The following is a 71,698-nucleotide window of genomic DNA, read 5'->3' as shown; positions in this document are numbered from 1 at the left end:
TAATAATTGAATGTATTTTAGTACTCTCCTTGGAATCTATTTTTTATCACAACAAAGGTAGTTTATAAAGAATGTGACGTTTATTATAAGGGTTCAGATAATGCATGCTTGTGGCACTTTTTACTTTTGGTTATTGAATTGCCTAATAATTATATAAGAACGAAATGTATTTTGATAATGTGGCTTGTTAGTGTAGACTAGTGATTAGGTGACTTAATTGAGTTAAAAAGTAGTGTGAAAATTTTCAAAATCACGATTAAAAGAGAGTGTATGAAAGAGACGGTAAGATAAATAATTCAAAGTACTTAATGTAAAGTGAAGGTGTACTTATGAGTTTGTCATTTTTCCACCTTAAGAGTTTTGTCATTTCCACACCTTCTACGTAAGCCTTTCAATTTAGGTTTGACAAATTGATATGAACAAATTCATATATTAGTGTCGTGTCAGTTATCTAGTAATCTAGGTTCAAATTGATATGAACAAATTCTACGTAAGCCATCTAAAGATTCTGTGAATATGAAGTTTCTGAATCACTTTCTGCATTTGAATGTACTACTTGAAATTCGAATGAGTTCAAACCCAACCACTATATATTAAGACCCTTAAAAACATACTAGTAATGTCCATGCATTTACCATAACGAAGGAAAAATATGAACATCAAACGTTCAGATGCATGTGAAAGTTGCTTCCCCTATATATAGGAACCTATATAATTCCTCTCCAAGGCATTGATAATAGATAATGCACTATATAATTGGTGTTTAAATTTGTTGTTTTTGTCTTAAAAGGAAAAGTAAAATGCATATATATGATAGTAACACAAAGTGTAGGCCCAATGCAATTTAAGAATGTGAATTTTTGGGGTATGTATGTACTGTAATTTACTAATTTATTTGAGGGATCAACATGGTGTTAAGGAGTTGGTAATTAGCATCCTAAGAAAAACTCGGTTCCATTTTGAAGTTGTCATATTGCAACCCCATTACAAAAACAACTATATTTCCACCAATTCATAATTAGTCTCATAGCGAACTTAGTATAAAATGAAAGACAAAAATTTGAATTACAATGAGTTAGGGTGTGTTTGTTTCAAGTTTATCAAATTTATTCCTAGGAATAACATTCCTTGGAATATAAAGATGGGAATTTTATTCCAAGGAATTTAGGAAAAATATGTTTGGTTAGCTTTATAATATTCCTAGGAACTATAAAAATAGGGATTATAATAGGTAAACTATTTATGAATTTATTCCCATCTCCATAGGAATTTTATTCCCACCATTTTCCTTGGGAAATTTTTTCTATTCCCAGGAACATTTTATACCCGGGAATAAAATTTAGTAAACTTGTAACAAACATAGGCATATACATTCCAATCATTTTATTCCCGGGAATCAACAATTATAAATTGAAACAAACACACCCTTAGAAAAAAGAAATAATTACATATGCTTTTTTCAAATAAGAATTACCAAGTTGTACTTACCACGTGTAGGGATGAAAAATATGTTTCGTCAAGCAAGGGTTTGCAAGGTTTATGTTTGATTTGTTCAACAAAAAAATAAACAAGGACCAAGCATGAAATGTTACTTCTCAGTTCTCATAGACCCGTTTAAAGGACTATTAAGACCTATAAGCCTGTTTAAAGACTCGTTTCACATTAACGCCTTCAACTTATATGTAGGTTTAACATTGTAGTCCATGCATACTTTAAGATCGTTTTGGCTCGAACGAATTCTCCTTTATTATTCCATCAGCACATGACAATACCATAATTCTTTTGTAGTTGCAACATTTGAGCACCAATGTCACGATTCACGATATCTCTGATATTATTTGCTGCTATTGCATCTAATATGAATAACCATCCACTTGTTGATGTACTCATCATGTGTCATTTCAATTTTCAATTGAGCTATGAATTTGTTTCTTGCAATTGTCTTTCAACTTTTTATTCCTTCTTCACCAAAATCACCATAAAATCATTACAATCACTTTTATCATCTTGTCTTTATATACAACCTTTATCTCTATTTTTTTTAAAGAACAACCTTTATCTCTATTCAAAATTCTATAATAAAAGAAAGTTATTCATCTCTAAATATAAATATTATTTTAAATACTAAGACTATTTCAATTTATTATTATTTTAAATGTATATCTTATTATTATTTTTAATTTGTCTTTGAAGATTTTTTTTTTACTAGAATTTGTCTTACAAGATGAAATGTCAAAGTTTGACACGTTTTTTGTTTTAATGGTGGCCTTCCATATTTTATGCATTGTTCATACCAATTAAGTTAAACTCACGAGGAAAAAGTTTGACATATTTATCTATAAAATAGAAATTTTGTAACATCCATTCATATTTTTTAAATAACTTAGAAAACTTATATATATTGAAAGTAAATTAAGTTGTTGAACAACTTGTTAATGAGTTCGAGTTAATGATGAATGATTTAAAAGAATGATCATGTTAACTTGTGTCCTTAGGACACATGTTAAACATTAATTTCATTTCATTAATGGTAAGAATTTGATGAAAAAAATTAATATTAAACAATTTGAGTAATAAATTAACACAATTTTCAATACATAATTACTAATATTAAAATTCTTAACATGTGCTCTAATGGCACAAGTTAACATTTCCTTTAAAAGAATTCAAATTCAAATCCTCTAAAGAACAACATTAATTCTTTTCTTAAGAACATTTATGAGGTTACCCTCTTTGATTTAAAATGAATTTTACTTAAAAAAAAGTTTTGAAATAAGTGTCAAATTCAAATTTTAATATAACATTTATTTTATTTGGTCATTATTATAAGAAAAAAACTTTTTATATTCATTAAATAATCACCATATCTAGTCTATAATGGTGATAAGATAAATTAAGCATTCAATGAATCTAATAATTTATTATTTATAATAGTTATCGGAAGAGTGTTAATTTTTTCTTATTTGCATTTAGTTATTGTTTTCATTTTGCATTTATACTATTATAATTATTACTGAATTTATAATATTATATTTATTATTTTATTTAATAAATATTTTATATATAATAAATAATTTGATAAACTATTTTTGTTTTTTATACATTTATTTCGAAAGAGAAAGAAAAATTATAAGAAACTTTTTCTTTTTCGGAAATTGTTGTGAATTAATATTAGACACAGTAACGTTAACATAGAGGCACTGGGATAAGTTCAGTGTACTGTCTAAAATGGTTAGTTTTTCAATGTGGTCAACCAAGTTTTTAACCCAAGACAAGAAGTAGTAGTGGAAATGAAACATCACCTTCACAAGTAAGAGTTCATTTTTTTTTCTCTCTTGAAAATAACACACATAAGAGTTTGATCAAAAACAACCTCACACATAGTGATGACAGATGTTTCTCATTAAGACTGACAACTAAAGAAAAGTAACAAAACAACATGAACTGATCAGTTACTACATTTTTACTAAGAATTTCTTTTTTTTTCTTCAACTTTAATACTCATCAATATCTCTTTAATTTGGAGGTTACAACAACACTACATCAACATCATCATCATCATCAATCTCAATTTCTCACCATGAAGAATGATAGTGACATTGAATCCATTGATCAAGAAAGTGGAGAAGAAACTACTCAGCTAGATCTAACAACAAATTCTTCCTCCATTGACAACACAATGCAGCATCTGCATGCAGATCAAAAGTCCACCACTAACAAAAGGTACATACCCCTTTTGGTTATTAACTACCTTTTGCTCTTTGTAGGGTCACTTTCTTCAAGTTTACTCTCAAAGTACTATTTTATCCATAAAGGTTCTAGTAGATGGGTTTCAACTTGGGTTCAATCTTCAGGTTTTCCTCTCTTATTAGTCCCAATTTTTTCACCTTATTATCTTCTAAATTCAACAAAAAGAAAACCCTTTTCAGATTTCAACCCAAAGATGTTAACTTTATCAATTTCCATTGGTGTTATGTTGGGTGTCAATAACCTTTTCTTCTCATGGGGAAATTCATATCTACCTGTTTCAACCTCAGCCCTTTTGTTATCTTCACAGCTAGTTTTCAATCTTGTTCTTTCTGTTATCATTGTGAAGCAAAAAATCACCTTTTCAAATCTCAACTGTGTGATCCTTCTTACACTAAGTTCTATCCTTCTTGCATTGGATTCTAGTAATGAAAAACCAAATGGGCTAACTAAAAAAGAGTACTTTATTGGATTCTTTTGCACAATTGGTGCAGGGTTGTTATTTGCATTGTATTTACCAGTGATGGAGAAGGTTTATAAAGATGTTTATTGTTATGAAATGGTGATGGAAATGCAGCTTATAATGGAGATTGCAGCCACTGTTTTAGCTACTATAGGTATGGGAATGGATGGTGGATTTTCTGAAATGAAGAGAGAAAGTGAAGAAATTTTTGATAAGGGAAGTTTGGTTTATTGGGTGACAGTTATGGCTAATGTGGTGACGTGGCAGTTTTGTTTTATGGGAACTGCTGGAATGGTGTTTTTGACATCTTCATTAACTGGTGGGATTTGTATGACAGCTTTGTTGTCTATGAATGTGTTGGGAGGTGTTTTGGTGTTTAGAGATGCATTTGGTGGTGTTAAGGCTGTTTCAACTGTTTTGTGCATGTGGGGATTCTGTTCTTATGTTTATGGTATGTATGTTAAGATGTTGGAAGAGAAAGGTAGAATGAAGAACCAGAATGAGTCTTCTACTGAGATGATTTATATGAATAATCATCATGTGTTTGATTGAAAAAGTAATACATTTGTATGAAGTTGATCTCTTAGCTAGTTTGATTAGGAGTAGGACTCAAGGTAACTTGGGTTGTTTAATTACATGTGAAAATTAGTTATATTCTTATTATTAAATGGACTTGTATAACTAACAATTGTTGAAATAGATGGTTGAATTGGATCTATACCCTCTACAATTTCTTTCACCTCCCTTTCTGAAGAGAAACCAACTCCATTTTTGTTTAAAAATATTAGGATTATCTTTGATTTTGCAATGCCACCTTCATACAATGCACCCCTTCATCATCATCATCACATATTACATTGTAAATCCTCAATAATGTTGGGATTATCTTTGATTTTGAGGCTCCATTTTTTTTTCTTCTTTTTCCAATTAGTTAATTAATACTATATGCATCATTTTCAAATTAGCATTTTCCACTTTGATTTTGCAATAAGGAAAATACTCCAAAGGATTCGTATGAATATTTTCGTAATATCACTATTATCTTTCATTTATAATAATGATTTTTTTAGTTATTGATTGAATATCGTTATATAAGAAATATGTTTCGGATTATTCTTGATGGGCAGATTTGCCTTTTTGCACAACAATAGGTAACTCTTGAATTTAATCATAATCATGGTTCATAAAGGGTAAACCATTGAGTAATTTACTTAATAATTGTATCAGTTATGTGTAAAATGGTCAAACGTGAGAGTTCTTTCTTGTGGGATGGAGAAGGTAAATTTATCTCATGTTGGATTAATGTTTAGATAAGCTGAGTTCTAAGAATTAACTAGAATCAAGATAGATCTCAAGTTAAAAAACACGGGCATAAATGCTTATAAATTATCTACCAAAGAAGTTTTTGCGATAACACCGCGAGTTGAATTTATACATTTGTGGGTATGAGTAAGGCCGGAATAGAGTGACATGTAAAGGAACTTAATGTTGGTCAACTTCATGTCTATGTAATTACATAATTGCCTTAGATCCTCCAAAAGGGTCTTAAACATTTAAGATCTGATATCTATTAGGTATCTTCATTGGAGTGAATTTTTTTCAAAGTCTTATAAGAATTATGGTCTTATTTAAGACCCTCAACTTTAAGCGGGGCCTGCACGTTTTTAATATTAAAAAATTGAAATGCAGTGTATAAAGTTATTGATAGTTGATTAATGAGTCCCATTTAAGAACTTTGTGTGAGATCTGTGTTGGAGGAATTGAGTACTTATTAGGTACTATTGTTAAAAAATTATAAATGAATGATGTGTACGCGTGAGACCCATTTAAGAACTCAAAAATGGGTGTCTCCATTGTAGATGCTCTTAGTAGTATTGCTGAACAAAAATGACACTATCACCAAATAAAATTTCTTAAAAAATGTCGCCATCAGCAAAATATATACACAAGAATTGAATGACATGTATCACAAAAGGGACATGGATGACACACAAGGGTGGCCTTGAGGGTGGGTATATGGTAACCAGTTACACCCTTCAGTGCAACCTGTTACACATTGCCAAAAACCTCAAAACCCATATGTAATGGTGTGTGAGAGGTCATGTACTCGTGTTGCAATCAATACTAATACATATTACTTTTAAGACAATGCATTAGTACGAGAGATTAATCAGGGACACTGATATAATGTTAGGTGGGTTATGATATTGACTTGCATAGATTGGTTAGTGCCCTGGTGTGATTAAAACCTGATTAGATAAGTTTATTAAGCATATGAAGATTTATTCATACATATATATTCAGAAAAAATATATATATAATAAGATAAGTTCTGGCTCAACAGGCTTCAAAATTATTTTGGATAAGACCTTTCTAATTGAAAAACCATCACGACGATAAGAAGAGTTCCGTCGTTAGCTTGATACGATAGGAATTTTTGCTACTACACCTGACAAGCTAACACTTGAACTCCTATTGTCATCAGAGTGTGATGCCATAAGTGTTAAATTTAATCATTCTTTATTCTCCGGTTCTAAAGACAAACTTATGTCATTGTCTTCCCACGCAATGTAGACCCTTCTTGACTTGAACTCTTTCATTCCCTAGTGATTGTTCTTCTTTGCAAGGGTTGGACAATCTACCTTCATGAGACCTTCCTTTCCACATTCGAAACATGTGAAATTCTGTTTTGATGTAGAATCATCATTCTTCTTGTGAAATATTCTTTTATTACCATTTTTATTTTTATCTTTTTGAAGAAATTTTTCAAACTTTTTAACAAGAACAATAATGTTCTCATCTTTATTTGAACTATCATCTTGTTGAACAACATTGGACTCCGCCTTAAATGAAATATTTTTATGCTTCTTCATGTTGTTCCAATCGACACGTTCCAAATACTCTTGTAGTTTTTCAAAGTGTGCCGCCAACGACATATTTTCTAGTCTTTTATTTTCTAAAATGGCCGTCACTTTTGGTTGCCATGCCCTTGGTAATGATATGAGAATCTTCAAGTTTAATTCATTGTTGGTTAGAGTTTTTCCTAGGGAAGCGAGATGATTGGTTAGATGGGTGAATCTCTTTTGCATGTCCATGATTTTCTCTCTTTGGTAACATTCTAAAGATCTCATATTCTTGGGTGAGGGTATTGATTCTAGAATGATTAACTTCACTGGTTCCCTTATGAGTGGTTTCTAGAGTATCACAAATTTCTTTTGCAGTTTTACAATTTAAGATTCTTAAAACTTCATCCATCCCTACACCGGATGCAAGAAATTTCTTTTTGTCATAATGCTCACAGGTGAAACATGGTGGACGGTTTACATTAGGACCTTCACTTAGAAATAGTTTTGCGGAAGCCATTTTCCTGAATCGAAAGGAGCAAGTTACCTTAACTATTTCTAATGCCAATTGTAAGTTTAGATTATAACCTAAGAAAGAGAAAAAAGGGAGGGGGATTTAGGTTTTCGTTTATTGAATAATTTTTGTGAGTTTACTGTTCTTGATAATTTTTCCACAAAGTTATTATAAAGGTTTGAATCAAAATGCAGAACAACGCCAAAAATTAAACTACATCGAATTTACATATATTTCATTGATTTGAAATTATTTTTTGACCCAAAATCAAACCAAACCAAACCGAATATTACACCTCTAATGTTCAATCCCATACTAAAATTCATCCAATACTACTTTTTTTTTATATCAAGCCCGCCATTATATTATTTCATTTCAAATTGTCGTCAAGTTCAAGTAGGCAAAAGACATTGAAAAAAACACAATATTTTAAGCGAGAAGCTAGCCAACGCGCTTCTCTTGATTGTTTCATTTCTACTTTGTCTTCTAGTAACCATTGAAACCAAATCATACCAATGGCTTCTTCTTCCTCCTCATCCAATCCTCGATGGATACACGACGTGTTCATCAATTTCAGAGGCCAAGACACACGCAAGAACATCGTATCACATCTCTACGCTGCTCTTTCAAACGCCGGAATTAACACTTTTCTCGACAACGAGAAGCTTAGAAAGGGAAGAGAGCTAGGACCACAACTATTAAAAGCAGTAGAAGTTTCTCAAATAGCTATCGTTGTTTTCTCCAAAAGCTACACCGAATCTAGTTGGTGTCTTGATGAATTAGTACAAATTGTGGAGTGTCAGAAATCTTTTGGTCAGGTAATTTTGCCGGTATTTTATAACGTTGACCCATCAGTTGTTCGTAATCAGAAAGGTGCTTTTGGTAAAGCTTTGCGATCAACTGCAAAAAGGAGAATTTCAGCATTACCAGAATTTAAGCTAAGGAAGGAACATGTGGTGTCCGGGTGGAGGAATGCACTTACCCTAGCTGCAAATTTATCTGGTTGGGATGTCAACAATTGCAGGTATATCAATGCTTTCCACAATAATTTATTTATTTTTTGATAAGTTTTTAATCCCTTATAAATATATATATTTTAACCCCCTGAAGTTTTTGTTAAATGGTTCTGCAAATATTTTGAACTTTTAAGTCAACGTCTATCTTTTGAACTCTTAACCACTCAACGCTCTGTTCCATACAACATCGCCGGTTTTACAATTGTTCAATAAAATTTACCCTTAATTTGAGAGGTATTACCATTTCACATAAAACACCTTACACTCTTCTCCATTTCAACCACCCCAGCTTGAATATGATATAATGATTTACATATGCTTGAATTTCTCTGTTGTTTTGTACTATGGCCCTAAGATATTTAAACCGTGTAACTTATGCTATGATATGATCTCCAACTTACATAGAAATAATTCGCCTTTAGCTAAAATTACATTCCATATACTCTGTCTTGCTTCTATTCACGCAAAAGCCGGACACTTCTAAGGCTTGTCTTCAAGTCTCCAACCTCTCATTGAATTCGTCCCTCGACTCTCCAAGCATGACTACATCATCGCAAAAAAACATACATATTGGTGCTAGCTCTTGAATGTGTGATGTAAGTACATCCAAAATTAAAGTAAAAAGATACAGGGCTTAGGGTTGACCCTTGGTGCAATCATATTGTTTTGGGAAATTGTCGGTGGCCCCATCCCGTGTCCTCACACTAGTTGATGCTCTCTCATACATATCATTGATAGCTCCAATATAAACAATCTTAACCTTTTTCTTCTTATTGCTTTCCACAAAATCTCTCTAGCTACTTTATCATACGTCTTCTCCAAATCAATGAAAACCAAGTGCAAGTCTTTTTTATCCATCCAATATCGTTCCATCAGATAAGTAGATCACGCTTCCATAGTTGACCTCCCAAAACATAAAACCAAATTGGTTATCAGTAAATCAAGTCTCTTTTCTTAGTCTCCATTAAATCACCATTTGATACCGTAAGTTATAAGTTCAAAGGTTGCTTAAAGTAGCATGTCAAAATTCGCTATAATCTAGTGAAGAAACATTATAAACTCATTAGAGAATGACCTTACTTTGAGCATACAAGTTCATGCGCTATAACTTTCCTCTATAAACTAGTGGTTTGATCTGGCCAAATAGAGCCTTATAGTTTTTTTTTGTAATTTATTCTCATTCTATGTGTTGTGTTGTTTTGTGTTTTATAATTATCTAAGGAATGAAGGTGAACTAGTAAAGCAAATTGTCGGTGACGTTTTCACAAAACTAGACAGTTCATTTCTGTCTATTTCCGAGTTCCCAGTTGGGTTGGAACCTCGTGTGCAAAAAGTGGCCGAGTTTATTGAAAAACATTCAAGCAATGTTTGTATGATAGGGATCTAGGGAATGGGTGGATCTGGTAAAACAACCACAGCCAAATCCATCTACAATCGAATTCATCGCAAGTTTGTGCATAGAAGTTTCGTTGAAAATATCAGAGAAGCTTGTGAAAATGATAATTATAGAGGGGTTATTCATTTACAGAAAAAAATTCTTTCAGATGCCCTGAAAACAAAGGAGAAGATAGATAGTATTGGGTTGGGAGCAAATAAGTTGGAGACAAGACTTAGAGGGAAAAAGGTATTCATTGTACTTGATGATGTGACCTCGTTTCAGGAATTAAAAGCCCTGTGTGGCAATCGTGCATGGTTTGGTACTGGAAGTGTAATAATTGTTACAACCAGAGATGTACACCTTCTTAATTTACTTGAAGTTGACCATCTCTGTAAAACCGAGGAAATGAACAAAGACGACTCCCTTGAGCTTTTCAGTTGGCATACATTTCGAGAAGCATGCCCTGCAAAAGATTTTAATCAACTCTCAAAAAAGGTAGTTGCTTATTGTGGAGGATTGCCATTGGCTCTTGAAGTCATTGGATCTTACTTATATGGGAGGACAAAACCAGAATGGGAAAGTGTACTGTCAAAATTAAAGAGAATTCCCAATGATCAAGTGCATCAGAAACTGAGTATAAGCTACAATGGTTTAGAGGATGATTTAAAAAAGGATATATTTCTTGACATATGTTTTTTCTTTATTGGCAAGGATAGAGCCTAACGTTACAGAGATATTAAATGGATGTGGACTTTATGCTGATATTGGAATATCTGTCCTCATAGAACGGAGCCTCTTAAAAGTTGTAAAGAATAACAAGCTTCAAATGCATGATTTGATATGGGACATGGGAAGAGAAATTGTCCGTCAAAGTTCACCAAAAGAGCCTGGAAAGCGTAGTCGATTGTTGTTCCACGAGGATGTATCTCATGTTTTGGCAAAAAATACTGTAAGAACTTTCTTCACATACAATTCAAAACTTTTGATCATCCTCTGTATTCTTATTAAGATCAAAATATCGTGTTTGTGTATTGTTATTCTCTTCGTATCTATTGGCTGAAAATTGCCTTTCTTTATCTTTGCATTCTCATTATAAGTGTACTTGAGCTGCACCTCTGCATTCTATATATATCATCACTTTCTAGCAAGCAAATGGAAGAAACATTTATCCTTACTTTCATTAGCTTTTTGTCTTCACATACAGGGAACAAATACTGTCGAAGGATTGATTTTGAACTTGCAAAGAACAAGCAGAGTTAGCTTCAGTACTAATGCTTTCCAGGAAATGAATAAACTGAGACTTTTACAACTTGACCGTGTTGACCTCATTGGAGATTTTGGGGATCTTTCCAACCACCTGTGTTGGGTTGATTGGCAACGATTTTCCTTCAAATGTATACCTGATGACTTTTATCAGGAAAATCTAGTTGCTTTTGAGCTAAAATATAGCAATGTCAGACAAGTTTGGAAGGAAGCCATGGTATAAATCTATTTGTATAGCAGTGTATGTTGCCACCTTTTCAATTTTCTCTCTAATTTTTCTTTTAAACAATTATCTTCATGTAGTTGATGGAGAAGCTAAAAATTCTCAATCTCAGTCACTCCAAGTACTTGAGAAGCACCCCTGACTTTTCAAAATTACCAAATCTAGAAAAGCTCATTATGAAGGATTGTCAAAGTTTATCCAACGTACATCAGTCCATTGGAGATCTCAAGAATGTTCTTCTCATAAATTTGAAGGACTGTACAAGTCTTGAAAATCTCCCAAGAGAGATCTATCAATTGAAATCTTTGAAAACTCTCATCCTTTCCGGCTGTTCAAAGATTGACAAATTGGAAGAAGATATTGTGCAAATGGAATCCTTGACATCACTGATTGCAACAAATACATCTATAAAAGAAGTTCCATATTCAATACTAAGATTAAAAAGCATTGGATATATATCCCTATGTGGTTATGAAGGATTATCGCATGATATTTTTCCATCACTCATTCGGTTTTGGATGTCTCCTACAATGACTTCCTTACCACGCATTCCCCCTTTTAGGGACATGCCGTTGTCTCATGTTTCCTTGGATGTAGAGAATAATAATAACCTGGGTTTGAGCTGTCTCTTGCCCAAGCTTAACAGCCTTTCCAAACTTAGAAGTTTTCAGGTACAATGCCACTCGAAGATTCAACTAACCCGGGAATTAACAAGATTTATTGATGATCTACATGATGCAAATTTTACTGAACTGGAAACATCACATACATCACAAATCTCTGTTCTTTCGTTGAGGTCACTTTTGATTGGAATGGGAAGTTACGACACAGTTATAAATACTCTTGGCAAAAGCTTATCACAGGTTCCTTCTCTATCCTCTTGCCGTAACTTATTTATTTTTTGAATTAATAGAACATGGAAGAATTTCTATTTGCATTTTCTTTTTTGCCTTCTATGGTAAAAGTTTCGTGAAGGTATGAATGTATTTAAGTATATATCAGACAAGCTATTATAAATGCTATGGTCAGACAGCGAGGAGTATAATAGTGAGGAGATGACCATTATTAGGCCATTAAAACTTGAAAGATGTATATGGCATATCAATTTTGCATATTTTCTTTAAGTGAGAGTTTCACAGCTATTATAAAAGAAAAAATATGTTCTAAACTTCTACTATTGATGGGTGTGTTACAAACTTTGTTGTTTTCTTTCAACCGACTCCCTTATTAGGGAATTTGTAATGATACTATAAATGGCACAAAAGATCCAATTGAATGGCGTAATTACATAAATAACTAAGCATGTGTTATTTATGCAGGAATTGAGAATCAATGATTCTATTGATTCTTTTCTTCCGGGTGACAATTATCCTTCTTGGTTGGCCTATACATGTGTAGGACCTTCAGTATATTTTCAAGTGCCTGAGGATAGTGTTTCTGGAATGAAGGGAATAGCTTTATGTATTGTTTATTCATCAACACTTGAAATCATGGGAACTGAATGTCTGACTAGTGTCTTGATCATTAATCACACAAAGTTCACGATCCAAATCTACAAGCGAGACACAATAATGTCGTTTAATGATGAAGATTGGCAAGGTGTAGCATCAAATTTAGGAGTTGGTGACAATGTTGAGATTTTTGTTGCTTTTGGGCACGGATTGATAATTAAGGAGACGGCTGTCTATCTAATATATGGTCAGTTGACTACAATGGAAATTGAACCAATACTTGAAGTGGCTGCGCAACCATCTCCTGATGTGGAAATTGAGCTATTACCAAAGACAAATGAAAAGATCTTTATAAGACTCGCAAAGAGAGTAGGAAAATGTTTATGCTTGAACCAAAATCGAGATCTCAACAATTTTTGATTAAGCAGGCCGTTGTCCTAATATGGGATTCCTTAAGATGTATAAAACCATTCAAAATAAGTGTACAGCTATAACGTACATGGATACAAGGATTCAAAAATCTTCCACACCACCAAGAAGTGTGCAGCAACCATGACAAATCAACAACTGGCTTCCGATTCCCTTGTATGGTTTTTGTAATATTTTTCTGGAAGGGAGGACGGACAATGCTTATGTTTAATATCCACAGATGAGATCTATGAGGCAGAGGTGTTGTTTGTTTAAATTATTAGCTCTACAAAATTTCTTGAAAATATAGTACGATCTTTGTATTTTTTGTATAAGATCATTGTAGTGTGACTAAACTCAGGTGCTCTTCAAGACTAAGTGTGAGAGAAAGTTGTCAAAAAATGAAGTACCTATATTCTAACTTTTAACCCTAGTTTGGATTAGTCCTCTATTAATTAATTGGACTTGGGCAACCGCGAAAATTGGATGGTCACATTAGACACACAACCATTATACACCTATAACATGATATTGAAGTCTATCAATTCGGGACACCTACCTATTCACACACTAAATCCAAAAGTGTTAGGCATGAGGGTGCGTATTGGAAAAAACTCATGTCTCACATAGGAGGGATATGACTCTTACTAATAATTTATAAATAGAAGCACTCCTCACCTTACAAAGCTGGTGGTTTATGGGGGGTTGTGATAGATCCAAATTTCAACATGGTATCAAAGCTTATTGATTCGAGCCACCTATGTATCCACATACTAAACGTAATAGTGCTGCATGTGAGGAGATGTATTGGGAAAAACCTAAATTCCACGATGGAAAGATAGCCCTCTTCATAAAAGTTTATAGAGAGAGGCACTCTCCTCAGCGTCAAGAAGGGTACTAACGTATTTGTATTTTCTCTTTTTCTATTAATGAAAGGGTCTTATATGGTCTTGACCTCAAGAAACCAGACATGTCCAGACTAGCGTCAAGAAGGATACTAGCGTATTTGACTTTCCTCCTTTTCTATTGTTGAATATTCCAACCTCCAAATAAATTAAGTTTGATTCCTAGATGAAACAATTCTTGATCAATTTATACTTACCCTACGTTTGAACTCTAGATTATCAAGACCTTCTTCCTTGGCAACTAGAGGTTAACACAAATAAATAAATAAAGATTTGACTTCAATTGTTCCTATTGCAGTGAAATTGTTCATATTATAAAGGAATTTGACAAAAAGAATTAATTAAAGAATTAAATAATATTATACAAAAGATAAAATTGCATCTAGAACAATTTTATTGAAAGATAAGAAGTCTGCCCCAAGTCTTGCATCCCTTTTATATATAGTAGCGTTTAAGACAGGTACTCTCTATGCTCGTTTGTACGCTCTTTATATATAGCGATAAATTTTTTTTTTGGCCCCTCAAAATTATTATGATTATTTTGACTAAACATATAGAAAATAATAGATAGATATTTTTTTTTTATTGAATTAAACGTGAGGTGAGGGTGAGTGAGGCCTGGTCAAAGGCCCACAAAATCGTTGATTTTCCCGCCAAATCCCAAAACTACTAATATTGAAGTGAACCTAGGTTAGGGTTTTCGGAATCAGAAGAAAAATCAAGCAAATATGGAAGCATACGGCGGTTACTTGGTGGATAAGGAAGCCGTTACGCTTGTTGAGAACAAATTCTTAGATTTTCTCAAAAGGTTATCTCCTTCTTCATAAACTTTGTTTAAAAGATTTTTTATAATGATGATTGGAATGAAGTGGAATTGAATAAAATAGACTGATTATAAAAAAATACTAATGTTCAAAAGGAAAAAAGTTGCAGAGACATCTGATATGTAGGAGCGCAAGTTCAAACCTGCCATTCTGCATGCGACTTTTGCCGCAAGACTCTTAAGAATACTAGAATTTTTTTTTTGTTATGTGCTTTTCAACAATAAATAAAAACAAAAATCTGAATAACTGTGTTTGTTTGAGTTGAATCACCAGCTTCAGGTTCAGGCAACAGAATGAGCTGTATTATAAAGAAGAGGTAGAAGTGATGATAAGCAATGAGTCAAATACCATGTTCATTGATTTCGAACATGTCATGAAACACAATGATGTTTCACAGAAAGCAATCTCAGATGAATATTTGAGGTTAACTTTTCAATTTTTGTTTTATAGGATAATTTTGAAAACCTAAAGTGGCTTGCTATTTTGGGAGGTAACTGAAACTGATAATTGTTTTTTGTTTTGATGATTATATATAGGTTTGAACCTTATTTGCAAAATGCTTGTAAGAGGTTTGTCATGGATTTGAAGAAAACCAACAAATTATATGAGGATAGCCCTAACAAGGACATTAACATTGCCTTCCACAACATTCCAATGGTGAAACGGTATTTGTGTTTCCATTTCAGCTTTTGTTCTCAACTAATTATTAATTTTAGTTTAATTGAATTATAAGTAAACATGGAGACTTGCTTTTGAGTTCCAATTAGGCATTAATTAGTTTCACCAATTGTGCCTTTATGAGTGATTCCTCACTTTAAGTGTGGATATGTTTGTGTCTGTATGTGTTGGGCTATGAGGCACTGACAAAGACACGGACACGACACAAACACTGCCACATTGGCATCCGTAATAATTTCATAATAATTGAATTGAACGTAACCGCAAGTAGGGTGTCGTGTCAATCAGACACTGATACGTGTCGGACACCAGACACGCCTTCAATTTGAAGTGTTGGTGCTATGGGATGAATTGTTCACCTTGGAGCTATTATACATATGCAGGTTAAGGGAATTGACTACATCAGAGATTGGAAGGCTTGTATCTGTGACAGGAGTTGTAACAAGGACAAGTGAGGTTCGACCGGAGCTTCTCCATGGAACCTTCAAATGCCTAGAATGTGGTGGGATGATAAAGAATGTAGAACAACAGTTCAAGTATACTGAGGTGATTAACAGACAATTAATGTTATTTTAGTTCTTGTTATCTATTTATTAATACTATATTATTTATCATTTGGTACATATTTTGATTTTATTATTGTGGTTGTGATATTATGCCACTGCAGCCAAAGACCTGTCCGAGTGCAACCTGCAACAATCGAACAAATTGGGCACTGTTGCGTGAAGAGAGCAAATTTACTGACTGGCAAAAGGTCAGAATGCAGGAGACATCCAAAGAGATACCTGCAGGCTCATTGCCAAGGTCATTGGATGTTATTCTTCGTCATGAGATTGTCGAACATGCCAGGGCTGGTGACACGTGAGATTTCCCTTGTCCCTAGTCTGCTTGAACTGATCAAATCATAGTAAAATTCAAGTGTTCATTTATAAATAATCAACCGCAATCTGTCTTCTTGTAGGGCGATTTTTACGGGTACTGTAGTTGTTATACCTGATATATTGGCATTGGCGTGCCCTGGACAGAGGGCAGAATACCACCGGGAAGCTTCTCAACGCAAGGGTTCCACATCTGGTAATGAAGGTGTGAGGGGCCTTAAGGCTTTGGGAGTCAGAGATCTCTCCTATCACCTAGCTTTTATTGCAAACTCTGTTCAGGTTGGTTATCTGTGATTCGTTATTGGTATCCTCACGTCATGCGATATTAATTTTGTGAGAGATGTATTTTTTGAACGGTTTGTTTCAGATTTGTGATGGTAGAAGAGAAACAGATATCAGGAATAGGAACAATGATTCAGATGAAGATGATCATCAATTTACTGTTAGTTCATGATGCTCTCCATCTTTATGCAATATTATGTGACCACCTGATTTTGATTTCACATTTTCATAACTATGAACTTTGTTGAATGTTCATGAGCATCATTGCTATTTTCCCTGGACTTGATCAAGTTACAGATTTTAGGTTTCTCACTATTCGGCCTACTTTTCCCCAATGTTTATCAAATCCATGTTTTTATATGCAACACTGATAGATATTTTCTGTTCATTTGCTTTTCTTGTTCAACATTTGCTGCATACCTTAACCCAATCATTTTTCCCTAACACATGCACTATACACATGATTTTTTTGGTCAAATTTCTGCCGTGTATCTGAGAAAATGATTAACGCTATATTTGGATGTTTGATTTGATAGGAACAGGAACTGGATGAAGTTGAACGGATGAGGAACACTCCCAATTTCTTCCATAAACTTGTTGACAGCGTTGCACCAACGATTTTTGGTCATCGAGAAATAAAGCGAGCAATCCTTCTTATGCTTGTGGGTGGTGTCCACAAACTTATTCATGAAGGCATCAACCTCGGAGGGGACATCAATGTCTGTATTGTAGGAGATCCCAGCTGTGCAAAATCTCAGTTTCTCAAGTACTTCCCTTTTTCTTTTTGTTTGGTTACTTGAGACTGGTTAGTCTATCCAATTTGAATCGCATATTCATGCTTGTTTACCATTTCAGGTATACTTCAAGCATCGTTCCAAGATCTGTGTATACATCTGGGAAATCATCATCTGCTGCTGGCTTGACTGCAACTGTTGCTAAGGAACCAGAAACTGGGGAATTTTGTATCGAGGTAAAAATAATCAGTTGCTCTTTAGGAAGTATTAAAATTAGTAGCTGGATGGGGCGGCCCTTGGAAATAGATGCTAAGTTCTTACCATTTCAATTGATTCCTTTCCTTTGTGTTTTACTCTTTGTTTTAGCAAATTTAAAATGTTAATTGAACATTTCCTACTTGAAGAAAATTAATACAACTGTTCATCTCAATTACTTGATAAAACATAATAACAGGATTAGAACTTTTTAGGTTGAAATTACTCCATGGAAAAAAAATGAATCAAAAAAATAAGAAATGTTATATACACATTTCAGAAGAATTAAGTTAAAGCAGGTATTAGAATCCTCTGGCTTCTCTTCAATGTAGTACTAGTAGGCTTCATATCGTAAGTTTGTCTGCTCATCTTGGATTTTTGAACTATAATAATCATGCCAAAATGTTTGCATGTTGTAATTAGGATTTTACATCTACCAACCAGTATAGAGTAGCATAAAAATTGTTTATGGTACATGACTTAGAGATATTGCCTGAATAGGGGAAAAAAAGAATTCAAAAGGAGTGGGTATTAATATGTTCAGGCGTTATATAAGAACTTCTTTTATTATCTAACTGCCTAAATATTCACCAGTGTGGTGTTTTCTTATTTAAGACCTTGTTTTCAGGCTGGAGCTTTGATGCTTGCTGACAATGGCATTTCCTGCATCGATGAATTTGATAAGATGGACACCAAAGATCAGGTAAGAGGAGTATCTTTCTTTGAGTTGCAACTCATGGTCATGGACCGAAAAGTATCTCATATTTGATTGCACTGAAGGTTGCAATTCATGAAGCTATGGAGCAGCAGACTATCAGTATCACAAAAGCAGGAATACAAGCAACACTTAATGCCCGTACTTCCATTCTTGCCGCTGCCAATCCTTCTGGGGGAAGATATGATAAGTCTAAATCACTGAAGGTAATATGTTCTGCTAATCCGACTATTGATCGTTTTGCTATGTAATACAACTTGGCCTAACTTAGTTTTGGCCCTTTCCATATTTCAGTACAATGTGGCTCTTCCACCAGCTATACTTTCTAGGTTTGATCTTGTATATGTTATGGTTGATGACCCGGATGAAACAATAGATGCCAACATAGCTCAACATATCGTGAAAGTTCATCAAAAGCGCAATGATGCTTTTGATCCCGCATTCACCACAGCAGAACTAAAGCGTTACATTGCCTATGCAAAAACTCTCAACCCAACGGTTTGGTTTTTTCGTCTTTTGTTTTGGATTATTTTGCCTTCGTGCTTATCTCTTACTTAGCTTGATTCATGCATGCAGCTCACATCAGCTGCCAGAAATCGACTTGCAAACTCTTATGTTTCTCTCCGTAGGAGTGATGCATATCGTATGACCGTTAGGCAGTTGGAGGCATTAATCAGGCTGTCGGAAGCCACTGCACGGATATATTTGGAAAGTCAGGTATTTGAAGTTTTCGGAGGCTGGTTAGCATGCATTAGTTATATATTTTCTTTCGCTAGTCTAAAGAAGATTTTGTAACAGGTACAACTTCATCATGTTCATTTAGCTGAGCAAATGCTTAAAACATCAATAATAAGGTACGTAGGACATACTCTTTCTGACCTTTTTCAATTTTAATTTGGGATCTGGCACATCTTACTTTTTGTCCTGCAGAGTGGAGTCTAGTGAGATTGATCGGTCCGAGTTTCAAGAACCAAACATGGAGGACGACACAGGTAATGGCGATCAAAATGATAATAATGAAGATGCTGATGTTAAATAATTACACTAATTATTTATTAGTGTAATTACCTTGCAGAAAGTCCAGCAGATGATGGATCTTACCCCCAAGGGAAGAAAATTACTATAAGCTATGAAAAATTTCAGAAGATTACTAGGGCCCTTGTAGTGCACCTTAGACAGCACGAAGAGAACGTGGAGCGCCTTAGACAGAACGAAGAGACTGAGGTGCAAGAAGGTAATAATATATATGATCATATGTTATATTATACTTCATAGTTTAATTATTGTACATTGTAAAAATTAATTCCATACCATACTATTCAGGTTCTGAAACTTGCCTACCATTGTCTCTGATGTAGATAAGATTTATTTATATGAATATTTTGTCAGGGATACTACCAAGTGTCGAATGTGATCACATATTGAAAGGTGAATTTTCTGCGGCATTGTATTGCAGGAACTGGTTTGTCCGGAATGAAGCAACGAGATTTGATTAAGTGGTACGTAGAACTGCAAAATGAGAAAAATAAATACAGGTCTGCGGAGGATGCAGCGCAAGAAGTTAGCGAAATTAAAACAATTATAGAGGTATATACTTATTTTTACATCCTTAAAAGGATTTACAATATTATTGGCAATCATGTTAACTATATCAAACATTTCCTGTAGATCTTAGTTCAAAGAGAGGGACATTTGATAGTGGTAGATGATGGTAGGCAAACAGAAGCACAAGCTGCAGGTGGAGAGCACTCCGCATCGGTGTCCATAAATGATCGAATTTTGGCTGTCGCTCCTAATTACTCCCTCTAATTTCGAATATAAGCAACAAAAAATATCTTTCAATTAACTTTATTATACTTAATAATTACTCCCTCTTATATTCTTTATTAAACAAAGAAAGATATTCTAGATATTACAATTATTCTTTTGGTTAAACAAAGAAAATTAAATTACTTTTTTATTGCTTATATTTGAAATGGGAGGGAGTATGTCATTCATAGACAGGCTAGTAATGACAAAAGAAATTGGAAATGACTCATTTGGCAGTCACAATATTCCAGTGACTTAATGGTTCACATTGTGATGACTTGTATATTTCATCCATTGCATTTTTGGTTCTCATCATCATCTCTTTACTGCTGAAGTTTGACAAATATTCAAAATATAGTATTTAAAATGGTCCTCTATACTTTTTTAGAACAAAAGTGAGGCTCATTTCAGAGTTGTATCATCATGAGTGCTTTATATTTAAAATCTTTTGGTGCTTTCTTTCAACCTCCTATTATAGGGTATACAAATTCCATGCCATTGTCCCCTCTTAAGATTTTTACTTTGGTACAGTCTTGCAATACTTTGTTCTCTATCATTTCAATAATTTTGAAAATCGGACAGGTCTGTTGAATCATAAATTAGTCGGTTTGTTTAGCTAAAAACAAGATGGTTTTAAAACTAGTTGGAATCAGTCAAACACATTCAAAGCTTGACATGAAGTCCAAGTATAGATTACAAAGATTAAAAACACGATTTTTGTAATTTTTTTTTAATAAACTTTTAATCTTACAAAACACAAATTTTCATCATTTTATAATGATTTAAATCATTAGTGTTTGCGGGTCTCTTCTACCTTAACCAAGGTCCTAGATTTGAATTCAACCTTGTGCATGCAGCAACTTGAAAACTTTTAGAGAGAATTTGTCGTTAATTTAAATTCTACAAGACTTGAAGATTAGTCTCCACGGTTGCAAGCAAATGATACTTAGTTTACGCCAAAAAAATCATTAGTGTCTTGGAAAGTCATAGTTGAACATTTTTTGACAGGGTAATAGTTTAACATGTCTTCCTAACTAATCTAGTTGTAAAAGTGAGGACATGGTCTAACATGTCTTCACAAAACTAATTTTTACCAACAAGCACCGGTCTCTATAAAATGTGCTACTTAGATAGATGAAATATTTTCTTATCTTTGTCTTTTTCTTTTATGCTTCCACTTGTCTCAAACAAATAATTTATCTTCATCTTATAGTTTTAATTTTTATATTAAACATTTACTTAACAAATTATATAATATCACTACTAAAAAAACAAAAATTAGTGAGTGATATTTAGTGAGGGAAAACATGAAATCTCTCTCTAATTCCGTCACTAAATTTTGCGACCAAGAAATTTGTGAGGAATTTCATTTTTTCCGTCATTAATTTTCTTCGCTAATTTTGCTTTTTCTAGTAGTGTATTAAAATATATTTTTAATTGATTTTAGATCATTTGACCATGATTGATTGATTGGTTTGATTCAATCATGTTAGAAAATGGTTTTCTTATTGTTGAGATATATGAGATGGCTATCAAATTCTATTGAGTTTGTGTAAATTAAAAAAAACATTCCTAATAAAAAAGTATTTCAAAATGACACGTTGGAACAGTTTGAAGTTTGAACATAATCAAAGTCTTTGAGGGATTGATGACATAACCAGCTAAGCCATGTGCCAAGTTTCAACTGAGTAGCCAGAGTGAACATAAACGCATTTTTGTCCTGAACAACCCACAAAAACATGTATAATTGATATATCCAACTTATATGAGTTACAGATCAACATCAAAGAAAGGCATTGAATTGAATTCAATAAAAATTGAAATAATATACATTACTTATAACATAAAAATACAAAATGTAAAGGACCCACGTATGATATTTGCCACCTATGGAATAAGCCCATTGCCAACTGTCATTTCCCCCACAAAAGTTTTGTTCCTTTTATATCCTTATAGATCCCCACATAATTACCAATAACACACCTAACCCTATTAAAATTAAGTTGTGTAAATTTGCAATTTTGTCCTCGGATATTTTATCTTTTGATCCTCCCATTCTTTAAGAAAACATGTTATAATAATTTGAAGTTTTACCGTGAGATAAATAAAGTTTGATCAAATTTTATTTCAGTCAAATTCAAACTCAAATACTCTTGAATGATCTTAATTGTTGTTTATTAACTGCTTAAGTTCAACCATCTTGTCCTTTAGTGTCTTTGAGGAAATATATTTGCTACGGTCATGCATTTAAATCATTGTTAGTCTTAGTCGTTTGATTTGAATCCATTTGTTGAAGTCCGTATATGAGTAATCAGACGGTTCAAATCGCATGTTTGCGCAAACACAGAATAATCTCGACCTTTAGAAATTTAGGTCAAATATATGACTTTAAGGTTTAATTAAACAACTAAGATTGCATATCTTGGAACCCAAGTCTTATCTTTGACATGTCATAGTAGTTGCATGGGGGTGACAAGAGAGGGCAGTGAAGTAATTTCACCAACACAGCAGGCTGATTGGCTGTCATGAAAGGTCATGCATGTAATTTGGTTGGAATTTAGAGGCTTATTTGGTTGTGCATTTGGAATTATGCATGGTGTGTGTGCTGGAATGGTGCCTACAATGTTATAAAAACTTTTTATTTATATGTATATGTATGTCTGTGGTGCTTATTTTGGAGAGACAAGTGGCTTGAGTTGAGTTCGACTTTGATAGTTATAAGAACTCAAGGTTAAGGACCACAGAGAAAAACACAGAAGAAAAAAAAAACATTTGGAAGCAAAAGATGGGTTACTGGACAACAAAGGTTCTTCCCAAGATCAAGAAGGTTTTTGAGAAGAATAGTACTAAGAAAACAGCTGCTGCTGAGGTTTCCAAGACCTTTGATGAGTCAAAGGTTTGTTTTCTTAAATTTTATCGAGTGTTTTTTTTTTTTGTCTTATGGTTTTTTATATACGTTGAAAATGAAAAACTAGTTCATATATTTGATGTGGTTTGGTATTTTGTTTAGGAGGGAATCAATAAAGAGTTTGAGGAAAAGAAAACTGAACTTCAAACAAAAGTACTTGCGGTATATGAAGCATCTTCAACTGAAATCAAGGTAAGAAGAATATACTTATATAATTAAGTATACATATCTATATACATACACATATACATGATCTATATTCATGTATTCCCTCCGTAACAAAATATATAAGCAAAAAAGTATATATATTTGGTCTAAATTTAGATCAGATTCATTTAGACGGTATCTGGTTAAAATTTGGGCCACATACATGAGATTTTTATTTATATTTTGTTACGGAAGGAGTATGTTTGTACATCTGTAGGTGCCAAAATATAAAATTTAAGAAGTGAAAAGGACACTAATATTGATGGAAAATTTTCAATATCACCTTTACAGAGTTTGGTCAAAGAACGTGATCAAGCAGGTCTAAAGAAGAACTCAACAGAAGTTCACAAATTCATAGAAGAACTTGTTAAAATTGGTAAAGTATTTATAGATTTTTCATCAATTTTATTTGTTTTAAAGTTAATTACAACTTGGATTTTTTGTTTATTTTTGAAGAAAAATATATTGATACAAGTGAGTATATATATTTCAGATTTTCCTGGATCAAAAGCAGTATCTGAAGCATCATCCAAGTTTGGACCAGCCTTAGTTTCAGGTCCAGTTTTCTTTGTTTTTGAGAAGGTATCAACTTTCATAGTCACAGAAGAGAAAGTTGAAGAAGCACCAGCTACTACAGAAACAAAAACAGAAGATGAAACAAGTGGTGTGAAAGAGAGGGAAATAGTTGTTGAAGAAGAGAAAAAGGAAGAAACAAGTGAGAAAATTGAATCTGTTGCAGAGAAGGTTGAAGAAAAGGATGCAGCTGAGCCGACTCCTCCTCCTGCCGAGAAACAGGAGGAAAAACCGGTTGAACCAGCTGCGGTTGAACAAGTAGAACCACCAAAGGCTTGAAAGTTTGTTGATCAAGATCACAAATATGTTGTATATGTGTAATAGTTTGCATATACTAAAAAATTGTTACATACAAATCTCTTATTCTTTTATATGTCTGTAATTGAATTTGCTTTGCTTAGTTTGATGCATGTGAAAATGTGAATGTTTATGGTGAATCATTTTGTAATTTTCATTTTTCTTTTTAATGTCAAGGAATTGTGACTTTGGATTGGATCAAATGGTTCATTCAATCCTTTATGTTTGTTGTTTCATATATTAAAGTTGTCAATTCCATCTATGTCCCTGTTTTGCTTTATTTTCCTTTTATTTTTGGGATTGTATTTTTGCAATAAGTTTATATATTGAGCACAAACTATAATATTTTTGGTAACAATGTTGTTGTTGCAAGGTATCTATCAATTTCATAAATGGTTAATCCATGCTTAGAAATTTGACTGCGTCGCCTTTAGTAGATTTAGCCTCCTAATTAAATCCAAGAAGCATGGATTTTATTTAAAAAATTTGAGTCTAATTTCACTCGGACCAACAAGAAGATAACGTTGCTTTGAGAGCATAAATTTATGGAAACTTCAACAGATTTTTTTTATACAAAAGACGAGGACTAGCTTTTCTTTTTATTTGTTTTGATTTACAGAAAATGTAAACAAGCACCTTTATTTATTGAAATTATTTATTATCAAGCCTCTCACATCATTGCATCTAAATCTTAGAGACGTGTTAATTGAGCTCACGAAATCGAAATATGTATAATTTAATGAGTCAAATTTTGAGTTGGATATTTATCCAAAAAATATAGAGCTGGATATATAGTATTGACGTATTGTAGGTCCATTTAAACGTAGGATTATTAGTTCCGTTTAAATTCATGAACCAACCACATGAGAAGAAAGAAATCTTTTATATATGCAACTAGTTAGAAACCCGTTGAACAACATATCTTATAAAAAATTTATTCTAAAGAAAAAATAGCAAATTAATGAATATTGCACAAATTTGAATATTCTAAATAAATCACTTTTACTATATTTTTAAAAAACTTTGTTATAAAGGAGAAATGAGCAAATTAAGGGAAATAGCTGCATCTTTCTAAGAAATTGTTGTCGTTCATAAATGTTAAAATCAAGCAAGCATATTGCACAAATCTCATTTTGTTCAAGAGATTAGGAAAACAACATTATAATTAACATGATACTAATTAAAACCAATGAAGGAACCAACAATGTGCATATTAACATTACATAATAGTTAGATTTATAAAAGAGACTGCAAGTGTCATAGACTAACCAAAAAGAATTTTTCCCAATATTTACATCAGACAAAATGAAAAGAACAAATGACATCACAAAGTCAAGATAGTTTACGATTACAGTCCAAAGCGATACGCCAAAATAGTAGAAGTTCAAATAGTTCAGCAACAAAGATTTACTTTGGAACAACTCGAACGTGCAAGTTCTTCGATGACTTTTCGAGATCAAAGATGAGCTTACCACCTTCTTCCATCACTAGTTCTCTGCTGAAATTGAACCACTGTCCACCCAAATAAATTTCATAGCTTGCTCTTTCGGCGGTAATGAAGCGACACTTATACTTTCTATACTTTCTCTGTGTCTGATCATCAATGAGAGTGATTGTTTTACGCTTTTCTTTCAGAATTGTTCTTGACACCTCATTTGGGAAATGCTAAACATGGAAATAACTGCAATATTAGTCTAATGCATATTAACATGGATAAGATGTATGTGAATATAGTTACATATAATTTATAAAATGAAGGTAGCATAACTGATTTTAAGCTAAAGAAAATGTACCATGACTTCTAATTTATCTTCCTATTAGCTTCCTATAAAGTCTAGATAAATGCATGCATGTGGATTATATGTACCCCGTTGGCCAATTAACATTGTTGAAACAAACGAAAATTATGCATCGCTCCCACATGTGCATCTATAGCTAGCACCATTTGACATTAATGTCTTCGAACATTTGATGCAACTTTCATAATACCATCCAAACTGGTTATGATTGAATTTAGTTGTTTTCCAAATAGTGATGCAATATGTTTCCTTATGCATATGAAATAAAGAATAATACAATATGTATTTTTATTTTGTGCGTAAAAAAATTCAAAGCATGTTTGTGCATAAAAAAATAAAAATAAAAAGCAAACCTTGACTAAGTTTATAAATTCAATAATTAGCCTAACTTGAGATAGATTGGAAAAATTGTTGTACGAAGTACGTTGAGAAGAAGCCGAACTCTAACTTAAGTTCTGACTGAAGCTTTGACTCTGAGCTTGAGAAGTGTTAAGGTCACGACAATAATTCAAGAAACATGGTCAAACAACAATCAAATTAGATTGTGAAATAATAAGTTACTCTAACACTGTATTTTGAAATCATAATGCAAACTTACCAAGTCTTAAACTTCTCAACACCAGACGATGTAGGTTGATGACCAGCCTCGAACCTGACCAATTGTTACATATATTTGGGTTGCCATTGACTACAAAATGGAAGCAAAGAACTCAATGTATATAGAGGGTAAATGATAAAGCTACAAAGTATTTTTTCCATAGTGTTACATCAACCATATTCCACTGCATAAGTAAATACATCTTTCAGGTCATTATCAAACTTATATAAAATTATATCATCTGATCCTGAAAAATTAGAAAATAATACCTTTTATCTTTCAAAACAATGTTCGTACACGGTTTCTTTCTAGTCTCAATTGGCGGTGTCTTGACAATCTCATGAAGAAGCCCGATGATTTCTTAAAAAAAAATTACATCTATAAGAACAATATAATCGAAGAAAACACAGAAATAAATTAAAGCACATAACTATACCATATAAAACGTCAGTTTTAAATTTTCCATCTTGAATTTTCTTAAATGACTTAAAGCGAAATTCATGAGTAAGAACGTTAGTTAACTTGTCATACTTCTACATCTTTGTACCAAAACTAAAAACAACCTTAAAGGAATTAAATGCAATGTCATTATCAAACACATGACAATTATACAAAGTATAAGTCTTGTTTTCCTCGATCAAAGCCTTCCAATGCTCCAATTCTCTATATCGAGTTATTACATGAACTCGATCGCCCTAAATCCGAGAAAGAAACCAAAAAATATAAATAAATCAAAATGTACACTAATAAGTAACATTGATAAATCATAAAGGAAATAACAACAAATCTTAACTCACTCATCTAACCTTTGCATCACAAATAATGAGCTTCATATGTTGATTCTCATTACTACCAGTCACAATCCAAGAATCCAGCACTCCAAATCCTATTTTCCAAATGTCCAAATCATTTTTTAGATCATTAATGTAGTCATAATCGCTTGACATTAAAGTCCTATATAGAAATACAATAATACATCATTTAATTTTATTCCCTTTGTTCATTCTGATATTGAAAGAAGTTAACATATTTCAATGTGAACAATTTTTGTATCATCAATTCCCCCTGATCTTAAATGCACAAATTTCTGTATCGTCAACTTTCTGGACCTCAATGATATGACCAAAACAAATTTACACCAATCAACTTTCGTACGGCTCAATGATATAGGAAAGAATAAACCAAATATGAAAACTCTTGCAACTTTAGGATTACTCACAAAAAATAAAATAACCTGCATGCACCAATTTTTTTTCAACTACAGAACCAGAAGCTAAAATAACAATTGTGTCAAAACCTTACCATGAGCTAAAATTCAATCATCATGACCTCTACTATACTCCACATAACAAAGTAATATTTATTTATGCATTGTTCCTATCAATTGATCACGAGGACAAAATTTTGAATTTATTATGAATTGACCTATTAAATAAATAAAAATGTTTAAAATATTTGCTGAAGGCCAAAAATGTTAAAAAAAAAAAGATATTTTTTTTTTACAAATACTATATTTACTCAATAACGTTTATTTTGTGTATCATGAATACAAATTTGAATCATCATATAAATGACTTGTTAAATATTAGAATAGGAGAAAAAAATTAAGGAGTCTGAAATAATAACATAAATAATATCAAAATAGTTGGTTTTTTTATTTCAATTATACTCTATAACAAATTTCGTTATAAGAATACCATATTTTTGTGGTCTCTTTCAAAAATATAAGAATTTATATTATATTTGTTACATTGTTGGTGTCATGGAAACAAATATGTTTAGTTTTATTGAATAAGAAAAAAATTAAGCATAGTTTTTTAGGTACCTATAACTTTTTTGAAGAAAAGACATCTACGATTTTACTTTTAATTAAAATCAAAATTTTATAAAAATAAACATACGCATTATGCAACGCCAAAAAAAATTATACGCATTAGCGTAACAAAAAAACAGACACACATAAAACATTACTCTAAACGCTAATGTGTGTGTGTGTATTAGCGAGGTTGAAGAAAGAAAATAAAAATATTTGGTATCATTAAATGACAGCGTGAATAAAAATATTGTGAGGTTGTGATGATTAAACAATATTGAAATTAAATATATAAATGATAAAAAGATAATAAAATTCCTTTGAAAAAAAGGTAATAAAATTAAGTGGAATCTCCTTAAAAAAATTAAATAGAACAGTTCAAAAAAAAATTAAATGGAAGAAAAAAACATATTAAGAAAAGGTTCCCATCGTGAATTGAAGAGAGATGCTTGTGAAATAAATTGTCGAGAAGTAGTTTTTTGAAATAGTATTCAACAACTTTTGGCCAAAGCTCATTCCATTCAATTTTATGCATTAAAAAAAGTATTTATTTTAGTAAGTACTTAATTGATATTGTGTTTGACCTTATGAAGTCCGGATACGTAGTACAGACACGGGTATGCGGATACGCAAAATTTTTAAAATTAGGATACGATACGAGTAAGATACGTTAAGAAATTATTTATACTAAAATTTATACGCATGTAAAATACTTAAGAAAAGATTGATTACTCTTCAATACTATATAATCATAAAAGTCGTGATTTACAAAAAATAATACATGTGATCAAAATAAAAAATAAGTATCCCTATGTATCTGTTGATTATCTTATAAGTATCCGATAAAATATATATTTTAAATTAAAATAATTAATTCTGATACTCCGTGGGTACGTATCCGAGAGTATCCGCGGAGTATCGGAATCCGATACGTATCCAGTACAGGTACGTCTCCATTTTGGGGTATCCGGGCTTCATAGACCTAACTTCTCCTAAAAAAATACAGAGAAGTTAAAAAAAGTTGGGTCAAACGATACATTAATCTCCCACAACGGCAATGTAGAAGCAACTGAATTTAGGATTATTTTTATTCTTATAAAATAAATATAAAATATATAATAAAATATAAAATTTGGATGAGTTGGCACTCTCCAAGGATATGGAATTATAGAATTACCAAATTGCTCCTCCTAAGGGCAAAATTGGAAATTCATATAACATCAATTTTAATAAATAGTATATAGATTATCTAAGAGTAATGCAACCCACTTGAATTGGTTTGATGATGTTGGATTAGAATATTAGAATGTGTTTTTTTTTTAAGAAATTTGATTGATCTTTTGAGTGTTATAAAGCTCGAGTAGTAGGTGGTGGTGCCGGTCAACAAACTGGTATAGATTATAGTGAAACTATTAGTCCGATAGTCAAACTAGCTGTACTATCTAAATCATAGTGTTTTCATCAACTAGATGTAAAAAATGCTTCTTTGCATGAGAATCTTGATGAAACTATGTGCATGCACCAGCATCCTAGTTTTTGCAATCCAATACTTTGATTACATATGATTTTTAAAGAAGTCACTCTTTGTACTCAAACAAGCACCGTGCTTAGTACCAGTGTTTTATTTATTTTATCTCTACATTAGATTTCACTCATAGGGGCTGAAATCATTATTTACTTATCACCGCAATGATAACACATCTTACAATCTTCTCTAAGTGGGTGAAATTATTCTTGTCTTGTCTTCTGATACTCTCCACCAACCCATCATGCCTAAATTGTATTCCAAATTTGGTATGAAGAATTTAGATCCCTTGAAATATTTTATGGGTATATCTATTACACGACATTAATAAGGTCTTATTATTTTACTAAAAGAAATATTTCGAAGAAATCAATGAGCAAGAACATATGTCTTCTTGCAAACCATCTTCTACACCGGTTGACACACAAGTTAAACTCAGTGGTGCTTCAAGTAATCCATATCATGACCCAATTGAATATCGCACTATTGTTAAAGCCTTACAATACTTGACATTTACAAGACTAAGTATCTCCTAGGTCGTTCAACAAATGTGTCTTTTTATGCATGACCCGAAGACAAAACATATGACTACTTTGAAGCAAGTCATATGATACACCAATGGTACTCTTACTTTCGATTTACATCTTTATCCCTCCTCTATTGATAAACTCACTACATATACCAAGCAAAGTACTATTACATCTATTTTTCTCAATACACGTGAAGTTAGTTTGAGGGTCTTAAGAAGATGTAGAACATTTTTGAACCATCATTCCTCTTTCATCCCTAATTAAAAAACTATTTACCATTTTTTTCTTTCTTCAGTAATATAAGAGTGTTTTCAAAATTTTACATGCATGATTTCTTTACAAAAATAATCATATTTAGTCACAGGAATAATAACGTAAAAAAAAACGTAAAAGTAACAAATTTACTATTACAACTATTTTTCTCAATACTCGTGAAGTTAGTTTGAGAGTTTTAAGAAGATGTAGAACATTCAACGAAAGAAATAAGATGCATAAAATTGATTGAGTACGATTTAAGAAACAAAAATGAAGATACAAAACTAACCATGATAAGCACAATGATTGGAGGTTAAACTTCTAGTTTTTTGATGGTTAAAATTGAAGTTTCTCTCCTTCGATTTTCACTACAATGATTGGAGGTAAAACCCTATAATGTATCTCTCTGTTGTAACTTAAGTTTTTTCTTTTGCTATTTGTTTGCTCTTGTTTTTCTCTCTTTTTTGAATTGTGTCTTGGATATTTGATGTCTTTCTAAACACTTTTTGTGCTTATATATATATATATATATATATATATATATATATATATATATATATATATATATATATATATATATATATGGGTTTTGCTAGAAGACATCTTTTATGAAGGTGTCTTTTGGCAAAATTATAATTAAAAAATGAAAATCACACCTTAAGGTGTGGGTTGCTAAAAGACACCTTTATAGGTGGGTTCAAGCAAAACCATATATATATATATGGAAGCCCCTACCCTTAAAAATAGGTGCACCGGTGAACCCTTCCACTTTTACCTGATTGTTGTAACATTCGTACGGAAGAGGTACTGTTTCACATCAGGCTTATTTCTGTTTTAGCAAACCATAATGAGGAAATACCCTTTTACTTTATCTTCCTCCCTTAATATCTTCCTGGCAAACATCAAATTCTCATACTCCATGGCAAACAAGAAAAAGGAATGAAGACGTATTTATATAACAGACCAATATCCAATTAAATTTATATGCAACTCCAAATTAAGGGAGTCCCTAATATGGACCCCTTTTATTAAGGTCCACCCATGGTCCTTAATAAATTACCGGTTATAGTGGGTGAATACATTTTCCTTTCATTTAATTTAATTATTTATATTTAATTGTTTATTGAGCACAATCTTTAAATGACAAAACTGACCCAAATTATTGTCTTAAGGTGTTATCCTTTTATTCATGATGAATCTATTTAACAAGTAAGGATAAGATCAGTGATTGCAGGTCTTGTTTCACGAAATAGCAAGGATCGAGTTTCTGAATATGGTTTTACATCAACTACTAAGATGTATGTATTCGTTCTACTAAAGCAAAATGAATACATCGTAAAGTTACAAATTACAAAAACAGTAGCAACTTGTTCTTTAATCTCCATGGATGACTATTTCTCTTTAATCTCTACTCACGAGCTCTTTAAAGAGGACATTTTCTAACAAGCAAATCTAAGCTGCAGAAACATGCTAAATTTGCCTAAACTCAACACAAAGGAAATTACAAATAGTTGTTTAAACTAAGCAACTTTAGTTTAAAATTTATGGAAGAGTGGATCTCAATAAAACTCTGCCAATGGAAAAAGTTGGATATGGTTTGGGGCTTTGGGCATCCAGTTGCATACGTTGTCCATGAAAATTAAAGATGGATTTTTCTTAAGTTTGATTAAAGATTTAAGGACCATTTGAGTTGAAAAAAGATGATTCTTATATTCAAGAATTGAAGCAGCACTTGCGTAAACAATGGTGGAAGGAGAGAGAAAACGAAGACATTGAATAATGGCATGTCCTGCTTTAATTTTTTTTTTTTTTTTGTTATATTAATGTCCATGTAAACCGGAAATGAAGTGATTTTACCCATTAAAACCGGTCATTTATTAAGGACCATGGGTGGACCTTGATAAAAAGGGTCCATAATAGCAGTTTACCAAAAAAATATATATTTTACGTCATAACACATGATCTTATCCTTACTTGTTAAATAGATTCATTAGGGGGGGTATTCCAAAAAAAAACGACTTTATTTTTTTTTTGCAGAATTTTTTCGTTTTTTTATGACCTATTAGGGGGGGTATTCCAAAAAAAAAAAAAATTACAGGGTGGTAAATCAAAAAAAATATTTTACAGGGGGAAAACAAAAAATGACCTATATTACAAGGGGGTAAAACACCATTAACCCAAAGTTAATGGTCCCTTCAAACTGTTGGTTTGCAAGTGTGAGTTATATGTCCCACATTGGATAAAATAGTAAAGGTTGAACACCTTATAAGTAAGAGGACCCATAAACCCATTGCCTTAAGGTTTTGGGTAAGAGTGTGGCGTCTCTCTTGCAAGTGTGGTTGTTCTAGCCTCGATGTGGACAGTCCCCCGAGCTCCCCCTCGTGACCCAACAGTGGTATCAGAGCCCCGGTTCGATGAAGGGTGCGACCAAGGCAGCCGATCGTTACGCAGAAAGCCGCAACGACAGTACAAGCAACAAGTGGCTCCTTGTGCAGGAACGGCGATACAGACAAAGTAAGAGCTTCCGCTTGAAGGGGGAGCATGATGAATAGATGTACTCAAACTTGAGGGGAGTGTTGGTTTGCAACTGTGAGTTATATGTCCCACATCGAATAAAATAGTAATGGTTGAACATCTTGTAAGTATGAGGACCCATAAACCCATTGCCTTAAGGTTTTGGGTAAGAGTGTGGCGTCTCTCTTGTAAGTGGTGGTTGTTCTAGCCTCGATGTGGACAATCCCTCAAACTCCCCCTTGTGACCCAACACAAACTAGTATCGAAAATCAATAACAATGATATTACAAGATAAATTTGTCAAATACTTATGGTGTCTCAACATCATTCAAAGTTGTCCATCTTCACCATTTTTTGATGAAGGACTAAATATAAACACGAGAGCAAGTTTTATTCAACCCAAGATGGATGATGCAAATCAAGATATTAAACAAGCCTTTTTCAAAAATAAAAAAATAAAATAAAAAGATATTGATCATAAAACGGGACCGTAGTTTTTTTTTTCTTAAGGAACGGGACCTTAGTTTTAGTGTTACACTTACACTAGAAAATGATTATTAATAAGAGTGTTTCATTAGCTACACATTCATAAGACAATTTTCCAATATTTCGGATAGGAGTAATTACGTAAAAGTAACACAGGTTTATTTACTACAAGTACTTTTGAACTTTTCTTGTAATAATGAGGATGTAGTAAAAATCAATACTCGCGAGTAAAACGGGACCTTATTTTCGCTGTCACGCTGGTATAAATGACTAGGGTTTTATTTATTGCAACCCTATTCATTTGCATAGAATTCAGCTGCGCCGATTCACTGAAACAATGGAGCAAATTTCAACTGAAGATTTGAACCGCTATAGGTTCCTAGTCAGTAGACTTCAAAACGAAGTTGACAAGGTAGATCACAATTCTCTTATCATAATTCTTATATTGTTCATTTATTTTATATTTTTTTAATCACATTGTATTTTCATCGATCTATAAAATATCATTTTCACCATCTTTATTGTGATCAAATTCTCTATTTGTTATTCCTTTTTAATTTTCTGAAACTGAGAGTAGGACAGATTGAATATTGAAAATTAACAGTAAATTTAGTTTTTAAATTATCACTCTATCACCAATTTAGTTCATAAACTATTAAATCAATTAAAATATCTCTAAACTATCAAAAATGCATAAATTTAGTCCCTAACTATTCTCAGATCCAACTATTTAATCACTCAATAAACAATATTTAGTCTCTAAATTTTCATAAAACCCTAATTTAGTCCCTAATTTTTTTTATGAAGAAAATAAACCCTAATTATTATCACTTAAATGTTTTTGCAATATAAAAATGTCAATACCAACTATATAGATATAAAAATGGTATCATTAATGTTTATTTTGTTGATGTGAGGTCTAAGATGTTGACCTATGTTCGAAAATTAACCAATTCATATTACGAGTTGTATTTGAATTTGATCCGGTGAGATTAAATGTTAGTTTATTCTATCTTCATCCGAAGTCATGTACATACTTTGATATTGCTTACAACTCGTATTTTAAAATTAATTTTGGTTGTATGATCTTCATCCAATGCGATCTCTTGACTGCGTGATTGTGTGTTTTTTCGAATTAAAAGGAGTGTGTATGGGTTTATATTTAAGAATAAACCCTTTTCTCGTGCAAAAATTTTCTGTTAATTTATCATTTATACATAATGGCAAATTAAGATGAAACCTTACTAGAAATTTTGGAATGTTACAAAATTATCATGTCCTTGTAACAACATAATGCTTAAGATGTAAGCATTCCTTTTTCCAAAATACAATATGAAGTTGAATGTTGGTGTAGGATAGTTTTCTTTTCTTTTGCCGGTCCATCAATAAGTTTATTAAATGTTTTAATATTTAGGCTTAAGTGCATTTTTGACACCTTAACATTTAAAAAGTTACGATTATGGCCACCTAATAAAAAAATGCAATTTTTACCCCTAAACGTTGCAAAGTTGCTGAGAAGCCACCACGTGTCCCAAAATAGGGGCTATAATCGCAAATTTTTGCAAAAATAAGGGGCCAAAAGAGCATATTTCTCTTAAGTTATAGGGTCAAAAGATCATATTTCCCAAAACATGAAGTCATTTTTGCTATTTTTTTAAAAGGGGGTCAAAATCGCTACTTTTGCAAACTTAGGGAGTGAATGGTGCGTTAAGCCTAATATTTATGTCAACATTCAAGCTTCTAGTTTGTTTACCTTCAATTTATATATTTTTGGTTAAATTTGGATTCAATCAATATGGGGGGACTTGCTTTTTGTCATTTTATTTTGAGTAAAATACACTCTCATTTTTTCAAAGATGCTTGAATTATACTCATCTTCCCTCTTATGTTAAAATATACACTTTACTCCCCTCGTATTCAAAACATATTAGAAAATATTACACTTCCTCCCCTGAGAGAAGCTTGAATTACATTTATCTCCTCTCTTATGTTAAAATCTACACTTTACTCAATAATTTTTTTTATTTATAATAATCTATCATAAAAACTAATTTACGACGCTTCGAAGAAAAATAGTATTGCAGGTCAATTTTAATATAATCAAAATTTGTATTCATATTTTTTGCTATTTGTTATAAATATGAAACAACCCAAAATAAAATTAAAATATGTGAAAAATTACTAAAGTCGATAAAGTATGGTTATTTAAAACTGAATTTTATACTCTAAATTATAAAATTAATAACAAAATATTTAAATTTAATTATCATTGACATTTAAATTATAAAAAAAAATGAGTTTATTTTTCTTAAATGGTGGCTCAAAATTAGTATATATCATAAAAATATTTATTTATGTTAAAATAGGTTAAAGTGTAGTGCATATTTAATTATTAAGGGAGGGGGTTGTAATTCAAGCATCTCATAGGAGAAGGGAATTAATTTCACTTTTAAAGGGAGGGAAGTGTATATGTTAACATAAATTTAAAAGGGGAGGGAGGGGAGTGTAATTTACTCTTTAATTGTTATCATATTTTAATTAATCTTGTTATCCAATCTAACAATTATGATGCATATAGGAATGAAGGAACATCCTGTTTCCTTCTTATACAATATCTCATTTGTTTGTTTTTACAAATTGTATTCTAGTTTCTTTCAAGTGATTATCTTTGTCAAGAATAAATTTGCTGATATGTTACTAATTTTGAACATATTTTGTGTCATGTGTTGAGTGCAGCTTGAGAAGGAAGCAAAAGAGGTTGAACAGTTTTACCAATCCACTGATGATCAAAAGAATGATTGCAGAAACAAAGGCAGGGAGAATGCTCCGACTGGATCTAAGAAGCCGCTGCAACGTGCTCATAAGCAAATGAGTAATAAGCTTGCTCTAGAAGCCACTTATGCAAACAAGACTAGAGAATTAAGTACTGAGGTTGGTTCATCATTTTTATTTTGCAAAGTTGTGTTCAAATTTAATATTGTATGGTTATCATAAGAAATATATCAGAAGATTAACTTATGCATTTAATTTTTGTTGCTTCAGCTGTCCAATGTTGAGACGGCTTTGAGAAGTCTCAAAACAACAATGATTGCACAGTGCAGGTTCGTGAAAGAATCACCCATTATTTTCATTTTTGTAGTCTCATGTTCAAATTGCCAAAATAGTGCTACATGGTAGGAGTTTAATAGATTTTGATATCATCGACACGCTTATGCTCTCATGGATCTGAATTATCTGATCAAGATCGAATAACTTACTATTCAATGTTATATTTTATAGCACCAACTTTGCTCCTCTAAATAGGCCACTGAGAATTCATGATGCATTTCCTTTTGGTCATGTTATGGAACTATGTTGTTTATTATGTTCTGTTGTTGAGAATATTGTAGGAAGTTGTCACTTTCGGAGAAGTCCAGACTTGCGAATGCCATCCCCAAGTTGTCTCCTGATAACCTCCTTAAGGCATTAGAGATTGTTAAAGAGAATAATCCAAATTTCCAACATAGTATTGATATGGTGACCCTTAACCTTGAAGCTGAGGTTTGTCATGTTACCTATTGCTAGTAATGTTGTTTGCTTTCATTTACTAATTTTGTTATCTATAAAGTTTCGATTTTGTTTATTTTAGCAAGTCTTGATTAGATACTCACTAATTATTTAAGCGTAATTTTCAGAGCGACTACACAGTATGGAGATTGTATATGTTTGTTAAAAATTCACTAGAAGTTCAAGAAGGAACAAGCGTTGCTACTCATGAAGACAACATTGAGGCCAAAGACACAAAAAAATAATGGCGAAAAGCGGAGAATTGTGTGATTCGCTTGCCAAAGAATGTAATAGGGTTGTGTTTTGGTTTTATTTAAGTTGGATGCTCAAATGCTTTTAGTCTGAACATGTGGGTTGATCTTTCTCAAACCTTATTATAGTAATCTCAATGGTTGCATAAAACATCAATTTGTGCAATACTGGGAGTATGTTCCATTACGATTTGAAAAGATTTTTTTATGTTGAAAAAGTCTTGTCGTATTCATTTAAAAGGTCTAGTGATATTTCTTGACTTATAAAAGTAATTATGGAAATCTTGTTGTATTCCCTAATTTTACAAAATCATGTTTCTGTTGATGCATCAATTACTGCTACTATTTAGACTATATCTTGCATTGATGATTAGTATAAATAAGGTTAATCCCTTCAAGTATTTTCATCTTGAATTTTATGAAACTGAATGTTCTCTTTTGAGATTTACAGAGTAGATTTTCTCTTGTTTTTGAACCATCATTCCTCTTTCATCCCTAGTTAAAAAACCATTTATCACTTTTTCTTTCTTCCGTAGTATAAGACTGTTTTCAAAATTTTACATGCATGATTTCTTTACAAAAATAATCATATTTAATTATAGGAATAATAACCTAAAAAAATGTAAAAGTAATCAATTTACTACTCCCCGGATCCTTTTTATAAGAAACATTTAAGTCAACTAAATGTGATGTATCTGGTTAAAAATTTGGACGAAATACATTACCTTTTGTTGACACAAATATCTCTTATATATAGGATCGAAGGGAGTATTACAACTATTATCCTGAATAAAGGTGAAGTTAGTTGTAGGATTTAAGAAGATATAGAACATTGAAAGAAAGAATTAAGAAGATGCATAAAATTGTATGATTAAAGAAACAAAAATCAAGATACAAAACTAACCATGACAAACAAAAAGGTAACAAAATTTTAAAATGAAAGATTTAGTATAGATATATCAAAAAAAAAAATTAACAAACCAATTCAACCAAATGTCTGGTTTTGTCCAAGAGTGATGGTTCCTTTAAAATAGTATCGAAAATCAATAACAATGATTACAAGATATATTTGTTAAGTATTTATGTTGTCTAAACATCATTCATTCATTGTTGTCAATATTCACCATATTTTGATGAAGGACTAAATATAAACTCGACAACAAGTTCTATTCAATCCGAAATGGATGATATAAATCAAGATATTGAACATCCTTCTTAAAAAATAAAAATAAAAAGATATTGAATACAATGGGACCTTTTTTTTATAAGGCCAGAGCAAATGACATAAAAAAAAGAGTGGCTTCGAACAAGTTGGTATCCAACTCTAATCTTCTATCAAATGCTCATAAATATATTATTAAAAAAAGAAAAAATACATAATAAAAAATTGGGGGTCATAAACCTAACCAGTTTATCCATAATATGGAGGTCTACCCAAACGATAAGATGAAAATTAAAAACAACACAAATGGATTATAACAACCTCTTAAACAGAGGTCTAAATCGCGGTGAATGGATCAACCGTCAACATGAAGCAGATCCACGTACCATCTTCTCCCTGTAAAACACAGCAAGATAAACGCTCTTTCGAGCCCCAGAGTACAGATCAAATAAGACACTCCTTTCGGCGTGGGGAGGAAGGAATACTGAAAACATAAGACCATAATCGCAACCACCGTCCAGAAACATCTGGATCAACACAATAGCGCGTCCCTTATTAGACCTTGAAGAACGACGACGACCTTGAGGATGACGACGGTGGTAGGTTGGGAATCCAAGCTGAAGCTTGATCGCCGAAGAAGAAAACGTCTAATCTGACACGTTTACTCAACAATTCTGCATTGAATCAGAGACAAGCATGAGCTCATCTTTTTTAGCGATGGTGTCTGAAACGTACCAACAACCCCCCCTCTTTTTTTTAAATGGTGTATAAACCGACCGCCAACACAGACGGGTTCATGGACCAACTGCCCCTGCAAAAAACAGCAAGCATCATGGCCCTTTCGAGCGCAACAAACTCTCACCGCAACGAACAGCTGCAAATAGTCTTAGCAAGAACAAAACCAGTGGAACGATGACAGCACCCCAAAAGCCACGAAAGCTGCATATCTCAACAGATCTGAACAAATCAGAAATCAGGTAAGCAATCACCAAACCAAAGTTTTAGGGACCTTAGTTTTAGTGTTACACTCAAAAATGATTATTAATTTTATTTTTTTTTTGGAAGAAAATGATTATTAATAAGAGTGTTTCATTAGCTACACATTCATAATAACCATTATAGTGCCCAACAAACACTGTTGCAATCCTAAGTATAAGCCAAATTTCCAATTTTTCTGATGGGAATAATTACGTAAAAGTAACACAAGTTTATTTACCACAAGTACTTTTGAACTTTTCTTGTAATAATGAGGATGTAGTAAAATAAATACTCCTGAAGAAAACGGGAACTTATTTTCACTGTCACACGCTGGTAATAATGAGGATATAGTATAAATGATGACTAGGGTTTTATTTATTAACATGAGTGTTTCATTAGCTACGCAACAAACACTTTTTCAACCCTATTCATTTGCATAGAATTCAGCTGCGCCGATTCACTGAAATTAAACAATGGAGCTTCAATTGAAGATTGAAGATTTCAATTGAAGATTTGAACCGCTATAGGTACCTTGCAAGTGGTCTTCAAAACGAAGTTGATAAGGTAGATCACGATTCTCTTCTCATAATTCAATATATTTGTTCATTTATTTTATTTGTTGTAATCACGTTATGTTTTCATCATTCTTTTTTATCATTTTCACCATCTTAATTGTGATCAAATTCTCTATTTGTTATTCCTTTTAAATTTTCATGAAATTGAGAGTAGGACCGATTGAATACTGTAGAATAAACAATAAATTTAGTTTTTAAACTATTCTCGTAAACTATTAAATCGACCAAAATGTTCCTAAACTATGAAAATGCATAAATGTAGTCCCTAACTATTCTCATATCCAACTATTTAATCACTCAATAAACAATATTTAGTCTCTAAATTTTCATACAAAACAATTAATTATTATTGTTCTTCAAAAATAATTGGTTGTTTTTTATGAAAATTCATAGACTAAATATTGTTTATTGAGTGATTAAAAAACAACCAATTATGTTTATCGAGGGACTAAATAATTGGATCTGAGAATAACTTAGGACCTTTTAGTTGTTTTCAAAAGTTTTAGCACTAAATTGATGAGAAAAAGATAGTTTAAAGACTAAATTCACTATTTATTCAATATTGAAATTGAATTATTACACAAAATGTCACTTGGATAATATTGTTACGATTCTATGTTGAACTATCAGCACCGATTTGACAACTGTTTTGCCCATAATATAAGTTTCTTTTCATTACCAACCACATTTATAGTTTCTTTTCAAAATAATGCCTAATTAATTACTATCACTTAAATGTTTTTGCAATATAAAAATGTCAATACCAACTATATATATATATAAAAAGGGTTCTAGATCAACGGGTAAAAATGTCAAAATTGTTAGACCAGACGTGATGATTGAGGTTCGAACCCTGATATATCCACTTTGTGTGTGAGAGTTTACATGGTTTTACCATCTCATCTATCTACCAAAAAAAAAATATCGTTATTGCTAAAAATAAAGGGTATCATTAATGTTTCTTTGTTGATACATCTAAGATGTCGACCTATGTTCGAAAATTAAACGACTCATTTTGAGTTGAATTTGAATTGGATCCGGTGAGATTAAATGTTAGTTTATTCAATCTTTATCCAAAGTCATATACTGACTTCAATATTGCTTACAACTCGTATTTATAATTAAATTTGGATGTATGTTCTTCATTCAATGCGATCTCTTGACTACATGATTGTGTGTTTTCCCAAATCGGAAGGAGTATGTATTTATATTCAAGAATAATAACCCTTATAGTTCTCTCGTGCAAAAAATTTCTGTTAAATTATCATTTATACATAATCGCAAATTAAGATGAAACCTTATTAGAAATAGAAATTTTAGATTAATGTTACAAAATCATCATGTCCTTGTGACAACATAATGAGCATTCCTTTTTCCAAAATACAATATGAAGTTGAATGTTGGTGTAGGATATAGTTTTCTTTTCTCTTGCCAGTCCATCAATAAGTTAAATGTTTGAATATTTATGCTGACATTCAAACAAGCTATTGCTTCTAGTTTGAAAAGAGAGTGTTGTTTATAGATTTTTGGTTAAATTTGGATTCAATCAATATGGGAAGGGGAGGGGAACAGCAAGTACGGTAAGATGATTGATTTCAAGACTCACTTGCTTTTTGTCATTTTATTTTGATTAAATTATACTCTCTCTCAGAGATGCTTGAATTATATTTTTCTTCCCTTTTATGTTAAAATATACATTTTCCTTCCCTTGTATTTGATCAAAACATGTTAGAAAATATTTCACACTCCTCCCCTAAAGAAGATTGAATTATATTCCTCTCCCCTCATATGTTAAAATCTACATTTTACTCCTCAATAAATTTTTTAAAATTTCTAATAATCTAGCAAAAAAATAATAATAATAATAATAATAATAATCTAACACTCTCGAAGAAAAATAGTATTGCAGGCCAATTTTAATATAATCAAAATTTGAATACATATTTTTCGCTATTTGTATTCAAATTTCTTTAACTTATAGTTTTAAACCCTATTATAAAATATGAAACAGCCCAAAATAAAATTAAAATATGTGAAAAATTACTAAAGTCGATAAAGTATGGTTATTTAAAAGTGAATTTTATTATCTAAATTATAAAATTAATAACAAAATTTTAAATTTAATTATCATTGATATTTACATTATAAAGAAATGAATTTATTTTTTTAAATGGTGGTTCAAAATTAGTATATATCATAAAAATATTTATTTATATTAAAATAGATTAAAATGTAATGTATATGTAATTATTAAGGGAGATGGTTGTAATTCAAGCATCTTATAGGAGAAGGGAATAAATTTTACTTTTAAAGGGAGGAAAATGTATATATTAAAATAAAAGGGCTCCTCTTAAGGGAGGGAGTGTAATTTAATCTTTTATTTTTATCATATTTTAATTAATCTTGTTATCCAATCTAGCAATTCTGATGCATAGAGGAATGAAGGAACATCTTGTTTCCTTCTTATACGATATCTCATTTGTTTGTTTTTTACTAATTTATGTCAAGGGATTATCTTTGTCAAGAATAAATTTGCTGCTATGCTTATAATGTTATTAAATTGTCCTCGTGAGCTTAGCTTAATTGGTATGGACAATGCATAAAATATGTAAGGTTCGAGGTTCAAACTCCGGCCACCACAAAAAAAAATGTTATTAAATTTGAACATTTTTTGTGTCATGTGTTGAGTGCAGCTTGAGAAGGAAGCAAAGGATCACTGGTGGATTTCTTTAGGATCAGACAGGGGCCATGGCATTCCCCAGATTTTTCTTATATACTATATTAGGTGTATTATATCAATTAGAATTTGGTTGTTGTTGTGGAAATGGGGTACTGTAAATTGTTAAAGGTTGTTGGTTCAACACTTACACATCTTCTTCTTATTACATATTTAATCTTCTACTTTTACATATTTTATTAAAAAAAAAAACGTTTTTAAGGGGATTCGAATCCACATCTTCTTGCTCCTTTAAAACAATTTATATCACTAGGTCAGTTATTAATTATTGTTATTTCTTGAAACCGTTTCCTTTTAATATATATTCCATAAAAGTTTAGCACCCTAATAAAGAGGTTGAACAGTTTTACCAATCCACTGATGATCAAAAGAATGATTGCAAAAACAAAGGAAGGGAGAATACTCATACTGCATCTAAGAAGCCGCTGCAACATGCTTCACAAGAAATGCAAGCAGAACTCATGTGCCATTTATATCTTGTGAGGCAAGTGCAAGTACTTGTGCAATTTATTGTTTATTATTATTATTATTATTATTTGATTATTTCAGGAGAGTGAACCTTCAAAGGAAGAAGCTGATCATAAGCATAAGCAATTGAGTAAAAAGCTTGCTCTAGAAGCCACTTATGCAAACAAGACTAGAGAATTAAGTACTGAGGTTGGTTCATCATTTTTGTTTTGCAGAGTTGTGTTTAAATTTTATATTGTATGGTTATCATAAGAAATATATCAGAAGATTAACTTATGCATTTAATTTTTGTTGCTCTACTTGTCCAAGATTGATACGGCTTTGAGAAGTCTCAAAACAACGGTCATTGCACAGTACAGGTTCGTCAAAGAATCACCCATTATTTTCATTTTTGTGGTCTCATGTTCACATTTTCTTAAAGATGATAATTTTTATTACGTTAGGAAATGTGATATTCAATTCTGTAATATGTCTTTATTCAATTAAATTGTATATTCTCAGGTTCGTCAAAGAATCCTATTATGTCCTTACAGTGTGATATTTTTTTTGCTATTCCCCTCCCCTACCCATGTTGATTGCAATTTCAATTGAACAAAAAATCTATAAATTGATGGGGAAAAAACTACAAGTTGTTGCATAATAAGAGGGAAAAACTCACGAAAGCCGATATATATATCTTTTTTTTATCTAAGGTCAAGATTATTTTGTAACGTTGTAAAATTTCAAATTTCATATGAGATTTTATACATTCAATTTGAGAAAGTTAACACAATATTTTTTGCACGATATAACTATAAGGGTTTATTCTTGATACGGACCCAGATTCCTTCATATCAGAGAAAACATATAGTGATGCAATTAAGAGATTGTGTTGGATGACGATCGAACAAATCTTAATTTAACTTTCATCAAATCTAATCTCAAATTGATCTCGAAATACAAGTTGTATGCACTTACTCAACCAAGAGATCACGTTGGATGAAGATCATATAACCTAAATTTTAACTTCACTAAATCAAAATTAAAATACATATCAAAACATGAGCCGTTTAATCATCGAACAAATGTTGAAATCCTCGATTTTGTATCGTGGAAAGAAACATTAACAATAAAAGCAGTTAGAATCAAGATATTCAAGAGAGAATTGTAAAAATATCATTCAATCCACATTTTGTGCAATTTTTTAATTTCAATATTCAATTGGTCCTACTCACAATATATTGAAAATTAAAAAAGAACAAAAATTTCAGAAATTGATATACAAGAATGACGAAAACACAATATTATCACAATATAAATAAATGAATGCAGAGAAGTGACCTTATCTATATGAGTCCGAAGTTCATTTGCAAAATTTCTATAGAGATTTAAATTTTTAGTTGAAATTTGGTTTGAAGGGGGTTGATGAGGATTATGCTCCATAGTTTGCAGGGGCGGAGCTAGAATTTTGACTTCAGGGGAGCCAAGACTTGAAAGAAAAGCTTAGTAATATGTTTTGACTTTTGACTTCTATATCCCACTTGCAATATGCCGATGACACTCTTTGTATTTGGAAACCGACGGTGGATAATCTTTGGGCCTTGAAATCCATTCTTAGAGGCTTTGAGATGGTATCGGGTTTAAAGATTAATTTTTTTAAGAGCTCCTTGATTGGTGTTAATGTTGAAACTAGCTTCATGGATATGGCATGCAATTTTTTAAATTGTAGTGAGGGGAGCCTTCCTTTCAAGTATTTGGGTCTTCCGGTAGGTGCTAATTCAAGGAGTATGTCTACGTGGGAACCGTTGGTGGAGAATCTTAGTGGTAGATTGAATACATGGGGCCATAAATATATTAGTTTTGGAGGAAGGATTGTTCTTGTAAATGCGGTTCTTAATGTTATTCCTATTTTCTACTTGTCTTTGTTGAAGCTCCCGGTACAAGTTTGGAAGAGGATTGTCCGAATTCAAAGAGAGTTCTTATGGGGTGGAGTGGGAGGAGGAAATAAGATTAGTTGGGTGAAATGGGAGACGGTGTGTCAAAGTAAAAGAAATGGGGGTTTGGGAGTTAAGGATATTCGCCTCATGAATGTTAGTCTTCTAGCTAAATGGCGTTGGAGATTGATTGATGGGGATACGGCATTATGGAAAGAGGCCTTGAGGGCGAAATATGGGATTGGTGTTGATAACTTGTTGGTTGGTGGTTTCATCGGGGCCCCGAGATTGGGAGTGTTGGCATAGGGGGAAAGAAACAAAAACGCTATCAAGGGGTTGGGGGTGATTTGGCTAGCAACTATTTGGACCTTGTGGAAAGCTAGAAATGATAAGGTTTTTAATGATGTTAATTGTGAGGTGGACGCCGTGGTGGAGGAGATCAAAGTGGTGGCTTGGAGGTGGGTGTTGGGTCGGACGCGCATTCCGGTTTGTATGTTTTTTTAATGGTGTTGGGATCCTATTTGGTGCTTGCGCAGGAATCCTAGAGGGCTGAATTAATCATGGCAGCTGGGCATTCTTTCTGGTGTTTTTTGCGTCTGTGCAGGGAAGGGGGCATGTTTCTTGCCTTGTTGTGCTTCTCCTCTGGTTTGCGGTTCAGCTGGAAGCTTTATCTGCTGCTGTTTGCTGTTGGTTTTTTAGGCTTGAAGGAGTTTAAGGGTTTGGCTGTTGCTGGTTTTTGCGCCCTGGTCCTTGTTTGGGTCCGCAGCTGCTGTTGTTTTTGGGGGCCTAGGCAGCTTTTTCGGTTGTCTGGGAGTTGGTTTTTTTCTTATGCTGTTATGTTGCCTGGGTGGTGAGGCTGTGGTATGCATGTGGCCTTGTACCATGTATAGCTCCGCATCATTATTTGGTGTGTTGGTTTTGTTTCCTTTTGGGTGGTTTTTAAGGGGTTTTTGTTCGAGCTGGTATTTTTGCGGTAACCGATTTCCCCTTGTATTATTTTTTTCCCACCCGAGCTTATTAGTGCACCTCGCACGGGCTTGTTGGTTAATAATATTTTGCCTTTTCAAAAAAAAATTATCACACCAAACAATAGCATCTATAATATGTTTTGCGCCCTACATAGTTTTAATAAAAAAAAAACAACAATATTATTCAGGGCTGCTGCTCTCAATTGGCTAACCGTGCTTCCATTCTTTTGCACTGTACTCAAATTACAAGCCAAAATATGGAAATTGTAGATATTCAATATTTATAATACAAGTTAGACAACCAATTCAATCAGGCAACTCTCTGAATCTAGATAAAATGCTAAAACTGTTCACTGATATAAGAACCAAAAAAATTGCCAACTGAAGTACTACATTGCATGCCCACAGATTACCTGACAAATACAAATAAAACAAGAATTAGGACAAAACAAAATAAATGTCTTATTTTCTTATGATAAACAAAAAATTATGTAAGAGTGGTCTAACCTTTTATACAGGGCTTTTACATCTTCCCCTAACAATGGACTTTCTAGAAACATATCACCACATTCCTTCACATCAACTGTCTCAACTTCAAAAGCTTTGTCACCACAATATTCATTCCATTCAAACCACATTTTCGAAATTAATTCCTTCTTGACACAAGTACTGTGATCTTCCTCTTCTGGAGAATCAGCAGCTATCAATCGATACACAAACACTTTCCTTTTCTGGCCTGGTCGGAAAGCACGGCCAATAGCTTGACGAGTAACAGACGGGTTGAGGTGCACATCTAAGATGATGACACGGGATGCTCCAACCAATGATATACCCTCACCACATGCTTTGATTGACCCAAAAAAGATTTTGGCCTCGGGTGAATTGTTGAATTTTTCCATGGAGCACTCCCTTTGTTCAGTGGACGATTCTCCTGAAATTACAAAAATTTCTTTTCCAAGACTCCAGCCCTTCCATTTCATAGCTAACCTTTCCAAATATTTTAGAGGCAAGAGATATTGACTGAATACCAAAAGCTTCTCCCCAGCTGATTGGCATAGATTCAGCATATTGCGAAAGAATTTTAATTTCACCCCGTCTCTCACATCTTGGTTCGCTATTAAATCATCCATTGTATGCTCAGATATAGAATTTTCACTACACTTCTCTGCAATTGGTTTCAAGTCTGGGTGCAGGTATACAGCACTACCTACAGAAGAAGCCTTGAACTTTCTAAATACCCTCTTTATTGTCTTAACTTCATGCTTCTGTCTGGGTGTCATATTGAGCACCACAGTAAAATCAACTAAGCCAGGAAGCTCATCAAGAAAATCGCCTTTATAATAGTGCAGTACCTTGCTGGTCATCTCCCGCAAATCATGTATAACAGCTACTTTCCTTTTAAAATCCGGGTCCTTCTGCAAAGTGTTTTCAACCAAATCACAGAAGTCTTTCACACCAGGTAAATGGATCCTACTCCTAATGCGTTGGACAATAGGTTTAGACGTTTCCATCTTTATAAACTTTGGGCGGACAAGGTTAAGCACGTTAAATACCTCCTTGACATGATTTTGATATAAAGTTCCGGACAAAACAACTTTTCTTGGTGTTTGTACTTTTGCGAGGGACTGTACCGTATCCGTATTCTCGTTCCTAGGAGTGTGTCCCTCATCTAAAATGAGAATTGATGGTTTCTTAAGCAATATATCTTGGCAAGATATTGATGTATTGTTACTACAGTTATCACAAATAATGGACGAAAACTGTTGGTATCCTAAGAAAAGGATACTCTTGTTATCCACCCACTGTTTTAAGACTTCCAATTGTTGTGATCTACTGTCAGCCTTCACACTGTAAAAATCATAAAGCGGTACATCTTCCACTTGCCATGTCAGAAACTCCTTTTTCCAAGTTGATAGTATTCCCTTAGGAAGCACCACGAGAGGTCGTGCATCGGGATACTTCTCTAGAAAACTCTGTATGAAACTGATAACCATGAATGTCTTTCCAGATCCTGGAGCATGAGCCAGAATGCATCCCCCAGGATGGTCTCCCACCAGGTTGCTGACAAGAAAATTGAATCCTTCGACTTGGTGCGGTTTCATTTGATTTGCATGTTGAGGATGTGCTGATATTTCAGTTACTGAGAGATCATCTTTAGCAATCTTAACTCCAAATATATCAGCTTTTTCTTTGGCATTCCATGATTCAGACATATAAGTTCTTGTGCTCTTTTTAACCTTCAATAAAATTGATACGGTAATAGCTAATAAATAACAATAACAATAAATCAGTTTTGTGAATTACAAAGAACGCACTGTTTTACGGAGCAATGTTAGCCCATGCCATAAAATGTCCTAATGTGCTATTTTAACATATTGGTTTGGTAAAGAGGTTCTTGATTGTTTTACGAAGCTTTATACATTGAACTGAATTGAATAAAATAAATCACCATTTTTCCCACAAAAGAGGTACCTGAAACCATAAACTATAAGAGATTCTGTAACACATAAAGTTTCTAAATTCTAACTGTTTCACTCTGTATTATTATCCCATGTTGAAACATTCAACCTATGAATCTAATTTTAAGACATACTTTATAACTCAATTCACACACTTGCTATATTCTTATGACCAATATTTAAGACCAAACAAGCATTAATGCAGAGACCAGTGTCTAACCTTGTATTGGAATTCAAATATGGTTTCAATTCCTCTGTCAATAACCCCACAAACGCGACAAACATAACCAAGATCGTCTTTTAAAATGAAAGAATGATCACAGTCAGCGTCATTTTCCTCTTCTTCGGGTGGTTGATCTGCAGAAACATCCTAGGAGTACATTTAAACTAAATCAATCCCAAAGGAACTCTTAAGAGATAATATAATGAGTAAAATTCAAAGTTTAAACAAAAATGATCAATATGATAGAGAAGAACAATAAAAACCAAAGAACAGCGCGCATGCAGATTCAACTATCTCAAGTTTTAGTAACAGAAACAACATTCCTGATGCTCTTAAAGTCAAATTACTATATGTATAGAAATTATTTTATTGATAAAAAAAAACATAATTACAATATAAAATTTGACAAGAATTTCAAGTTACATGCATATAACAGGCATAACAAAGAGAAAGAAAGGTTGATTGTAAGTGCTAAATAATTAAACATCATAATTCAGAAGATTTCAGGACATAAAAGTACATGCAATATGCATTACATTAACTAGGTATGGACACCAGCATATACATACATATACCCAATACTAAATAAAGCCGATAAAAATGGACAGGCCATTCTCAGTGAACATCAAAATTATTTAGTTTTCTTTATAAATCAATGTATATTCATGTTAATAAGTAACAAGCACATCAAAGAAGGAAACAGTGTCACAAATCTTTATCAATTCATTCCCCTACACAATAGTCCAGTTTTCCAATTTCCCCCTTGTTTTCATAAGGAAAATGCTCTGTCTTTGGATCATTAACAAATATATATTAAGGAAGCACTGCAAAAGAAATAACATGAAGAAAAACAGGTCACAAACGAGTAGGGGGGAAATCTACTTGACAAAGATAGTTGTTCTAGTTGAAAAGTAAAATCAAAAGAATGTATACATACTTTAGAAGTTTCCATTGCCATTGCCATCTCCCTCCAAACATCTTCTAGCCCGTCATCTTCAGTATCAACCTTGTTATCTTCTTCCTCACTTACACCAACATAAACACCTTTGTCTTTCTTTGTGTTATCTTCAGGAGACAGACTTGTTTCCAATTCCTTATTATCTTCTTCCACATGTACTCCAACATAATTACCTTTGTCTTTCTTTGAGTTATCTTTAGGAAGCAGACTTGTTTCAAATTTTAGATCTGCATGTTCTCCATGGTAAGCATTGGGATCATGATATCCCTATAAAGCATTTTTGCATGGAGAATAGTCAAGAATGTCAGTGAAACAACAACAACAACAATAACATTATTTTTCCCATTTTGGGGTTGGCTAGATAGAACTGAAAAGAAAAGAAAAAAAACTTGTATAGTGAAAAGAAAAAGGCATGCATCTTCTCAAGAAAAGTAGCTACAATTTTTAAGCCTAATACACAGAATCTTACCAAGGAATCTAGATTTATGAGCATTAACAGTCCCTATGGAAAAAGTTCCTACAATATGTTTGGAAAAATAAATGGAAAACCCCATATATTGTTCACCGTTCAGCAGTAATGATGTGAGCTGTAGCCTCATAGGAGTAAAGGAAAAAAGGAAGGTAGAAATAGCATGACATTCAGATAAATATAAATCCACAATATCCATTTTTTATTTATTATTTTCCAATCTATAATTTGCATAACTACCAAGCAACAAGGTACCGGAAATTTTATATTGTAATGAAAGATCAGAGTTTATCAAGACATCAAATGATTACCAAATTGGGACACTTGAGACAAAAGGTCAGACTTCATTTCAGTGAAACTTGGCAGTAGAATGGTAATTAATTGACTATGTAATTATTGAAAATGTTGGGAGAATGTACTTAAAAAGGCACATGATTCAATGGAGAGAACTTCTACAACAACTAAGAGAATCCAACATTTAGGCTATGCAATAGTATTATATCTGTCTTTTACAGAATAATGCCAAAGACCTATAATGATAAGTTATGCATTGTACAAAGATATAATTAGCGAAAAAATGTAAACATACTGAAAAAATATATAAATTACATGATTAACTTTTAAAGCATGCCTTCCAAATATGTCGGACTAGATTATATCTCTGGCCTTTTCCTCTCCAGAAGATTCCGCTTTATACATATGAAAATAAAAAATAAGGCAGCATATTCTTGATAACAGAATTAAGAAAAGATTAAAAAAAATCAAGAAAGAATCAATTATGAATTTACTAGAATCTTCCGCCACAAATGGTAAAATGAAATACAATAGTTCAGTCAAATCAGTCCAGGAAGGATACAACCCAAATGAAAGGTGTGTTTAAAGGATTGCAAAAGCAGGGCAGAGCTTACAATCATTTCTAATGCAGGAGACTGAACTGGTTTTGGCAATGCAACTTCATGAAATGGAAGAAAAGAAGTTTGATCTCTGTCATCTTCCCCATTTGAATCAATGATAACATTTTGACAGGACATACCAGTAACTTTCTCATTTTCCATGTTGGGAGTTTCTTCATCATGATTCCTATCATCTTCCTCATCTGAATCGATGATAACATTTTGACAGGACAAACCAGTAACTTTTTCATTTTCCATGTTGGGAGTTTCTTCATCATGATCCCTATCATCTTCTTCGTCTGAATCGATGATAATGACTTCATGAAATGGTGCTGGAGGAACATCATTTTCTCTTTTCGGTGCCAAAATATCCTTTTTTTGATCCCTATCATCTTCCTCATTTGAATCAATGGTAACATTTTCATAGGACATACCAGCAGCTTTTTCACTTTCAATGTAGGGAGTTTCTTCATCATGATCTGTTGGAACAGTATCATGACCATGATCCTTATCATCCTCCTCATCTGAATCAATGATAAATGGTACTGCAGTAACATTATATCCTCTTTTTGGTGCCAAAATATCCTTTTCAGTGTGCTCCCCGTCCGAATCCAAATCTATGACATTATCATGTTGCAAACCATTAACGTTCTTATTTTCCATGTTGGGAGTTTCTTCATCATGATCTGTCACCACTCTCAATAGTTGATTAACAAGTCTAGGACATTTTGCAAAGTAAGGGCCCAATATTTGCATTTTCTGGGTTATAAGGTCTTCAATATTTTTTGTCACACTTCCAAATTTTCCACTCTCTAAGCGATTTATAACATTTGAAATTGCATACGGACTGCTGTAATCTACAACATCACCATGTGTTAAACATGGCAAGCTATCACTTGACAGTTTAAGTTTTTTGCGTCCTTCTTCAGGCAAAATCCCTGGTTTCAGAAAATGAAATGTATAAAAATTACAAGATACTAATATCCATTAAGGATTTTTTTTTTTTTACTTCAAATAAACCAGAAAACTAAGCAATCTGAAATACATGAATAAGAACAAATGGATTACTTCATGTTAGACACACCCCTCATTTCATTTCGAGACTAACTCGAGTAACTTTGTCATTTCATTTTCAGGCACACCACTACCACCTCCAACCAGCAAACCGACATGGCTGCATAACCAAATGCTCTCTAGCATCTAATAACACTTTCAGACCACCCTACTAGAAAGGTTCGATGGTAACAAAAAAAAGGTTTGAAACACATTTCTAAAAAAAGCTTTACAAGTTACAAATACAATTAGCACAAAACTACATTACATTGTATAGACAATTTCCTCACGAAAACATGGACAAAATCACATGAAAAAAATATATATTGATCCATGGACAATGGTGATTTAACTCAGGATAAGTAAGAGCTTATTTCGAGGAAAAGTTGCGATTTTGAAACAAAATAATGACTTATAGAAGTTTACGAGCGTAACATTTTGAGAAAAACCTAAAAAATGTGATTCTCCCAAAAATCATTGTTTTTAGCCAATTGAAGAAAGATCAAAAAAAGAGAAAGAAAGGAAGAGTGTTATACCGGTTGGAGCAGGGCGTTTACTGGAGGAAGCCATTGATGAAATTTGGAAGCGTTTAGGAAGAAGAAGAGTGAGAGAATAGGGTTTTGAGGATTGAAATGAAGAATGTGAGTGTGGCTTTTGGGTTTCTTTCTTGGAAATCAAAAGCCAAAGCCAAAGCCAAAGCCAAATGCTATGCTACCGTATGAGCTAAGTTTTGCAGGGAGGGTAATTATTCTCTGTGACTCGTTCTTACCGTGGGTGGGTGTCATCATGATGCATGATTTTGATGCCGTTCATTGAAGAGTGATCACCATCCTAAATGTATCTTCTACCACGGCACACAAAAATGATATGTGGTCATGTGCTCTCACTATCCCACCACCTTACACTCTCTTTCACATTAATTGATTGAAATTACTAAGGCATTACTAAAATGTCTTTTCGCATAGGGTATAATGGATGGAGGTTGAAAAAATGGGTGTTGGTCTAACATTATTCTCTATAGAAATATTTTCTCTGGTCACGTATATAAACAAAAAATAATTTTTTATATACATTGAATAATTAATGTATCCGATCAGATTTATGAGTTAGATACATTAATTATTAGATGTATCTAAAAAGTTGTTTTTTGTTTATAAATATGACCGGAGGAAGTAGTTATTTCTATCAAATAATTAATGAGTATGTGTGTACACCATATTTTTCTATAAAAATATAAAGAAAGGTGATAGCATTTCATATGTTGTTAACTTTGTTTGGATCAATATTTTTAAAAATCTAATTTTTATAATTTTTGTTAATAGATAATTAAAAATATTAAAAGATAAAAATTGTGAAGATTGGCATGTGTAAATCAGTCAATTGAGTCATTCATAAAGAGAGAAGTTTATTAATTTGAAAATATGAGGGTTTAACTTAACTCATAAAAGGGAGTTCACGTGTCAATTTAGTTAAACTCGTCATCTAATTCAATCAAACTTAATTAGTATGAGTTAAGTAAATTTTACTTAAAACAATCTTATATATATAATTAAATGATATTTCTATTCATGAAAATCTTGATACTTAAACTAAATTTTACTTAATCAACGCTTTTTTTTTTATTATATTACTAAGGAAAAAAGAGCGCCGTATATAGACAGCAGCATAAGACGAGTCGACACCAACAAGATGGAAACAAAAAAGTAAAGGACATCGTGTATAAGCATAACATCCAAAAGAAATTCATACACATCATTCATCGTAAACAACAATAAATACACAACTCAATCAAGAGCTACCATCAACACCAATAAAACAAACCTTCAAAATCAATGCCAAAACCAAAACCAAACCCAAGCTAAACACGCACACACAATCATAAACCAAACTTGAGTCAAAACCTCCAACTCCATCGTGAATGGCCACATAAAGAAGGATCCATTGCCAAGATAGAGAAACTCTTACCTAGTCACAGGACCAACACCTCACATTTAGGCACACACTTATGAAGCTAAAAAAATTAAAAGAAAATAATTAAAGTGATATTGATTGATGTGACTATTTTATTTATCTTTTAATTTTTTTAATTTATGTGTGTGCCTAAATTTTGTTCCTGATTGTGTCTACAGAAGACTTCCTCTGCCACGATAATAATTTAAAACCATCAATCAAATGTACATCTTGCCCCTGCTGCGCGTGGAATGCCACATTATTTCGTGTTTCCAAATAGACCAGCCTAACTAAATAACAAGTACTTCATGTAATCCTCAGCAGCAACAGCAACAAAAAAAAATTACTACTCCCTCCGTCCCAAATTGTATGACGTTTTGGCCATTTTACACGTATTAAGAAATGTAATTAATATTGTGTGGGAAAGAGAAATTATGAGTTGTTTTACAAAATTATCCTTAATAAATAGTATTGAAAAGATAAATGAAATAATTGAAAGAAGAGGGAGTAATTAATAGTTAATGAAATAATTGAAAGAAGAGGGAGTAACATTAATATTTCATTGGTATTATAAAGCGACATACAATTTGGGACGGAGGGAGCAATACCCAACAATGATGAAACTTCTCATGACTTACACTATTCTTTTTTTTTAAGAAGTGTTTTTATTAATTGATTTCGTTTATTCTTTTGATTATTATAAGAAATAATTGTAACTTTATAAATGAGAGAAAAAAAAAATCATCTGATTTTGCAATCAAGATATAGCCTTGATACCCCCAAAACAAAATAAACTAGCCATGGCACTGCATGCCATTATTTCAATTTGCATGGCTTAAAAAGGTGTCAGACACATACACACACACACAAACCTGTACGTGTGTGTTATTTAATGAATTAAGACGAACATGCAAATATTTCATTTGAAATTGAACTTAAACTCAAGTTTGATGGATAGCCTATTGTGGTTACTGGTTATACAAATGCTTATATATATTGTCGTAAAATAAAAAAAAATTAAGACGACTTTTATTCATGAGCTCTATTACGTGCATGAACAGAACTCTTCACAAGGGTTTTTTATTACAAACAAAGCAAAATGATTAGATATATGGAATTGAGGGAATAACTACTACAAATGTGAAACAAAAATTTGAAAGTGGTGCTGCCACGGTGCCCTCTAGGTTGTGAAGAATCAATTTTCTCACTATTGTACTCTAAATGCTATGCTTCCAATGTTGTGCCTCTTCATGGATTTGCTATTGAAAAGTAAATGTGTTGTTACAATACATCTCTGGATTCAAAAATCTTATCATGAATTATTGTGACTCTTGATGAAGAGTGTTTTTCCCCAAACAAAGAGGTGTGTCTTGCTCTATGAGCAGTGCAACAATCATTGTATCAAGACATGCGTACTGGAGACTTGTTATCAGCAATTTCTGTTCCATTTCCAAAATGATTCTTCTATAGTGCACGAGATTAAGTGAATGAAATATTTATCCGTAAAATACTGTTGATAGATAGGCTTGAAGTGGGTCTGCAATTCACTTTTAAAGTATCTTGAAGGGGATTCATTGTCTTCTCATTTTCATCCAAAAATCCTAGATTGATGGGGTGAATCGAACCTGAAGTTGAATTTGACATACACGCTTTAAAAATTCTTTGTGCAATTGTCATCTTCTTGTTCAGAGTTTTATAGCAGCAGTCCCCAGCACAGATCTAACGATGTTTAGGTTCGAATATCAAAATAAGGACATGACTTCTAAATTCATAAAGTTAGAGAAACTTGATTGTGGCAATTTCATTCGTTGCCAAACGATGCAATTTCTCCTTGCAACTTTGAAGGTTGTGCATGTGTTGAATACTCCAAAGTCAATGGACAAAGATAACAAGACTGTTGCAGAAACTAGAGAAAGACAAAATTGGGAAAATGACGAATAAATATGCATGGGACACGTTCTCAATACAATGTCATATTCTTTGTTCGATATCTATCAGAGTTAAAATTTTGACAAGGATCTTTGGAAAAAATTAAAGCAAGTTACATGCAAGAAGATGCAACAAGAAATTTTTTGTTTCTTATTTTAATGATTTTAAGATGCTTGATATGGGCCTGTAATGGAACAAATGCATGAAATAGAACGAATGTTTATTAATTATAAACAGCATAAAATGTATATGGATGAAACCATAATTGTCTCTTCTACCATTGATAAGTTCTCTCCTTCATGGAAAGACTTCAAAAGAAATACGAAACGTAAAAAAGGGAGGACATTTCTTTTGATCAATTGGGAAATCATCTTCGATTAGAAGAACAGTATCGAAAATGGCAAATTCTCATCCAAAAAACTTTGGAAACCTTGAACACGCTCACTTCAAGTATATATTCTTTGACTCAAAGATGACTCTCCAATTGATCAAGACAAACTTTTTATGTTGCATACTTCTTTGAAGTTTTTCCATGAAAGATGTAGTTTATCAATTATTGAGAAGACAATGATGGTTTCATTCATTGATCAAAAAAAAAATGATGGTTTCATTCATATGCATTTTATGTTGTTTATAATTATAAGAATTCATTCTATATCATGCATTTGTTCCATTACAACCCTGTTATCAACCATCTAACAATTATTAAAATGAGTAACAAGAAATTTCTTACTTGTTGCATCTTCTGGCATGTACCTTGCTTCAAGTTTGTCCCAAAGATCTTCAGCATACTTTTTATTCTGATAGATATTGAACAAAGAATCTGACACCCCGTTGAGAATGTGTCATATGTATATGTAATCGTTATTTTCTCACTTATTCCTTTATCTAGTTTCTGCAACAATCTTGTTATCTTTATCCACTGGCCTCGGAGTATTCAACACATACACAACCTTCAAAGTTGAGGAGAAATTGCACCTTTTGCCAACGAATGAAATTGTCACCGTCAAATTTTTCCAACTTAATGAAGTTAGAAATCATTTTATTCAATGAAACAACCATTGCACACAAATAAATCGATAAACGAACCTAATAATTTTCAAATCTGTGTTGGAGAATGCTGCAAAAAAACCTTGAACAAATAGAAGATGATAATGATTGTCCAAAGAATTTCCAAAGTGTTTAGGTTCAATTCACCCCCACCAATTTATGATATTGGATGCAAATGGGAAGAACAACAAATCCCTTTCAAGATTCTTTGGAAACTTTGAAGTGAATTACACACTTACTTCAAGCCTATCTTTCGATAGTATTTTAAAGAAAAATGTTTCTTTCACTTACTCTACTCTCATGCACTAGCAAATAAAATAATGGTTTAGTGAATGCAAATGGTGAAAAATGCCTGAGAACAAGCCTCAATTATGTGTGTCTTGATGTAGTGGTCGTTGCACTAATATAGATCAAGAGACAATTCATTTGGGAAAAAATACTATATTAACCGAGAGTCACAATCATTCATGATCAGATTTTTTAATCAAGAGATGTGTTTATTCATTCGTTTACTGTCATGTAATAAACATGTAGTAAGAACACACCTTTACATTTCAATATCAAATCCATAAAGAAGATGCAGTATTTGGAACCCAAAAAATTTGAAAACATTGATTTTGCACAAGCTAGAGGGAGCCTAGCGCCCTGGCAAACAGCAGTCGGGTGCCCACTGCTCAGCTGTTCTCACATCAATTTTACGTCGTACACTGAATTTTGGGTCATCCAATGTGTATCACATGATTTTTATTAATTTGGAAATCCCTCGCATCATCATCAACAATTATAATAGGTTTTGATTATCTAAAGGATAAAAATTAACAGAGAAATCTTTATAAAAACACAGATAAATTTGGAATAGGAGGATTATATGACCTGCATTCAAAACCTACCAATGTAAATAATTTTTTCAAACTTTCATATGAGTGTCATGTGAAATTTTGTTTACCTCTGTCTAAAAATATATCAATAAATACCAATAGGGTCACATTTAATTCCTAAGAAAAGGAAACTAGACCCAAATTTCACAAGACAGTCGTGTGAAATTTTAACTTGAGTATTTTCCTAAGAAACACAGTTGTTTAATAGTGATACTAACCTATTGAATTAATTTCTTAAATTCATATATTACCATTTGAATGAATAACAATTTTTCTGACAACACCCTATCTGCATCTTTGTCATCCTAAAAGTATCACATCCTGAAAGAAATAAACTGAAAATCAAAAACAAGTTCATAATGCTATGTTTGTAGCTCATCTAAAACATAAATTATAGCAAAAGCTCCACCAAACAATTTTCATCTGTGAGGAAAGAAACCATAAATCATGCTAGTTATTCACATTGTAAAAGTGTCTAGGAAAATAACCAATCACATTAACAAGTAGTGACCTTTCGTTTTTTATTTTTCTTCTTTTCTTTCTTCTTCTTTTTCTTCTTCTTGCATTCCTTTACCGCAGGGAGATCATTTTGTTCCTCTTCACTTGCATCTGAGTCGCCAAAGGATTCTACATGCCGGACATTTCTTTTTGAATTAGAAGTACCACCTAAAATTGAAGAGAATCACAAAGGAAACACTTAATGACTATCCTACAAATTCAATTGAAGAGAGACATAAAATATTAGCTTAATGGCTATAATACAAATTAGATTAATGTTTTGGTTATAGAAATAAAAAATAAAAAATCCATATCTGACAGGAAAGCTTATGTCTAACATTTTTTTTTTTGAAACGGCTAAATTTTATTAATAATGCAACCGAGCTCAAGACGAGTAATAATGCAACCAAGCTCAAGACGAACAAGGGGCGCAAGAACCGAACAAATACAAGGATAACAAAACACAAAAACACCTACAACGATCAACAGCAAATTACAACAACAACACCAATTGGCACATCAAAGCACCCCTACATCCACTATTAGGCAAACACCAAAGGCTACTGCCCAGACCAAAACCAATGCACCCAATTAAACAGAACTGCTGCCAGCCGAAGGACACAGCCAGACCAGAAAAACAACCCCCAAACGCACACTGCTCAGCAGACTGAAACCAAACAGCAGCAAAGACTCAAAACAGCACAGCAGCTAGCAGAGAACTCTAAACTGCACAACCAGACCTGAAACCTCCAGACACAGCAGACAGCAGAACCAGACTGCTTCAGCAGACCAACACACCCCTGCCAAGAGTGCCTGAAGCTAAAGCACCACCAAACTTACCTATTCAGAAAATCATGAGGATTCCAACACCATTCATAGAAGAGGCAAGGAGGCGATTTCGATCTACCAAGATGCCACCTCCCGGATATCGCCTTAATTCCCTCAAAAATGGCGTCAACGCTCTTGACCACATCAATAAAAATCTGATCGTTTATAGACTTCCAAAGTACCCAAGTTGCCGCGTGCCTATTAACCAATACCCCTTGTGGATCTTCTTATTCCAAGACTCACCAATCAAACATGGCATTTGAATAAACAAATTCTGTGGGGTAGTTGAGCTGATGCCTAGCCAATTCACCTTGGACAACAGTTCAAACGAGACATTGCGATGCAAAAAAAAAAGATTAACGATGTTTCCTCCGCATTGTCACAAAACACACATCTAGTAGGACTCTCCTGATCAAGCACATTACGCTTAGCAAGGTTAACTCTAGAAGGAATGCGATCACAAAGGGCAATCACTTTCAAAGACCCCGGGCTTTTCCACAAAGACACAAACGCACGTTCCTCCGCCTCACCCAATCTAGGGTCTAATAAAACCAAATCCTCCAACAACGAATACATTGATTTTACTGAAAACTTACCTCCATATTGCGGACACCAACACCAAAATTTCTCTACATCCGACCATCTCACCCCCTCCAAAACCTCCTTAAGATTATTCAAAAGGAAAAGAGAAAAGAGAGGATGTGTGCATGTTGAGTCCCTAATCTGGCTCTAAGATATGGTGTGTGAATGCTGTGTCCCTAATCTGGCTCTAGGATATGGTGTCTGCATGTATGGCCATGAATTGCCCTAACAACGGGTTTAAATGGGAGATAAGAGAGAAGAGGGGATATACATGTCAAGTGACTCTAATCTGTTCATGCATGAAGATGTGCATGCGCACGAGCACGCAACATATGTACAAGTGTTACCCAAAAGGCCAAGACACAATATATATTATACATATATCAAAATTCCCTCATTCTAATACTACAAACAAGTAACAACCAAGCAGGAAAGCTCAACCATGAAATCGGAAAGATCACATTGACAACTGGTGTTACCATGTCTTACCAGTTACCACAATACACTCATAAATCACTAATTTACTATTCCCAAACATAACATTTCTTATATTGCTCAAAAAAACATTTTCTTATTAAACATGGCAAAAGGATTATAAATATATGCATCAAATTATCACAAGCCAAACCCAATAACAGAAAAACACACATGACAACATATCACCCATTCAACTATTAATCCCTATTTTCCCACTTACATATTAATAATAACATATGCAATTTATACCAGTTCACCATTTCTTCTCTTAATCAAATTTTCATCATATTTTTGGTCATCATCAATGGACTGCAATAATATATTTAGTATATTTTGTGACTTTTGTATATGTACCCTAAACACATTGTATCATATATTATCATATATCTGAATCGGACACGCATCATATCGGATACTCTGATACAAATATGTATCAAATTATCATAAGCCAGGTCAAACCCATCATTCCACAATAATCTCTAAAAAAAACACTTGATATCATCATCATACAGATAATTACAGTAACAAAACATAAACCAATCACCACATCATCAATTAATAACCAAATAAAATGAACAAAAAGAAATAATCAAACACACACAACAAACAAAAACAGAGAGAAATTCAAACCATTACTTGTAGAAACAGTTTGTTTGGCATTTTTAACAGCAACTTCAAGTAGATCAGGGTTAATAGACGCCAATCCATTAGGTTCCTTCAACTTCCTCTCCAAAAACTTAGCCAAAGCCGCCGCTTTATTCGTCGCAACAGGTCCACCAGGATGAGCCAATCTACTCCAAAAATCACAAATCCAAATCAGACCCACTAAAGTTAAAGGAATTACAAATCAACCCACGAATTCAAAATAAAAAATTTCACCAATTGGTTGGTTGGGTTAGTTATGAAGCGTAAAATTAAAAGAGGAACCCTACCTGGGTTTGGATTTGTGGGAGTTGGGAAGAATGGGAAGAGGAGCGAATTTGCTGCCACGAAGTGCGCGTCGTTCATCTTCTGTAAGAGTTTCGATCTCTTTCGCCATTTCGAATTTGGGAGAAATTTTCCGTTGTGCGTTTACAGAAAATTTTAACTTGTCTTTTTAACTTTTTCAAATACAATTTGATTTATAGCACTAAAGAAATAGTTAATTTGACCGGTAGTTTTTGGATGCTCTGAATCTACCATCTCTTTCCTTTTCATAAATTCTTCTTTTTACTGCGAAAAAGAAAGAAAAAGGTAAATGTTTTTCTTACCCTTTTTCTCATAAATTTTCTCCCTGTAATTAATAATTATTGATAAATTTTTCCATAAGATAACTAAAATTGATGTAGGATCAAGTGCAATGTAATATGTTTAGTTAATGTAGTATCTCATATGATCTCACATGCAATATAACATGTTTAGTTCATGTGTCGTGTCATAGTATATAATGGAAAAATTATTTTAAGTGTGTGCCGGTGACAATAACTGATTTTGAATGAATTGGTTCTAAATAATAATGAGTTGAAGGTAAAATGATTTATGTTTGTATTTATGCAAAAATGAATTTAACGATAATTTTAAGGTTAAAATCAATTGGAAAAGGAAAAAGTTATAAATCTTAACTTCAAGTAGAATCAATTCTACAAACAAAATCGGTTCTTTAAATCATCCAAATGATAAAATCTATTTTGATCCTCCAAAATTGAAAAATAAAACATATGATAAATAACATTTTACAATTTCTCGATGTATTTGTTAATTTATAAAATCGAGAGACTATTTTGGTCAATACTTACATTTTAGGATCAATTTGTCTGATCACTCTTTTGTTTTCCTTGTCTTTTCTTCTAATCCCCGACTGATTGTATGTTTGTTTTTATTTATTAGGCTTAATACATCATTTGATCACTTAACTTAATTCTTTTTTTGAGAATGGTCCGCTAACTAAAAAACATCTTAAATTGGTCTCTTAACTCTTAAGTCTTCTTCTGTTACCTCTTTTGGTCCTCTCCATTAGTTTTTTAATATCTAATATCTTTGATTTGATTTCAGTCATTCGATTGCATGTCTATTATATACAACAATGAACCACCAACACCTAATTTTTTTTCCCTTTCTTCATCTTTTTCCTTCCACCATTTCTTCATGTTCATACAAAATTCATACACATTCATACAATATACCAAAAAAATCCAGAAAAAAATCAACATTTAACCAACAAATAAAACTCAAATTCAACATCAATTCATCTCTTCAACATCATGAATTCATGGCTTTCACATAAAATGTACAATTGTCAAAATTGTGACTTTTTTTTATAATACACAAGAGGGATAAAAAAGATCACGTTAGTTAACTACAACTATGAAAAGGTAAAATCTATTAAAAAAAAAATTAAAGAAGAAGGCTAACAACACTCTCTTTTTAACATTCTCTACAGCACTCACTCTATCATTGGATGAAATCAATGAGGACTCCACCATTTTATGTGGGGATCCGTTTTCAAAGTGTGGGATCCACATTAATTTCATCCAATGAGAGAGTGAATGCTAGAGAGAATATTAAAAAGAAAGTGTTGCTAGCCCTCCTCAAAAATTAAAAATCTAATGGTGCTTCAACATAACGATCCAGCAAGCAAGAACTTCAAAACAACCACAAGTCCACAACATAGTCTCGTGTTTAAGAACTTGTAAAATTTGTCACAAACTTAAGTAGTTAGTACCCTCAGACACAACATGCTTGGCCAATTCTCCAGGAAGAACAAGTCTCACTGCAGTTAGCACCCGCATGAGCTTTCTCCTCGACAGTGTATTTCTTCTCCTCTGCGGGTTTCTTCTCAGCTGGCTTCTTCTCTCACTTTGGTGCCATCGAATCGAAGAATTGGTATCAGAAAAGTTCTAGGGTTTCGAATTGGGAATGGAAATTGGAGTTGGAAGAATTGAAAGAAACCGGTTGTGGATCTTCAAATTGTGAGTTAACAACTTAATCTCCTAATGATGACCCGATTTTGTTTCTTTTTAAAATAATGGATTTGAACCCTTCTTTTGATTTTGCGATGGTTATGGGTATGGTGGAGTTAATGAATTTGGGTATGAATTGATGATGACAAAGGAGGGTGTTGATGATGATAGATAAAGATGACAATGATGGTTGTCTGGTGATTAAAGAGTATGTGTATAATATTTATTCATTTAGGATTTTTTGGATTTTATTGATGAAGTTGTTGTTGAAGTTCATGAAGGGATGAGGGAAGAAGAAGATGAATGAATTTTATTAGGTGTTAGTGGTTCACAGTAAAATACAATAGACTCTGGTGATTAAAGAGTAGGTGTATAATATTTATTCATTTTGGATATTTTGGATTTTATTGATGAAGTTGTTGTTGAAGTTCATGAACGGATGAGGGAAGAGATGAGGGAAGAAGAAGATGAATGAATTTTATTAGGTGTTAGTGGTTCACAGTAAAATACAATAGACTCTACATGATTCAACGGTCATCTTTTAAAGAAAAAATCAAATGGTTGCAATTAAAAAAATTAATAAGGCGTATGGTGGACCACCTTTAAATATGGTTCACCTTAGACATTTGATGTTAAAAACTAACGGAGAGGACCAAAAGTGGTAACGGAAGAAGACATAAGCAACCAATTTGAAACGTTTTTAAGTTAAGGGACTATTCTAAACAAAAAAATTAAGTTAAGGAACTAAACGATGTATTAAGTCTATTTATTATAGGAAAATGCTAACCAATACCCTCTGAACAATGTTTAAGGAAGCAAATATAGTAATAACTTTTAAACATGTGGATAACTTTATATATAGTGGATGTGTTGAAAGCAACACTCCAATAGCTAGCTACAACCGAAACAGTTATTTCAACAAACAAACAAAAAATCGAAACAGTGATTGCTCATGTGGACGTTAAAACAAACAAGCATTAAAACTAGATTACACCCCTTGCCTAGGGTGGAAATGTGTGTCATCTTTGTTGTCGTTGAGGAACAAATTTTTGTGTCGTCTATAATAATAACTATATTAATTGAGTAGTGATATTTGAACATCCATTTGAGACAATTTTTGTGACAACTTCTTTTCTCTCTCTTTTCATTGATCAAAAACAATTGAGAGAGAAAAATGAAGAGAGAGAATAAGATTATAATGTGAGTATGAGAGAGAATGTTGTTTAAAAGTTGTCATAAAATTGATGTACAAATATCATTTCTCATATTAATTGACATCGAAATGCGTAGGATTGAGAGGCAGGGGAACCACTGAGCGGGTCTTACAATTCCTTTGAATTGAATAACCAATTCCTTTGCATAGAGGATTGCTATAACGTACAAAAGCTGTATGCACCAAACACACAATCATCCACATGGAATAGTACATATTGTTACCCTTCGAAAATCCGAGACATATTTAAGTCATGACAACATGCTTAAAAACCCCAAACAGACGCACCAGTTTGGTTGAACAGTTAACTTTAGCAGTACCTTATAAAAGTGGAACTAATAAGGTGTAACTTAAGTTAATATTTAGTGTTGCTAGTAGCATCAATGACATCAATTCATTCACAGATATGATCACTCATGCCTGTCACCTCGGCAATACCTCCAGCATTGTCACTACTGGGCCTGCAGGCATCAAATAGCTAACCAGTAGGAACGGTGCTCAACATCCTCAAGGGCAGGGGCAACAACCATGCATTGCTGCAAAACTAAAATTCGCAACTGCTGATTGCAATTTAAGGAGTTGGAATAATGACAGACTTGTTTTCCAGACCAACACAAGCAAAAAGTATGAATTATATGATGACGTATTTCACGGATTATAGAGTTCAAGAATATGAGTAAACATCAGCAAAATAAGATCTATCATTTGCATATAAATCAGATCAAACGCACTAGGGCAAAGTTTTGTGATATACATGAATAAATGATGTTTGTATCAAGGACCGTATATCCAGAACAGACTTCGAGATAATCCATATATCTACCCATGGCTGATGGTGGCAGTTTTTGGAAGTTGGACGGATTTAACACCTTGTATATTCAGAACGGTCAAATAGGAATTTCGGAAAGCAAAATAAAAGAGAACTAAAAGAATTCACAAATCTTGTAAATTTGAGAAATGTTTGATTTCAGTTCAAACTTCTCATGCCATTCCAAGAGAAAATAAATAACAAGTTACACAGCTTGAGAGCTTGATAGTAGACTAAATAAAATATAGAAAGAATGTGTCAAAACAAAACACTGATCAGCTGGAAGGAATCAAAGTTCTTGATTATAAATGAAAAACAATTTATGATTTCTCTTCCTCGTATAACAACTTATTACAACCAAAACCCATTAATAAGTCTCACCTCTAAAACTTTAAGTAGAAAATGAAGAGAGAACAGATTATGCAGCTCTACTTGCTTTCTTCTTTCCCTCTTTCTTTGGAGGACTTGCCACTTTTTCTTTGACCATTCTCGACAAGACATCTGCTTGCTTTGTGTTCCCTTGCTGATTAAGGCTCTTGATCAGCTCGTCCCGGCTGCTCCAATCTGTTGCACCTCGTTTCTCCATAATTTTACATAAGATGGAATATGCGTTGAGGGTCTTTCCTGCTGCTAAGAGAGTATCTAAAACCTTATCATAGTTTGAAAAGTCAATGATGATGTCTCTCTCGAGAACAAAATCTAACAATCTGAGAGCAGCAATCCTCTTTTCTTTCTCACAGAGAATGGATAGAAGGTGGTCAAAATCAGGCTCACACCCACTGTTCATAAGCAAATCAATTCTGCCCAAAGCTTCTTCAACATGACCTCTGATGAAAAGGGCCTCCAATATCTTTGAAACCAAGTCCATATTGTTCTTCACCCCCTTCTCCACCATATTTTTCATTACTCTGCTTGCAGTTTGGACCCTGCCATCTTCAAACAAACTCTCCATAACTGACCTGTAAAGGGACGAATTTGGTTCATGTCCACCTTCAAGCATGTGGTCCAAAGCTGTTTTAGCATCAGCAGGTTCTCCTTTTCTCAAGTAACTCTCGATAAGCAATCTATAGGAATATTCATCACTATGAACCTTTCTCCTACTCATGATCGTAGCAATCTCAAATGCAGAGTCAGGGTTTCCTTCTTTCGAGTGTCCACACATCAAATTATTAAAAGCAACTGGATCCAGAACACCCTTTTTCATCAACTGCCGAAAAAACATTTCCGCTTTCGCCGTCTTCCCATTGTCACACAGATACCCAATCATCCGGTTATAAGCACTAGCTTCCATTTCATAGGAAGTCTCTGGCCTCAACACAATATCCTTCTCAATCAACTTATCCAACAATTTCTCCGCCCGGTCATACACATTAGCCTTACAGAAATTCTCAATCAACACACCATAATGACCCGCCTCCGTAGGAATACTCAACCTAATCATCGCGTTCAACACATCCACCGCAGCATCCAAGTTCCCACCTTTACACTGACACTCCATCAACTTCATGAAAACCGAATTATCCTTAGGAGCAATATACCTCTCCACCATCTCCCCCAAAACATTCCCTGCCTCCACCATTTTATCAGCATCACACAACCCTGGCAACAACGTAGTAAACGTAACAGCATTCGGCTTAATCCCACAATCCTTCATCTCCTCAAAAACCTCAAACGCCCTATCAACCTTCCCCACATCAACAAACCCTTTCAACATAGTAGTATAACTAATCACATTGGGCATCAAATTCTTCCCTTTCATCTCCACAAACAAACTCTCTGCCTCATCAACTTTCTTAAACCGAAAAAACCCATGAATCAAAGTATTATACGTCACAACATCAGGCTCAATACCCCTACTTTTCATATCATCATAAAACCTAACAGCAGTATCTAATTTCAAAGACAAAAACATACCCCAAAGCAGAATATTATAAGTATGTCTAGTAGGTTCAATACCTTCCCTCAACATCGCATTATAAACCCGTTTCGCCATCATATACCTTCCTCTCCTCAAAATCACCTTAAACAAAGCATCATAAGCCTTAACACTCTTTTGATCACACTTCTGAAAGATCTTAACAGCTTCCTGAACAATCCCAGCACGACCATAGCCTTCGATCAAAGCAACAAACATATCTTCATCATAAGGTAACCCCTTTTTAGGTAAATCAAGTAGAATACAACGAGCATGGTTAAGTTTGTTATAACGGGTTAGGATTTGAAGCATTTTGAGAGTGGTGTTAGTGTCATGAATGAAAAGATTAGATCTTTCCAGCCATCTGTAGAATTTTAAAGCTTGATCGGGATTTGCGGCGGCGGTGGAGTGAAGGATGTTGTAAACAAGATTTGAATCGAATTTGGAGACGACGGAGCGGATTGAATGTTGGAGACGGGTTGTCCAGACGCGGTTTGTGAGCATGCGGGTGATGATGTGTTCTGGGTTTTGGGATTGGGATTGGGTGGTTCTGGTTCGGGATTGTGGGAGGTGAGGCTCGGAGAGAGGTTCAGGAGGGGTGTGGAGAGGGAGGTCGGGTTCGGAGAGGGGTTCGGCGATGGAAGTGGAGGTGGAGAAACGGGAGAGGTAAGTGGAGGGGAAGATTGGGTGGAGAGATGGACGCCATCGGAGAAGCTTGGAGTTGTTGGAAAAGAAAGACATGGTTGTGAGAAGTGAGATTCTGCAGCTTCGTGGTGAAGATTCGAGGGTTATTAGGGTTTAAGACCCACCCTCTTTTGCTTGCTGGTTTATTTTATTTTATTAATTTAAAAACTGGATGTAATATTATTTAGGTTTAATAGTGTTTTTCACCTGTGATATAGATCATTTTCGATTTTTCATCCATACAAACATTTTTGGTTTGAATGACTTCCTTGTAAAATTTTTTTTTTTTCCTTCAGAAAACAACTCTCCTCCATCTAACTCAGCAAATTCACTTATGTGGCGCTGATTTGATATTTTTTTTCTCATTTTTTATTTTTTTTAATTGGCCACGTGTAAAAAATATATTCACATCAGATTTTATTTTTAAAATATTTGAATATAAATTTTAAAAATAAAAAAAAAATCAAAAATCGAAAATTAATTTTTAAAAAATTCAAAAAAAATATAAAAAAACAATAAAATAGTCATATTTGTTTCCAAAAAATTTAAAAATTGAAAAAAAAATAGATTTTTTTTCAAATATTTTAAAAATTAGAAAAAATCAGAAAATGTAATCAGATTTTTTTAAAATTAAAAATATTTTAAAAAATTCTGGAATTTAATTTTCAAAATAAAGCAAATTTTCAAAATTACAAAAGAGGTTAGATTTTTTAAAAAAAACTGTATACAAATATAGAAAAAATTCAGATTTTTTATTCGAAAATTTTATTCCACAATTTTAATAAAATATTGGGAAAAAATCATTTCATTCCACAAATAAAAGATTTATAATTTCTACCTCCTCTAAGGAAAAAGCTTAATTCTAGGAAAAATGGAATTTCCACGACTTTTTTAAAACCCTCTAAATTTGTATCCAGATTTTTTAAAATTAAATTTTTTTTCATAATATTATTAAAAAATCTGACCTTTTTTTTAATTTTGAAAATTAAATTCCATAATTTTTTAAAATCTTAATAGTTTTTTTTCTAATTTTTGAAAAAAAAAATCTAATTTTTTTTCTATTTTTCTATTTTTTTATATTTCGGAAAAAATCATACTATCTTTTCGGAATTTTTTAAAAATTATTTTTTTATTTTTAAAATTTTTGGATAAAAAAAACTGAATATTTTTATGATTTTTTTATTTTTTAAAATTCATTTTCAAATATTTTAAAAGTAAAATTTGATGTGGAAATATTTTTTTTACATGTGGCCAATTAAAAATGAAAAAAAATGTCAAATCAGCGCCACGTAAGCGAATTTGCTGAGTTGGATGGGGGAGGAGTGTTTTCTGGAGAAAAAAAAAAGTTTTACAAGGATGCAAATAAAACCGAAAAATTTACAGGGGTGAAAAGCACTATTAACCCTATTATTTAATTTAATTTTGGCTTTAACTTATTTTTGATCATTTATATTATGAAACCTTTGAGTTGGAGTGTGTTTTGATAGGAGTGAGTTGTAATGAATGTTTATCGTTGATTGAATTCACATGCAACAACAATTTTCATTCGACTGTTGGTATGATATGGAAGGATATGTAGAACACCTTTGTGTTGATATGATCGGAAGAAAGTGTCATGATTGGACCGGAAGTTGTTCAGCAAACTAGATAAAAGGTTAAGATGATCCAGAAGAAGATGAAAGCATCGTGGAGTAGACAGAAGAGTTATCATGATAAGCGGAGGAAAGGTATTTAATTTCAAGTTGAAGATTATGTATTTGGTTAATCAGGTGATTAGTGTTGGACATGCTTTGAAGTCTAGGAAGTTGACACCGTGTTTTATTGGTATGTAACATATTACAGAGAGGGTACGAGAAGTTGCTTATCGGATTGTGTTACTGACGTCGTTGTCGAATCTTCATAATGTATTTCATGTGTCACAAATTCATAAATATGTCTACGACTCATCGCATGTGATTCGAGTGAATGATTTGCAAGTAAGGGATAATTTGACCGTGAAGACTGTGTCATTGAGGATTGAAGATCGAGAAGTTAAGCGGTTGAGAGGAAAGGAAATTAAATTGCCTTCGTGAAAGTGATTTGGGGAGGACCTACGGGAGATAGCATAACTTGGGAGTTAGAGGATCGGATCAAGGAAGCGTATCCGAAATTGTTTCCTTCAAATAATTTTCTATGACAAAAATTCTTTTAAGTGGAGAAGAGTTGTAATATTCCGATTTTTAGTTTATTATTATTTTAATTATTTAAAATCTATGTGTTTGAATTGGTGTGGACGAAAATTCTTTAAGTGGATGAGAGTTGTAATATCTCGTTTTAATTATTTACTGGCTCCACTTTTTTTATGTCTTCCTCCTCCAACCAAGCATTTTTTTAATCTAAATTGCTTCTTAACCGTGTTTCTCACTATATTTGTCAACTGCAATAAAATCGATGAATAATCTTATCTATTTGCAATAAGGTTGGTTAGTGTAGCACGTAGGTATATATCGCACCATGCTTGTGTGGCCATAGCTCGATCCATACGCTCTTTTGTTCCTCCATTACTATCTCACCCTCTTCCCCATGTATATTGGTAGCCTTTCAACGGTAAATCAACAAGGTTGCAGTCTTGAACAACTTTTCTAAAGTCGTGTATGATTTCGTTTATCTCTATTCGATTGATGTAATTAAAATCCCCTTTATGTACCATGTGAGACTAATGTTTTGCGCTAGAGTTTGCAATAAATTCCAAGAATCCTTGCTACTCTCTATTCATAGAAAATCCTAGAAACTAGTAAATCATCAATGATGTTGTTTATGTTGTTTCGTTACTTCTATGTTGATGAAATTTATATTCCCTCCGTCCCTAAATAAATGACCTAGTTGACTCTGACACACATACCAATGCATATGTTTTATCTTTGATATCTTCAATTCTTTACTAAAAAAAATTATAAAAATTTAATATTTTAAAAATACTCATCGAGACGAATCCAACAACATCTTACATGATATTATTTATCTTTGTGAATTAGTAGAAAAGTATGTCAAAGTACATCAAGTCAATAATGCATATTGTCAACTAGGTCATTTATTAAGGGACGGAGGGAGTAGCATAATTTATCAAGTTTACATTGAAAAGGTTGCCTCCACAGGCAATCAAGTCCACCGCTTCTACCAACACGATCAACTGCAAATGGCTCCACCAAAACCAATCTATTTTATTCGCATGGACACGTGTCTCACTAAAAAATATCACAGTTGATCTAGACTATCGAACGAGGTCACATAAAATCGAAATTGTCCTCGAGTTGTCCAAACTCAGGTTCCGACACTATTCTCGACAAACTTGACCGTTAGATCAACTGATAAAAAATGAGCATCATGAACTTTCGCTATAATTGCTCTTGTGTTTCAAAAACTT

General features: G+C 32.9%; 8 protein-coding genes across 10 annotated transcripts; 5 read left to right on the top strand and 3 right to left on the bottom strand.

Annotated features, from left to right (window-relative positions):
• Positions 1-3,266: 3,266 nt before the first annotated feature.
• On the top strand, positions 3,267-4,949 carry LOC25488190 (probable purine permease 4). The gene has a single exon (XM_013607860.3). It carries the CDS (start codon positions 3,581-3,583, stop codon positions 4,760-4,762), a length of 1,182 nt encoding a protein of 393 aa, XP_013463314.1. The 5' UTR covers positions 3,267-3,580; the 3' UTR covers positions 4,763-4,949.
• Positions 4,950-8,067: 3,118 nt separating this feature from the next.
• LOC25488189 (disease resistance protein RPV1) lies at positions 8,068-10,003 on the top strand (the record flags this gene model as incomplete). Its single annotated transcript, XM_024776950.2, has 2 exons — positions 8,068-8,591; positions 9,805-10,003. Coding segments are annotated over 2 exons (690 nt in total), but the record flags the coding sequence as incomplete, so codon positions are not given.
• On the top strand, positions 9,974-13,761 carry LOC112416072 (disease resistance protein RUN1). The gene is made up of 5 exons (XM_024776949.2): positions 9,974-10,595; positions 10,678-10,910; positions 11,166-11,441; positions 11,528-12,310; positions 12,767-13,761. The coding sequence occupies exons 1-5, from the start codon at positions 9,974-9,976 to the stop codon at positions 13,316-13,318; spliced, it is 2,466 nt and encodes an 821-aa protein (XP_024632717.1). The 3' UTR covers positions 13,319-13,761.
• Positions 13,762-14,829: 1,068 nt separating this feature from the next.
• Positions 14,830-20,818, top strand: LOC25488187 (DNA replication licensing factor MCM6). The gene is made up of 18 exons (XM_013607857.3): positions 14,830-15,019; positions 15,309-15,458; positions 15,572-15,700; positions 16,097-16,259; positions 16,381-16,574; positions 16,675-16,870; positions 16,959-17,033; positions 17,410-17,639; positions 17,729-17,843; positions 18,491-18,565; positions 18,643-18,783; positions 18,872-19,075; positions 19,154-19,294; positions 19,376-19,431; positions 19,508-19,569; positions 19,653-19,811; positions 20,034-20,164; positions 20,246-20,818. The coding sequence occupies exons 1-18, from the start codon at positions 14,940-14,942 to the stop codon at positions 20,384-20,386; spliced, it is 2,442 nt and encodes an 813-aa protein (XP_013463311.1). The 5' UTR covers positions 14,830-14,939; the 3' UTR covers positions 20,387-20,818.
• Positions 20,819-23,020: 2,202 nt separating this feature from the next.
• LOC25488186 (plasma membrane-associated cation-binding protein 1) lies at positions 23,021-24,651 on the top strand. Its single transcript, XM_013607856.3, has 4 exons — positions 23,021-23,282; positions 23,397-23,486; positions 23,793-23,877; positions 23,995-24,651. The coding sequence occupies exons 1-4, from the start codon at positions 23,172-23,174 to the stop codon at positions 24,351-24,353; spliced, it is 645 nt and encodes a 214-aa protein (XP_013463310.1). The 5' UTR covers positions 23,021-23,171; the 3' UTR covers positions 24,354-24,651.
• A 22,018-nt stretch (positions 24,652-46,669) lies between these two features.
• Positions 46,670-53,398, bottom strand: LOC25488181 (protein CHROMATIN REMODELING 35). Its single transcript, XM_013607851.3, has 6 exons — positions 53,081-53,398; positions 51,507-52,429; positions 50,109-50,396; positions 49,169-49,318; positions 46,997-48,726; positions 46,670-46,902 (listed from the first exon to the last, which is right to left on the bottom strand). Exons 1-6 carry the CDS (start codon positions 53,112-53,114, stop codon positions 46,899-46,901), a joined length of 3,129 nt encoding a protein of 1,042 aa, XP_013463305.1. The 5' UTR covers positions 53,115-53,398; the 3' UTR covers positions 46,670-46,898.
• Positions 53,399-54,234: 836 nt separating this feature from the next.
• Positions 54,235-61,849, bottom strand: LOC25488180 (uncharacterized). 3 transcript variants are annotated; one of them, XM_024777416.2, is made up of 5 exons: positions 61,669-61,849; positions 61,367-61,527; positions 58,863-59,017; positions 58,603-58,672; positions 54,235-54,509 (listed from the first exon to the last, which is right to left on the bottom strand). In XM_024777416.2, the coding sequence occupies exons 1-4, from the start codon at positions 61,773-61,775 to the stop codon at positions 58,652-58,654; spliced, it is 444 nt and encodes a 147-aa protein (XP_024633184.1). In that variant the 5' UTR covers positions 61,776-61,849; the 3' UTR covers positions 54,235-54,509; positions 58,603-58,651. The 3 variants fall into 3 exon arrangements, with proteins under 3 accessions (XP_024633184.1, XP_024633183.1, XP_024633185.1); XM_024777415.2 differs by lacking the exon at positions 54,235-54,509 and having other exon boundaries at positions 58,328-58,672; XM_024777417.2 differs by lacking the exon at positions 54,235-54,509 and having other exon boundaries at positions 58,328-58,672; positions 61,373-61,527; positions 61,669-61,846.
• A 4,045-nt stretch (positions 61,850-65,894) lies between these two features.
• On the bottom strand, positions 65,895-68,431 carry LOC25488179 (pentatricopeptide repeat-containing protein At2g37230). Its single transcript, XM_013607849.3, has one exon. It carries the CDS (start codon positions 68,350-68,352, stop codon positions 66,115-66,117), a length of 2,238 nt encoding a protein of 745 aa, XP_013463303.1. The 5' UTR covers positions 68,353-68,431; the 3' UTR covers positions 65,895-66,114.
• Between the last annotated feature and the right edge of the window lie 3,267 nt (positions 68,432-71,698).

Source organism: Medicago truncatula, chromosome 2, assembly GCF_003473485.1.
Source record: "Medicago truncatula cultivar Jemalong A17 chromosome 2, MtrunA17r5.0-ANR, whole genome shotgun sequence".
In the NCBI taxonomy this organism is placed as follows: Eukaryota; Viridiplantae; Streptophyta; class Magnoliopsida; order Fabales; family Fabaceae; genus Medicago; species Medicago truncatula.
This window is presented reverse-complemented; position numbering and strand designations above follow the sequence as displayed.

Excerpts from the sequence above, each read along its gene's own strand:
- LOC25488190 (XM_013607860.3), top strand. The coding sequence starts at position 3,581 with ATGAAGAATGATAGTGACATTGAATCCATTGATCAAGAAAGTGGAGAA.
- LOC112416072 (XM_024776949.2), top strand. The coding sequence starts at position 9,974 with ATGGGTGGATCTGGTAAAACAACCACAGCCAAATCCATCTACAATCGA. Across the intron at positions 10,911-11,165 it reads ATGTTTTGGCAAAAAATACT|GGAACAAATACTGTCGAAGG; the intron begins GTAAGAACTTTC and ends CTTCACATACAG. Across the intron at positions 12,311-12,766 it reads TTGGCAAAAGCTTATCACAG|GAATTGAGAATCAATGATTC; the intron begins GTTCCTTCTCTA and ends TTATTTATGCAG.
- LOC25488187 (XM_013607857.3), top strand. The coding sequence starts at position 14,940 with ATGGAAGCATACGGCGGTTACTTGGTGGATAAGGAAGCCGTTACGCTT. Across the intron at positions 17,034-17,409 it reads AAGATGATCATCAATTTACT|GAACAGGAACTGGATGAAGT; the intron begins GTTAGTTCATGA and ends TTGATTTGATAG. Across the intron at positions 19,432-19,507 it reads CTTAAAACATCAATAATAAG|AGTGGAGTCTAGTGAGATTG; the intron begins GTACGTAGGACA and ends TTTGTCCTGCAG.
- LOC25488186 (XM_013607856.3), top strand. The coding sequence starts at position 23,172 with ATGGGTTACTGGACAACAAAGGTTCTTCCCAAGATCAAGAAGGTTTTT. Across the intron at positions 23,283-23,396 it reads AGACCTTTGATGAGTCAAAG|GAGGGAATCAATAAAGAGTT; the intron begins GTTTGTTTTCTT and ends TATTTTGTTTAG. Across the intron at positions 23,878-23,994 it reads AGAAGAACTTGTTAAAATTG|ATTTTCCTGGATCAAAAGCA; the intron begins GTAAAGTATTTA and ends TATATATTTCAG.
- LOC25488181 (XM_013607851.3), bottom strand. The coding sequence starts at position 53,114 with ATGGCTTCCTCCAGTAAACGCCCTGCTCCAACCG. Across the intron at positions 52,430-53,080 it reads TAAACGCCCTGCTCCAACCG|GGATTTTGCCTGAAGAAGGA; the intron begins GTATAACACTCT and ends TTCTGAAACCAG. Across the intron at positions 49,319-50,108 it reads TGGCAATGGAAACTTCTAAA|GATGTTTCTGCAGATCAACC; the intron begins GTATGTATACAT and ends ATGTACTCCTAG.
- LOC25488180 (XM_024777416.2), bottom strand. The coding sequence starts at position 61,775 with ATGGCGAAAGAGATCGAAACTCTTACAGAAGATGAACGACGCGCACTT. Across the intron at positions 61,528-61,668 it reads TCCCACAAATCCAAACCCAG|ATTGGCTCATCCTGGTGGAC; the intron begins GTAGGGTTCCTC and ends TTTTTGGAGTAG. Across the intron at positions 58,673-58,862 it reads AGAAAAATAAAAAACGAAAG|GATGTGATACTTTTAGGATG; the intron begins GTCACTACTTGT and ends TATTTCTTTCAG.
- LOC25488179 (XM_013607849.3), bottom strand. The coding sequence starts at position 68,352 with ATGTCTTTCTTTTCCAACAACTCCAAGCTTCTCCGATGGCGTCCATCT.